The sequence below is a fragment of the Heliconius melpomene genome, chromosome 15 (assembly GCF_056956725.1).
Source record: "Heliconius melpomene rosina isolate 202511_hmr_F chromosome 15, ASM5695672v1, whole genome shotgun sequence".
In the NCBI taxonomy this organism is placed as follows: domain Eukaryota; kingdom Metazoa; phylum Arthropoda; class Insecta; order Lepidoptera; family Nymphalidae; genus Heliconius; species Heliconius melpomene.
The window spans coordinates 10,901,414-10,973,502 of record NC_140403.1 but is presented as its reverse complement, the minus strand read 5'-3'; the positions used below and the strand labels follow the sequence as shown (position 1 = coordinate 10,973,502).

The 72,089-nt window shown below is 34.6% G+C and overlaps 3 protein-coding genes across 3 annotated transcripts; 1 reads left to right on the top strand and 2 right to left on the bottom strand.

Moving 5' to 3' along the window:
- Nucleotides 1–21,757: 21,757 nt before the first annotated feature.
- Nucleotides 21,758–23,070, bottom strand: LOC146531693 (uncharacterized). The gene has a single exon (XM_085198765.1). It carries the CDS (start codon nucleotides 22,857–22,859, stop codon nucleotides 22,104–22,106), a length of 756 nt encoding a protein of 251 aa, XP_085054891.1. The 5' UTR covers nucleotides 22,860–23,070; the 3' UTR covers nucleotides 21,758–22,103.
- A 14,466-nt stretch (nucleotides 23,071–37,536) lies between these two features.
- LOC146531692 (uncharacterized) lies at nucleotides 37,537–43,095 on the bottom strand. Its single transcript, XM_085198590.1, has one exon. It carries the CDS (start codon nucleotides 43,093–43,095, stop codon nucleotides 37,537–37,539), a length of 5,559 nt encoding a protein of 1,852 aa, XP_085054716.1.
- Nucleotides 43,096–47,657: 4,562 nt separating this feature from the next.
- On the top strand, nucleotides 47,658–54,181 carry LOC146531691 (uncharacterized). The gene is made up of 5 exons (XM_085198430.1): nucleotides 47,658–47,852; nucleotides 49,388–49,571; nucleotides 50,123–50,262; nucleotides 53,344–53,563; nucleotides 53,800–54,181. The coding sequence occupies exons 1-5, from the start codon at nucleotides 47,775–47,777 to the stop codon at nucleotides 53,877–53,879; spliced, it is 702 nt and encodes a 233-aa protein (XP_085054556.1). The 5' UTR covers nucleotides 47,658–47,774; the 3' UTR covers nucleotides 53,880–54,181.
- Nucleotides 54,182–72,089: the final 17,908 nt, after the last annotated feature.

Sequence of the window (72,089 nt, the reverse complement as noted above, 5' to 3'; positions counted from 1 at the left end):
CACCAAGACGAAACGATAATACTCGAAGGCGGATGCACGAAGATTCTCGGAGACGAACGACGACACTCGAAGGCGGAAGCACGAAGATTCTCGGAGACGAACGACGACACACGAAGGCGGATGTCGGAGGATGATGCACGAACACTCACGAAGACTTACGATAATACTCGAAGGCGGATGCACGAACACTCACGACGTGACTTACGGCGCGATAGATGTCAGCGCAGTAGCGAGCACGACAGTCAATGCGGACGCCAACGGAGGCGGCGGAGAGCGCAGCGGAGAGCGCTATGTGACGGAGAACACTGCGCGACGGAGAGCACTGCGCGATGTAGTACGATAATACTCGAAGGCGGATGCACGAAGGTTCTCGAACACTCACGATAACACTCGAAGGCGGATGTCAGAGGCTGATGCACGAACACTCACGAAGACTCACGATAACACTCGAAGGCGGATGTCAGAGGCTGATGCACGAACACTCACGAAGACTACAGGCGAGTAAGGCGACTTCAGCACAGTTGCGAGCGCGACAGTCAATACGGAATATACTGCGCGATGGAGCACGGCGCGACGGAGAGCACTACGCGATGGAGCACTTACGAAGACTCACGAAGGCGGATGCACAAAACACTCACGACGTGACGGGATATGTGACGTCAGCGCAGTTGCGAGCGCGACAGTCGATACGGATGCGAAACGCGACGGCGAATGCGTTTGCGAGCGCGACGGAAAACACTGCGCGATAGAGTACTGCGCGACGGAGCACTTGCGCGACGGAGCACTGCGATAACTTGCACGATGACGGATGATGCTTCAGCTTCGGTGAGGAGTCCCCAGATCCGGCTCGAAGGACCAGCACGTTGTACCGGACGGGCGGAACTCAAGTGAATGAGCCGCTGACGCCCTGCACACTATAGGTTCCAGATCATGGGAACACGGAGTATGCTGAGACCCCAAGACGTTCTTGTGAGTCGTTCTTGTGAGTCGTTCTTGTGAGACGTTCTTGTGAGACGTTCTTGTGAGACGTTCTTGTGAGACGTTCTTGGGAGTCCTTCTTGTGAGACGTTCTTGTGAGTCGTTCTTGTGAGACGTTCTTGTGAGTCCTTCTTGTGAGACGTTCTTGTGAGACGTTCTTGTGAGACGTTCTTGGGAGTCCTTCTTGTGAGACGTTCTTGTGAGTCCTTCTTGTGAGACGTTCTTGCGAGACGTTCTTGCTATACATTGAAACAAGATACTGAAACAGGATGTTGAAACAGGATATTGAAACAAGATGTTGATCACTGTATAACGGTCGGTGACTGTCGGCTCTATTCGTGTCTTGTTCCGATTCTATCTTCTTCCTGTTGTGCTCACCGTTGATTGCCGACTGTCTCTGTCTCGCCCGACGCGCACCTCCGTTGCGCGGAGCTAAACGGTAACGAGAGCCGCGAGCCACCGAGCCGTTTTATCTTTATTTACAACAATATTTTTACTATGATTATCACACATTTACATTTATATTTTAATAACTAAAAATCGGATGTTTTTACAATTTATACATATTAAAAGAACATAAAAATATCTATCTATCTATGTATAAAACATTATACTATTTAAGTATTATCTATTATTAAATTACGAAAAATGCTGTTACGATGACGAATTTTACATGAGTTTTTACAATGAAAATTCTCTCTAAAATTAATTACACACATTAGGAATATACAAATCTGTTATTTTGTTACAGAAAACTATGACAAACAATAATTAATAATAAAATTTACTATACGGAAGTTACTATTATATAAAAAGCGATTAATGCGGCAAATCATAGTACAACTATACAAATAAGACATAAAGTCGAAAATTATTATCTAAAACGGAACCCAAATCTATTTATATTTATTATTTAATGTAATTACTTATTTACAAAGGAAAAAACACTATTAATTTAGAAAAGACACTAATAATAACATTCAAAATTACGAGAGTGGTATGACGTCACTTTTTGCCAAACTAAACAGTCTCTAACATGTTGTGACGAGTTCACAGCCGATGATGCGCGTCGGTTGTCGCGAACATATATTTATAAATAAAGCTTTACTAAACAATTTATTTGCGGTTCCTATTCTATGTACCTAGTCTGAACTGGAAAGCTTTATTGGTTCAAACTTTAGGACAGAACTAACTAAGACAACCTCTGTGCATGTGCTGTTTCAGGCAACGAGTAAGTAATTAAAGAAACTTATTAAAACGAGGACTCTACTTGAAACTCTATTATGTTAATTAAACTTCAATTTGTTTAAGCGAGAAGCAACTACAACTACAAATGCTAAAGATACTAACCAGTGTGTTGAAATTTATATTCGGGTATTTTCGTGTTTAATTGAAATTTCTAGTTAACATTAGTTAAAAGCTTTTATTTGACTTGCCATGTTAGTGTACAAGATAGCAGACTAAGCAAAGTAAATAAATATTTCTCATGTAATAGGTAAATTATTACTGCTTAAGAGCAGTAAGCATAAAGACTCGAGTAATTCTGTACAAATGTTATTACTTCTCTCCATGTATTTTTAGCATCCATGTATAAAATACGTGACTTACACGAAATTAAGGCAAAAGACTCGCGAAGAATTTTTCACTGAAATGTAATTTTCTCGAAGGAAAAATTTAGGAGCGATATCGGGTAACTACAGTGACGTGAAGATAAATTCGGTACTCGGTCGGGTTCTTCATTATACCTACGTTGCGCTCACTCATTCCCCAATTTATTGGTTTAAAAATAAAAACAATATTAGATTATTTTATGATATCATATTAAAAGAGGAATATACAAAAATTAAGGAAATTATAAAAAATTAAATAAAATATTTTTTTTATTCAGCTTTATAATATCAATATAGATATGAAATTGGATAGTAGGATATTTAAATGAATATGAGCAATTAGAGAAACCATTTGTCATCCAAAGAAAAGTTCTAACGATACTCATACACGCAGAAAGCCGAGTTTAATATCACAATTCGTTAACTATAATTTCCGTTAAAGAAAAAATATACAAAAAATATATTAATAATAATAGTACTATAATTAGTTGCTAATTATAGTATAGCACAAATTAGCGTAATACAATGACATCACTATATATATATTGATTTGTAGCAAAAAATACATTCATCAAATTCTTTACGTCAACACATTTTCTAAGTGACAATATTTTCTTGCCCAAATCTGTAAAAGCTTTTCCGAGCACGTCTAAGCCGCGTTTCTTTTAAGCAATGAAGACAGCAACGTACGAGACGTCGACTCTCATTTCTTTTTGGACGGATTTAAAGTGTATGCAGCACAACATGGCAGCTTCAGTAGCTTTTAAAGAACATTCTGGGAATTTATTCCAAAATATGTCTGTTGCTAAAACTACTCTTATTTATTTGCTATGTAAATGTATAATTATGTGTTTTTGTATTTGGAACATTTATAGTAGTACAAGTTGTTTGTAAAAAAGTAATGAATTTACAAAATTACTATGTGTAAATTACAGGAATGAGAAAAAATCATAGTAATAAAATCAATGATTTTTTTAATGCCTGTTACAACTTACTTTTGTTGCTAACGTCTCTGGAGGGAGATTTTTACAAATTCTCCCTACCCAATGATTACATTTTTCCACACTTAGGAAAGAAAAATATTTTTTAGAAAACAATTTTTTATATATTTTCTAAAAAAGTAGTTATTTTAACACGATTTCTTTAAAATCCATAGTCAATCATAAGCAGTCTGATTATGAATTACACACAAATTGAAAAATATTTAACATACATTTTTTAATTTATGTTTAAATTTACAAAGCGCTAGAAGTGCCTATATTTCATGTTAACAAAGAATTTCCCCAGAACACATATCCTTAGTAAAATAAATGTTGACAATTTGCGAGAGCGTTTATTACCAAAAAAAAGTTCTGACGATGTTTGAAATCGCTATACTAAATTATATACACACTAGCGACCCCCTTGCGGCTTCGCCCGCTGTTACTACTGGATTATTCATATAATGTATGTTTGCAAAGCACTTAAGATAATGTGAAAATTAATTAAACTCTAATGCAACCCGCATTTTCGTAGTTTCAATAAGGATTTTCCAATTGTTTTACACAGCAATAATTTTTTAGTAGGTACCGTAATTTTAAATCTGTGCTACTAATCTTTTCAAGTACTTATTAAAATATATTTAAATTACTACTTTTAGATAGTTAAATGACATTGGCATCTAAATTTTCGTTGCTATAAAGGCAGGCGGGTTTTTTTTTTTCGAGCTTGTGGTTAATGCTGAAGAGGGTATTCTGTCCCTGATGAAAAGCAAGCACTACGTGGCTGCCTGTGACGAAAATTAAATAGAATGCATCGGCCGGGAATTGAACCCGGACTGCCCGCGTGGCAGGCGAGCATTCTACCACTGAACCACCGATGCGTGTAAGGCAGGCGGGCGCGGCGGACTCACTTGTATAAGCATAACGTCGCGAGGCGCGTTTCGCAGCAAGGATTTTTTGATATTGTAACAACTTCTAAAGTACTTATTAAAATGAAAAACAGAAAAGACAGTTTTGATCTACATTAAATGGCCAACGTAACTAATATACTTATTTATATGCTGAAAGTAAGGGATAAGTGAAACTTGACTCGATACAGTTGATGTGTGAACGCCGTGATGTGTCAATAATTAAATGCGTTTTTCTCTAAAACTATTCGTAATTTCGAAATAGTTTAAAAAGCAAATTTTATCTTCGTTTAACGTAGAAATTTAATAAAGTATTTTAAAGGATAAGGATTAATACCATTATGGAGAAATATCCCTCACAATAAAAAATATATTGAAATTACTATTTTTAGACAGAAATATGATCACTACACGTTATTCTTAAAAGATACGAATATGCCATCGCGGACTTTTTTGTAGATCTTATTAAGAGGAACAATACTCCAGTACATTTTTTTCATGTAGTATTTACCATTAAAGCAGCGCATGCGCCAAAATGTCTCAGCGGGTAGGATTTTATACACATTTATCGTATTTATGTTAATTTACATAAGAATGTACAAATAATAAACTATCTATAAACCTTCCCTGAGAAATACTCGACCTAATGGTGAAAACCACATCCAAATCCGTTGGGTGGTTTAGAAGAAGAAGAGTTAGAAAGTTCAGACAGACACAAAAAGCGACTTTGTTTTATAAGATATAGGATATACAAACATAAAGTGAGGATAAACTGGCGTAGTATGTACGCTTGTCAGGACTTAGTTTAACACCGTTGTTTCAAAAACTTTTGAATGGGAGGTACTGAATGAATTAATTTCAGTACTTAAATTTCTAAAAATATTTAATTTAATTTATATAGATTATAAAAAAATATATAATTCTAATAGTTACACGTATTCGATATAAGCTATAAAATTCTGTATGCTCAATATTTTTTCATTACAATCAGATGCTACGTCCTCAACTATTTACAAGAGACTTATTCAAGAGACAAGATTACATTCACTTTCAATCTCGCAATAGAACAATTTCCGTAAAGATTAATATAACTACAGCGATGTAAAGATAACTCTGATGGGCGATCAGATTGTTCATTACACGCTACGTGAAATCCATTTTCGATTTATTGGCAAATATTTCTATGTAGTATATTATTTTGGATTTCTTTTATATAACCAATCTGCGCAATAGAATTCTATTCGGAATCAATTGTTAGTATAGGATTTTTTTTATGTGTATATTCAACTTTATTTTTTAAAATATATCAATTTTAATAACATTTATTAATAAAAACATAATATAGTGTAAATATAAAGTATATTTTATATTCAATGAATGATATTTTATATTAATTTAAGCCTATTTTTTTTTGTAGTAATAAAATTGTACTCGAAATATTCCGATAATTAGGTATTGAACCATACAACGTTTAAAGTCCAATTTTGAATCGATTCATTTTAAACGAGTGATGTGTTAAGTTCACTGTTCTATAAAAGTAGATGTAGTTTCAGCTGATTACATATAAATAAAAATATAACTATGAATTTTGCGGTCACAAACCTTAATGTTAGTAATATTGACTAGGGTCTTAAAGGGGCTCTACACTTTGAAGCCATACTGATTTTAATAAAAAGACTTTCATAGAGTGAGGAAGTTCTTAGAGGAAAAAGATATTATCATTGACATGAGGCCAGTTGTGGTGCAGGGGCACCAAGTGTAACTGTAAACGCGACTGGTTATAGGTCCGATTCCCGCTCGAGGAAGTGAAATATTTATTTACATTCATATTTTTAATTCTTTGCTCTGGTATAGAGGCAAAGCGCGGCGTTAAGGTCCGCCACTCAAGACGCAATGTCTCTAGAATTCGACGGAAAGTGAAGAACGGAGTGTTTTAACACTAGGTTTCCTCTGCTTACCCTGTTGTGTGCGAGATACAGCGTGCCCTTAAAATTATATGTTTTGTGTTCTTAGATTTTATTCTTGGAATGAAGATTACTATTTCGATATACATACATACAAAATGATTTTAATATAGGTATATTAAATGAAAACACATTTTCTTTAACAAGATTTCTCTCTACTTACTGGAATTCAAATTTACAGTATATCTTGGTCGATGCTTTCCCTTTCCCCGTACACTTATGTTTTCTCCCGGGTATTATCTTCGAGACTAGTCGCTCGTGTTTACGACGGCGCGGCCCGTTTCAACCAATTGGCAACATTTACGCAGGACTCGTTTTATATATGCTGCGTATTTCGGTAATACAGTTGTTGTTGTTGTATTCAATTATGTACTTACACTATTAACATAGTAGATGCGCTATCCTATCCTATATCTTATAAAACAAAGTCGCTTTTCGTGTCTGTCTGTTGTTTCTAACTCTTCTTCTTCTAAACCACCCAACGGATTTTTATGCGGTTTTCACCATTAGGTCGAGTATTTTTCGTAGAAGGTTTATATATAGTTTATTATTTGTACATTCTTATGTAAATTAACATAAATACGATAAATATGTATAAAGTCCTACCCGTTGAGACACTTTCGCGCATGCGCTGCTTTAATGGTAAGTACTACATGAAAAAAATGTACTGGACTATTGTTCCTCTTAATAAGATGTACAAAAAAGTCCGCGAGAGCATATTTTTATCTTTTAAGGATAACGTGTAGTGATCATATTTCTGTCTAAAAATAGTAATTTCAATATATTTTTTATTGAGAGGGATATTTTTCCATAATGGTATTAATCCTTATCCTTTAAAATACTTTATTAATTTTCTACGTTAAACGAAGATAAAATTTGCTTTTTACACTATTTCGAAATTGCGAATAGTTTTAGGGAAAAACGCATTTAATTGTTGACACATCACGCCGTTGACTCATCAGCTGTGCCGACTCAAGTTTTACTTATCCCTTACTCTCAGCATATAAATAAGTATGTTAGTTACGTTGGCCATTTAATGTAGATGAACTGTCTTTTACTGTTTTTTCATTTTAATAAGTACTTTAGAAGTTGTTAAAATAATAAAACATCCTTGCTGCGAAACGCGCCTCGCGACGTTTTGCTTATTTATACACAAGCGCGTGATGAGCAGTCATCGGTGGTTCGGTGGTAGAATGCTCGCCTGCCACGCGGGCGGCCCGGGTTCGATTCCCGGCCGATGCATTCTATTTAATTTTCCTCACAGGCAGCCACGTAGTGCCTACCCAACCGGTGTCGCTGTTTTAACAGCATTAACCACAAGCTCGAAAAAAAAACCCGCCTGCCTCTATAGCAAAGAAAATTTAGATGCGTTTCACACATTGAATAATTTCAGTTAAATGTATTATTTCAGCGCGATATTGGTTTCATATTTTTTGTATTAGTTATTAGTAGGTAGGTTTTTGTTTATACTTTCTTCCGTTTAAAAATAGTCATTTAAATATCTAGAAATAGTCATTTAAATATATAATAATAAGTACTTGAAAAGATTAGTAGCATAGATTTAAAATTACAGTACTAAAAAATCCTTGCTGATTAACGGTTCGCCGCCCACCACGCGTCCGTCGTGCTCCGCAACATTTTGCTTATAATAGTGGATCCGCCGCACCCGCCTGGCTTCTTTCCCCCGGGCATGGAAGGTAGGCCTGCTCATTATGCTGCTGAGGGATACCGATCTATAATCCTTCTTAGTACGGTTGCCAAGTTGTTCGAGAAGTTACTCCTCTCACTTCTTCAGTCACACATCCACCCACAAAGCGAGCAGTTTGGCGAGCGGGTATACCACTCTGGGTAAACTACGCAACAGTGATCAACCGAGAGAGAGTATGAGTGGGCAATAGCAGTTTTCCTTGACGTAGCACGCGTATTCTACCGCGTCTGGCACCCGGGCTTACTTCATAAAGTGATCAGAGCGGGCACCCCCCAGCACGTCGCGCATGTCTTTGCCGCTCTGCTTTATAAGTGACAGGACATGTTGCGTGAGAGTTGAGAGTGCTAGCAGCGACCCGATCGCTGCCGTTGTCCCAGTCAGAATTTTGTCACCTGCTCTCTACGCACTATACATTGATGACATCACAATGCCCTAGCGAGTATTACTCAACGAGTTATCCTGTAGGTCGTACGGAACCTCACCCTCCGGCGAGTGACGCAGGCACCATACTACGTGAACACCACGCGCCACTCACCGCAACCTAAAAATAGAAACCCTAGAGGTACACATTGGTCGCCTCGCGTCCAACGTATTCCGTTGCGCCGGTGTATCGGGTCACCTGCACCTAAGGAGCAGCACTCCGCATACCCGGCCGCCCGAGGTCAGACGTCTTCTTCCGAGGAACTTTCTATCCTCCTCCAAATCCGACTCATGAGCAGTCATCTAGGTCGTTTAATCTAGGCCTTCCTCAAGAAACCGAGTGTTCAATTCCAATCCCCTCCCCTTCCATGTGTCTGCTCTAAAGCAGGTTTTCGCCTGGGACCACGGTCGGACCAACGCTCTGATGTCGTTCTGAGCTACTACGGAGATGGCCGAGAGAATGCTTCAATTCTGCGCCTGGCAAAGTAAATTTAGAAGTGATGGCACGTATTTTGGAGTTATCCAATAATTATAATGTATTTCCACGCGACATAGTTGGTTGCTTCTTTCGTTTAAGTATTTTTGGGTAAGAGAATAGTAGGTAGTCTGTTGTTTATAATTTCTTTCGTTTAAGTTTTCTGTTATTTGTGTTATTTATTTGTGTTTATTTTAAAACAATTGGAAAATTCTTATTGGAATTACGAAAATGCGGGTTGCATTAGGGTTTAATTAATTTTCACATTATCTTAAGTGCTTTGCAAACATACATTATATGAATAATTCAGTAGTTAAGGCGGGCGAAGCCGCGAGCGGGTCGCAATTTCAATATATTTTTTATTGTGAGCCATATTTTTCCATAATGGTATTAATCCTTATCCTTTAAAATACTTTATTAATTTTCTACGTTAAACGAAGATAAAATTTGCTTATTACACTTTTTCGAAATTGCGAATAGTTTTACAGAAAAACGTATTTAATTGTTGACACATCACGCCGTTGACACATCAGCTGTATGTTACTCAAGTTTCACTTATGCCTTACTCTCAGCATATAAATAAGTATATTAGTTACGTTGGCCATTTAATGTAGATCAAAACTGTCTTTTACGGTTAAATAATATTATCTTTTTATTTTATACAAGCGTATCACGTAAACGTGATAGATTGTGAGTTCGATTCCCTACTGGAGGAAATTAAATATTTAAATATTTTCATTTCTTGTCCCTGGTGTCGAGGCAAAGCACCGCGTTGAATTCCGACACTCAACACGGAATGCCTCCAGAATTCGGCGGAAAATGAAGAACGGAGTGCCTTAACACTAGGTTTCTTTTGCCTATCGCGGTGTGTATGGGATACAGCGAGAAGATTAAAACATTATTTATTCATTATATATCATATACAGGGTGGAATTGACGGCACCACTTTAAATGAAACCACAGTTTTAACTACTCTATAAAAGCATAATATAATTCAGAAAAAAAATAATTCCCAAAAATGAAAAAGTTATTTTTTCAAACAAAATAAATAATAAAATAATCGTTTTAAAAAAAAACGCCATTTGTAAAGTGTTATATTATCACTCACACACTTACCTGTCAAAGCGGCAACGTCGCACACGCTTCATTCAAGAAATCGAGTCGCAGCAACTAGCGTAGGTATGTAGGCAACGGCGGCGAGCTGATGTTAAATTAACGCAACACTTAGGAATACACTTTACACACACTTTTATTGAATTATTTCTATTAGGTTTTTAATTTTACTTTTGTTGCACTACAAACACATTTTTTATGTTCCCGTTTTAAACTAACACTCATTTTTAACATGTTTACAAAATTATTACAATAATAGCATTTTTTTTCACTTTTTTTAACAATAAATATTACATTTTCTGTCCACATTACATTCAGCTCGATAATGACCCATATTATTACACTTGAAACATTTAATATTTCTTTTAATTGTAGCATTTCTTTTTACAATAAATGCAGATGATGATGACACAATTTCCCCCCGTAGTAGTATTATGGTTTGGAACTTCCAAGCATTCCAATTTTTCACTCCTTCCAGTTTTATTACTGTGCTGTTTCCTTTTCATTGTGATTGTTTATTTTGCTTGTTTTTCTTTTTTATTCCTTCCCGGCAACTTAACCTCCAAATTTCAATACCAACGCCAAAGCGTCGCGTGAAGTAACGCTGTTTTAATCTCGCCAGTATTTCTAATTTTCTACGATTGATGCAATCTTCTTTATTATTGTTACAACGTGGTCTGGGCCCATAACCCGTTGTATTTATATGGTTTAGTAAATAGCATTCAGCTATAGTCCGACCCAACTACTATTGCGCAGAATGTACGCGCCGCACCGATTCTATGGGAATCCCCGGTAATCGGTGCGGCGTGAGCGGGGTGTCTTTGTACAGATAACAAAATTCATTTTTAATATTGATTGATTGTGCAATATAACACTATAATTCATAATAAATGTAGATTATACTTTTTACGCATGATTTGATATTAAAATAATTAATAAAATTATCAATACTATTTACAAATAATTACTAAATATTAATTTATTTCGTATTGAGTTTTCGCAGGTCCTCGTGTAACATTATAAAACTCGTTTAATATTTAATTTTTATACGATTTTCTATCAAAATAATCATACAAATATAAATAATAATGAAAATCTTAATAAAAAATTTAATAGTATATACGATAAGTATTTTAGTTAATGGCAACTATTACAATGTTTTTAATTATCTGTGTGAGAACAGAACTTAGCCGCGGAACGGCTAAGTTCTGTTGTATTTACATTATTTTGTTTAACTTTATACATTGAATAATTATTAAGTGTTTTAAATTATTTGGATGTTGTTTAATATTAATTTTATCATTAATCGGATTTCTAAAATCATGATGAATGTTTCGTGATCGTGATGATGTGATACTGAGTATTTTTCTCAAATGTGAAACTATTGTGTCAGTATTTGAGTGTACTATCAAAACATACATTTTTTAAGACATTTCAAACAAATGTTGAGTTTTTAATATTACTTATGATGTAAATATTAGTGATAGTAAAAGGAGAATGCGACAACGACGATGTAAAACTAATGTTAAATGTAAGTACCTATCTATCGTAGTTCAATATCATTTTGTGTTAAAAATTTTGAATATAACTTTGTGGGTGGTTCAATAACCATGCAGTATTTCTAAATAATTTCATAATAAAAGTGATATAATAAATTGACTTAAAGTAGGATTTTGTTAAACAATTTTAATAAGAGGTTTGAACATTATTTAGATTTATAATAAATAGGTAATTGCGTGAAAAAGAACGCGAGATATCGTTCTTTCTCGTTCGGTTTTGTTTTGACGAATGAAAAGTAGAAGTTTGGCAACGCTTAGTAGTATTTTTGTAGTAGTATGTGTATGTGTGCGTCACACGAAATACAGGTATAGAGAAAAATCGTGAAATGAAAAAAAAATCCTACGTCCAAACTGTTGAGGCATCTTGATTAATTTCTTTAGCTTCGAGTTTGAAATTTTTTACCCTATATGCAGTTTCAATTAAAGAAGCGCAGCCTCTTCCACCCTGTATAAATATATATTAATAACGGACGCGCGCAGCTTCGCTTGCGTATTTAGGGGTGAATTCTAAAAAACCACGAAACATGTGTTTAATGAAATATTTTTAAGAGTCTAAATTTCGAATTTTATAACAATCGGTGGCGTTTAAAAGATTTTTCCATACAAACTTTCAACCCCTTATTTGCACCCTTAGGGGGAGAATTCTAGAAAACAATGAAATACGTGTTCAATTAAATACTTTTAAAAATCTAAATTTCAAATTTTATAAAAATCGGTGGCGATTTAAATTTATTTCCATACAAACTTTCAACCCCTATTTCGCCCCTTTAGGGTTGAAATTTTTTAAAATCCCTTCTTAGTGGATGTCCAGATTACAAAAGTAAACATCTGTCCAAATTTCAAGTTTCTACGCACAGCGGTTACGGCTGTGCGTGCGTCTTACCTCAGTCAGTGAGGACAAGTCCTTTTATATATATAGATAAACTAGCGACCCTATTGCGGCTTCGCCCGCTTTTACTACTGGATTATTCATATAATGTATGTTTGCAAAGCACTTAAGATAATGTGAAAATTAATTAAGCCCTAATGCAACCTGCATTTTCATAGTTTCAATAAGGATTTTCCAATTGTTTTACACAGCAAGGATTTTTTAGTAGGTACCGTAATTTTAAATCTGTGCTACTAATCTTTTCAAGTACTTATTAAAATATATTTAAATTACTATTTTTAGATAGTTAAATGACATTAAATAATACATTCAACTCGAATTATCCAATACGTGCAAACGCATCTAAATCTTCATTGCTATAAAGGCAGGTGGGTTTTTTTGTTCGAGCTTGTGGTTAATGCTGAAGAGGGTATTCTGTCTCTGATGAAAAATTGGCTGCCTGTGACGAAAATTAAATAGAATGCATTGGCCGGGAATTGAACCCGGGCCGCCCGCGTGGCAGGCGAGCATTCTACCACTGAACCACCGATGCGTGTAAGGCAGGCGGGCGCGGCGGACTCGCTTGTATAAGCATAACGTCGCGAGGCGCGTTTCGCAGCAAGGATTTTTTGATATTGTAACAACTTCTAAAGTACTTATTAAAATGAAAAACAGAAAAGACAGTTTTGATCTACATTAAATGGCCAACGTAACTAATATACTTATTTATATGCTGAGAGTAAGGGATAAGTGAAACTTGACTCGATACAGTTGATGCGTGAACGGCGTGATGTGTCAATAATTAAATGCGTTTTTCTCTAAAACTATTCGCAATTTCGAAATTCTGTAAAAAGCAAATTTTATCTTCGTTTAACGTAGAAATTTAATAAAGTATTTTAAAGGATAAGGATTAATACCATTATGGAAAAATATCCCTCACAATAAAAAATATATTGAAATTACAATTGCTAGACAGAAATATGATCACTACACGTTATCCTTAAAAAAATCGAATATGCTGTCGCAGATTTTTTTGTAGATCTTATTAAGAGGAACAATACTCCAGTACATTATTTTCATGTAGTACTTACCATTAAAGCAGCGCATGCGCGAAAGTGTCTCAACGGGTAGGACTTTATACACATTTATCGTATTTATGGTTATTTACATAAGAATGTACAAATAATAAACTATATATAAACCTTCCCTGAAAAATACTCGACCTAATGGTGAAAACCGCATCAAAATCCGTTGGGTGGTTTAGAAGAAGAAGAGTTAGAAAGTTCAGACAGACACGAAAAGCGACTTTGTTTTATAAGATATAGGATAATAATAATATCAAAAAATCCTTGCTGCGAAAAAGCTCGCCATTCGCCATGCGTCCGCCGCGTCGCCTGCCTCACACGTATCGGTGGTTCAGTGGTAGAATGCTCGCCTGCCACGCGGGCAGCCCGGGTTTGATTCCTGGCCGATGCATTCTCTTTAATTTTCCTCACAGGCAGCCACGTAGTGCTTGCTTTTCATCAGGGACAGAATGTTTCAATTTCATCGTTTGCACGTATTGGATAATTCGAATTGAATGTATTGTTTCAGCGCGATATATTTGGTTTCATATTTTTTGTAGTAGTTATTACTAATAACTTATTAGTAGGTAGGTTTTTGTTTCTAATTTCTTCCGTTTAAAAATAGTAATTTAACTATCTAAAAATAGTAATTTAAATATATTTTAATAAGTACTTGAAAAGATTAGTAGCACAGATTTAAAATTACGCTACCTACTAAAAAATCCTTGCTGTGTAAAACAATTGGAAAATCCTTATTGAAACTAAAAAAATGCGGGTTGCATTAGGGTTTAATTAATTTTCACATTATCTTAAGTGCTTTGCAAACATACATTATATGAATAATCCAGTAGTTAAAGCGGGCGAAGCCGCAAGGGGGTCGCTAGTTATAGTATATAGCTAGATATATAACTAATATCTTTTTAGTTTGCTTGAAAATACTGAAAAATTGTACTATATTCTCGGCTTAAAACGTAAATCTACTAACAGACTATTAACCGACTTATCAGGAGAGAAATCATTTTTGTACGAGTGTATAAAGACAAAAACAGATTTAGCTGGTTTGCCCTCTTAGCCGACGATATAATACTTACATATCTCGTAGCATATAAAAAACAACCATTAAAAATAAATATACAATGCATGTGTTTATCCTATCCTATATCTTATAAAACAAAGTCGCTTTTCGTGTCTGTCTGTTGTTTCTAACTCTTCTTCTTCTAAACCAAACAACGGATTTTGATACGGTTTTCACCATTAGGTCGAGTATTTTTCGTAGAAGGTTTATATATAGTTTATTATTTGTACATTCTTATGTAAATTAACATAAATACGATAAATGTGTATAAAGTCCTACCCGTTGAGACGCTTTCGCGCATGCGCTGCTTTAATGGTAAGTACTATATGAAAAAATGTACTGGAGTATTGTTCCTCTTAATAAGATCTACAAAAAAGTCCGCGAGAGCATATTCGTATCTTTTAAGAATAACGTGTAGTGATAATTTTTCTGTCTAAAAATAATCATTTCAATATATTTTCTATTGTGAGGGATATTTTTCCATAATAGTATTAATCCTTATCCTTTAAAATACTTTATTAATTTTCTACGTTAAACGAAGATAAAATTTGCTTTTTACACAATTTCGAAATTGCGAATAGTTTTACAGAAAAACGCATTTAATTGTTGACACATCCCGCCGTTGACACATCAGCTGTATGTTACTCAAGTTTCACTTATCCCTTACTCTCAGCATATAAATAAGTACATTAGTTACGTTGGCCATTTAATGTAGACCAAAACTGTCTTTTACTGTTTTTCATTTTAATAATTACTTTAGAAGTTGTTACAATATCAAAAAATCCTTGCTGTGAAACGGCTCGCCACTCGCCATGCGTCCGCCGCGCCCGCCTGCCTTACACGCATCGGTGGTTCAGATGTAGAATGCTCGCCTGCCACGCGGGCGGCCCGGGTTCGATTCCCGGCCGATGCATTCTATTTAATTTTCCTCACAGGCAGCCACGTAGTGCTTGCTTTTCATCAGGGACAGAATACCCCCTTCAGCATTAACCACAAGCTCGAAAAAAAAAACCCGGCTGCCTCTATAGCAACGAAGATTTAGATGCGTTTGCACGTATTGGATAATCGGAGTTGAATGTATTATTTCAGCGCGATATATTTGGTTTCATATTTTTTGTAGTAGTTATTAGCAGGTAGGTTTTTGTTTATAATTTCTTCCGTTTAAAAATAGTCATTTAAGTATCTAAAAATAGTCAATTAAATATATTTTAATAAGTACTTGAAAAGATTAGTAGCACAGATTTAAAATTACGCTACCTACTAAAAAATCCTTGCTGTGTAAAACAATTGGAAAATCCTTATTGAAACTAAAAAAATGCGGGTTGCATTAGGGTTTAATTAATTTTCACATTATCTTAAGTGCTTTGCAAACATACATTATATGAATAATCCAGTAGTAAAAGCGGGCGAAGCCGCAAGAGGGTCGCTAGTAATCTATATATATAAAAAGGACTTGTCCTCACTGACTGAGGTAAGACGCACGCACAGCCGTAACCGCTGCGCGTAGAAACGTTAAATTTGGACAAAAGTTTACTTTCGTAATCTGGACATCCACTAAGAAGGGATTTTGAAAAATTTTAACCCTAAAGGGGTGAAATAGGGGTTCAAAGTTTGTAAAGAAAAAAAATTAAATCGACACCGATTTTTATAAAATTTGAAATTTAGATTTTTAAAAGTATTTAATTGAACACGTGTTTCATCGTTTTCTAGAATTCTCTCCCTAAGGGTGCAAATAAGGGGTTGAAAGTTTGTATAGGTTTTTTTTAAATCGTCATCAATTTTTATAAAATTTGAAATTCAGACTCTTAAACGTGTATAATTAAACACATGTTTCATGGTTTTCTAGAATTCACCCCCTAAGGGTGCAAATAAGGGGTTGAAAGTTTGTATGGGAAAATTCTTAAATCGCCACCGATTTTTATAAAATTTGAAATTTAGACTCTTAAAAATATTTCATTGAACACATGTTTCAGGGGTTATTAGAATTCACCCTTAAATACGCAAGCGAAGCTGCGCACGTCCGCTAGTATACTATAATATCACTTTATCGTACTATTTTGTGTTAAATAATCTACCAAACATAAATATGAACCAACGACCATTTCAGGATCTTCTTTTCAGCATCTCTATGGTAACGTATGCAATAACATATATGAATAATACATTTTGTTGATTTATTATCTCAAAAGCATTCGACTTTCAAAATAAAAGCTATAAAGTTATACAATCTTAGTAATAAATTAAAGTAAATATTTTTACTACCCCAAATAAAAAAATGAATAACAAGTATATACTAGGAGTATATCCTTCTCGTGTATCCTTCTAGTACTCGTTTTCTTGGTACTAATATATAAAAATATATAAGTAGATCAACTCAGTCTCAATATAGTATTATTACAAGCTTTCATTTAATTGCCGTGTTAGTTCGTGTGTGTGATATCTTGCAAGCTCGCGCTAGAAATATATTCAGTTTTAATTCTCAGTTTTTGATATGCGTTACATTTTACAATTATTATTTTCATTTTGTTACAACTTACAATTTAAATAAAAACTTGGTTTTAAAAAGATTTTTTAGGAATAAAACCAGCTTCACGCTATATCTCGCACATATCAGAGTAAGCAGGCAAAACCTACTGTTGAGACACTCCGTTACCTACTTTCCATCGAATTCTGGAGGCAATCACAAGCAATGTGTTGAGTGGAGGAACTCAACGCCGCGCTTCGCGTCGACACCAGAGCGAAGTACCTAAAATATTAATAAATAATTATTTATTTCCTCGAGTGGGCATCGAACCCACAACCGTCGCGTTACAGTCACACTCTTGTGCCCCTGCGCGACCACGGCCTTAACGACCCGCATTTATCATATTTGTGGATTTCTTTATTGCTTATGAAAACTTCTGATGACATTTGAAATCGCTATAATTTGGCACTGGGTTTAGTACTTAAGTAGGCTGTACTCATAATATAACTTTAATTCGTTTTATTTGATTACTTCCACGTGTTGTTTCATATAGGTTGGTACGTTTATTAATAATTTATTTAAAAAAATCTTTCAATGTATGAAAATGAATGAAAATTATAAAAATTAAAAACCTGCTTGTGTACGTAGGTACATAAAAAAGAAACAATAATATTTTAGGGTTAACAATCGAGATACATTTAAATTGGATAGGACTCCTTGGGACGACGATTAAATTTGTTGAAAAGTGTCCTGTTTTCTTGCAATATGGGTTATTTTGCAATTTTTATATATTTATATTTAACAAAATAAACTTGATTACACAATCGGAGGAAGATTTCCGTTCGCGTCCCGTTTCAGATAACGTTATCATTTTATTAATATACTTTAAGAATTATAATAATAATAATAATAAAACTCTTTATTTCACACCATAATACATAGCAAAATTAAAATTTACAATAGCTTAAAAAAAAATAATAATAATAATAAAATGTGAAAAAGGCGGCCTTATCACTAAAAGTGATCTCTTCCAGGCAACCGAATTGTAGGAATAGATAGATAGGGGTGCGGGCATAGTGCGTGGGAAAAAAAAAAAAAAAAAAAAATTATTATTATTATGTCAATACACGAGAATTAAAAACGATATATACAACACACATAACATAAATATATATACTAGAAATATATAAAATAAATAAATAAATAAATAGAGTATAATACATAAATATAATAAATCATATATATAAATATTAGTAAATATATAATAATGATACACTACAATTGAAGATAATAGTTTTTTACTTTATATTTGAATGCTTTCTTAGACTTAGACTGCCTGATAGTACGTGGTAGGGCATTCCATAGTTTCGCTGCTTGCACCGTGAACGATTCACTGTAACAACGAGTACGGCACAAAGGTATGTCCAGCTTATTATCTTTTTGGGAGCGGAGACTTAGTGTAAGACGGGAGTCGGAACCGAGAAAGGAAAAACGCTGCTTAAGGTAGGTTGGAGTTTCAGGGTGGAAGAGGATAGAGTAGAGAAGAGAAAGAGTGTGAAGATTTCGACGGTCTTTAATAGGAAGCCAGCCAAGTCTAGTACGATACTCACTGACATGATCGAACTTTTTCAGTCCGAAAATGAATCTAATAACCAGGTTTTGGAGGCGTTCCAACTTGTTAAGTAGTTGCTGCGATAAATCCAGGTAACAGGTGTCTGCATAATCTAGGATAGGTAGCAAAAGTGAGTGGGCTAGGGTTATTTTGGTTTTGATTGGCAGAATATTTTTCCATCTTTTTAACCTACCTATAGCGCAGTACAACTTGCGGCTCAACTCAGAAACTTGAGGAGCCCAGGAGAGTTTGCTGTCCACCATGATACCTAGATTTTTGACAGTGCAACAGTATTTCAAGTTACAGGTGTCGAAGACTGTAGGAGGAAGGGAAGGAAAATAGATCTTGGATAGTTGTCTAGGATTGCCGAGAATACACACTTGAGACTTTTTAGGATTTATAGATAAACCGTAAGACTTGCTCCAGGTACTAATTGTTAGCAGGTTGGAATTAATTAGACTAATAGCCCTCGCAATGTCTTGAACGTCCGTGGTTGTATAAATCTGTAAGTCATCAGCGTATAAGTGAAAAGGCAAGGATAAAAGCTTGGTGACGGAGTTTATGAAGATGGAGAAAAGTAAAGGAGAAAGTACGCCACCCTGGGGAACACCAGCATTAAGGCGGCAAACAGTTGACAGTTTTTCATTTAAACGAATGTACTGCTCTCGATCATGTAGATAGGAATAAAACCATGCAGTAGCCTCTGATGAAATATTAATAGACTTTAGAACAGCTAAAGGATTTCGAAATCTACTGTATTAAAAGCGTTAGAAAAGTCTAGGAGAGCGAGAATAGTGACTTGTTGGTTATCGATTCCATATCTTATATCATCATTGACCTTATTGAGCGCAGTGACAGTGCTGTGACCAGGGCGGAAACCAGACTGGAAGGGAGATAGGATATGATTTTTGGTAAGGAAGGAGGAGAGTTGTTTATGGACTATACGTTCTAGTATTTTGGACAGGAACGGGAGGATAGATATCGGGCGATAGTCTGTAAAGGAAGTGGGGCTAGACACTTTAGGTATAGGAACAACTATCGCCTGGCACCAGATATCAGGGAAAGTATTTGAGGAAAGGGAATAGTTGAAAATATGGCACAGGATAGGAAGTACAGTCTTCATGGTTAAAAGAATCATTTTCCGACTGATTCGATCACTGCCAATAGCATCGGACTTAATGGCAAGAACATGCTTCTTCACTTCGTCAGGAGAAATAGAAGTGAAATGAAAGGGAGAAGGACCAGAGATTGAAGGAATAGACTTAATAGTATTAATTTTAACATTTTGACTTAATAAGTTGACATTCGCGAAGTGCTTATTCATTTCGTTGATATCCGTTCTATCGCCTAACGCGGTAGTTTTTCGTGAGCGTCCAATACCCATTGAGTCAAGGAATTTCCAAATACTAGCAGAATTGCAATTTTCGATAGAATTATAAATAAAAGTGCGCTGAGCATCCCTGCAAGTTTTGTTACATCGGTTCCGTAGTATTTTGAACCTGTTAAGGTTTTCCTCAGTAGGATTTCTCTTGTACTTCGATTTAGCCGAGTTACGTTTTACCATAAGTTTTTTAATATCTTCCGTTAACCAGGGGGCAGGAAGGTGCTTGAGTTTTATTGGTCGAAGTGGAGCGTGCAGGTCAAAAAGCTCAGTTAAAAGAGAGTTAAATATAATAATTTTTTCATTAACAGTTGGAGCATTTAATACACTCTCCCAATCTATATTATCTAGATCTTCTAAGAAAGCTTCGTTGTTAAAATTTTTAAAGCTTCTACGCATGATTATAGTAGGTTTAATTTTGGGTGTACGAATTTTATAACTCATATATATGAGATCGTGATATGAGAACGCTTCTGCACACAACTGACCATAAGTAGCGACTTGCTCATTCGACGAAACGATCATTAAGTCTAATTGTGACGGAGCGGTATTAGGAAAGAAGTGGGTAGCGTTAGTGGGTAGAAGATTAAGATTAGCACTTTTAATAATATTTTGTAATCGAGTAGCACGCCAGTCATTTTTAATTAGACAAGTATTAAAATCTCCCATTATGATGGTGTGATCAACACCTGGAACATACTTATCTAGTAAAGTTTCAAAGGTGTCAAAAAAATTTATATGAAGTTAAGGGCTGTAAAGTACACCAAGTAATAGTTTTAGTGTGCCAAATAACACTTCAATAAAAATATGCTCAGAAGTATTTGAGTACAGTGTAGGAGATTTGTCGAGAATAGAAAAAGGGATGTGGCTGCGTAAGTAGATAGCAACTCCACCACCGCCTTTCCCTGTACGGTCATTACGAATAAGATGGAAGCCGGGTAAAGCATAGGATGTGGATGGTAAGGAAGGTTTTAGGAAAGTTTCGGAAACTAGGATCGCGTGAACGTTTTTGGCATCGAAGGAAGCTAGGAGATCAGGATAATGAGCGGGAACACTTTGTGCATTGATATGCACCACGTTGAAGTGCTTGGCAGAGTTCACAAAAGTCGTGCCCAAAACAGTGCTTAGCGGCGCGGAAGTGCTATGGAAACTAGAATCTGATGATAACGATGTAGACTGACAAAATATATCATTATCGGAGGTATCACTGTTTGAGTTAGCGTTGTTGAACATAGTGCAGTACCAAAATATAATAATCAAGTAAAAATGAATAAGATAATAAATATATAAAATGTGTGTATATGCAGAATGTTAATGATAATAATTATAAGAGCTATATAATATATTTATGTCCAAATAAATAAATAAATTAGCAAAATAAATATTAGTGATAAAATTAGTTATATACTATATTATATTAAAACTTAGCAAAACAATAATAAAATTAATAAGCTTGCAACGCACGCCTGCCAGCATTCACTTTTACAGAAAAGTAAAAAAAAAAAATAAAAAATAAAATAAACAAATAATCACTTACAATAACAATTTTTTTTTTTTTGAAATAAAACTTGAATTTTGAAAAAAAGAGATAAAACACGATAAATACAACTAAGTCCGTAATCTAAGAGTTATCGTGAAAAGAAACGTTTAAGACAGTTCCGGCCATTGACAGATTAAGTGTCAATAAGCCTGTCAAAATAACAGTAACAAGAAGTAAACATTACAACACTTAATATTACGTTTTAAAATTGTGGGTAAATTATATATTTTAGTGGATATATTAATGATTTAAGTTGTGGGTAAATTGTACATTTTAGTGAATATATTAGTGATTTATAGGACACTAGCTCATAAGTTATTAGATATAAGGTTAAAAGTATTTTATCAACATTAATTGAACAAACTAATGCATTAAGGAAGTTGTTTACTTCTTCGAGTTTACGATCCTCTTCATTCGTGTAACCTGAGGAACTGGCTTTGTCTTAGAATCACTAGCACTTGAGCTCGCCATAGGTGCTTTAAGAGGTTGAGCCCCAGCCGCGTCGTGGATATTGTCTAGCTCACTGCATGTGGAAATAGTATGGCGCTTCCCATCTGGCCCAATGACAATGATGTAGCCCTCCTTCGTCCAACATTTATTTATGCCAAAACGTTTTCGGGCTGCCATGAAAGTCTCGTGCCTGGATTTAGTGAGGAATTCCGATAAAGTGATGCCTGTATTTTTCAAATTGGTTTTAGCATACCATATTTGATTTCGCATAGATAACTCTCGGAATTTTACAAGTATGGGTCTTGGCTTATCAGATGTTACGGTACCCAGGCGCTGACATCTGCTAATGTCACCCAGCTCCAGATCAGGTAACTTCAGATGTTTGGACAGGACCTTCACCGCAATGGCAGAATCAGCTGTACTTCTCTCCTCGGGCACACCATGCACCAACAGTATCTTCTTTCTGGTCCGCAAGTCAAGAAGGTCTAAGTGTTTTGACAGTATATTTACCTGCAGCTGAAGCCCCTCCAGTGCACTCAATACAAAAGATCGAAATGCACTAAATTGAGCTGCAATGTGGGAAGTGGGGCTTGCCGCAGGAAGCGCAGAACTCAAATTTTGCTGAAAGTCAGCCATTTGCGAATTGAAGTGTAGTGACAGTTCTTGTATTGATTGCTTAATAGCTTCCATGTTGATGTAATTGAGTTTAAAAGACTAGTGATTATGGATAAAAAGTTTTGGTGTAGAAATTATTGCACGAATAACTGCTGGCAGGTTGGTGACTGTTAATACATCACTTATACATAACACCTTTCACTTATAATTTGCTTTAACTATTTTTAAAAGAAAATGATTTGGGAGCAACTTTAAAAACGTATTTACTTTTTGGCACCTACCCTCAGAAAAAGAAAAAAAAAAAAAAAAAAAAAAAAAAAAAAAAAAAAAAAAGTCATATTCCACTTTTCATTAAAATGATCGAGGATCACCTATTATAATATGCTTAATATATTTTTAAAATACGCATAATTGTGGGTTATATCTCCACTCAGGGAAATGTTTTATTTATCTCCCCATTCTGGTGAGACCAATTGCGACGTTAAGTTCCCCTAAATAACACGCAATGTTTCAAATTCGAAAAGCAGAGATCAGAGTATCTAGACACTAGGTCTTCTCTGCTGCAATTATACTCGCGAAATAAATGAAACAAGAAAATTATAACCATTAAGTTAAGTCATATTCCACGAACAAAGCAAAACAGAAAATAATCTACTTTATAACATTCTCAAGCAAACGCATAATCCCAAAGGCTGTAATTTCATGTCTGGCAGGCTCCTTCGTATTTGAAATTTTCCTCGTCGACCGCAAGCGTTTCGAAATCTTTCCTTTTGTACCGGTTCAATGTGGGATATGAGAAGATTTTGTGTAGGTACAGCCGCATTCTTTTCTTTTCTAACAAATTTAATATGGATGTTTTATGCTAGATTAGATGATGCGATATGTGTTATGATAAATTCACTCAGAGAAATGACTGTTGTTTAATTATTAATCAAAGTACATTTCAATAATTTACAATAAAATAATGTTTTTCTCTAGCTTACGCTGTATCCCGTGCATAGCAGGATATACAGAGGGAACTTGGAAACCTAGTGTTAAGATACTCCGTTCCTATCAAGACACTTCCGTTTCTCATTTTCCCCCCGAATTCTTGGCTCATTGCGTGTTGAGTGGCAGAACTTAACGCCGCGCTTTATCTCGTTATTAGAGCGAGGATATGAAAATATTAAATATTTTATTTCCTTAGATGGGAATTGAAGTCACAACCTGTCGCGTCTACAGCGCAAACGGGTTGCTAGTAGATTAGATTAGTAGAATTGCGGAAAACCTTCAGAAAAACAAAATAAGAAAAAAAAATTGCATCTCGTTGGCATGCTTATTACATGATTACATATTAAATATTCAAGAATATGAAGAACTATGGAAAGTTAAAGTTGAGATAAGAATATGAAAGTTACACGCGAGCACAAGTACCTACGCCTGCAGGATAATTTGGAAGGACGCCAAGATGTAAGCACTTAACCCATTAATTTTTAAAATGTGATTATAGTCTGGGGTACATTTTATACGCTTATACTGCTCTGCTGTAATATGACGTCAAAATTTGAGTTATTTTTGGTGTATTTTATAATAGTGTTATATATTTCAATTATATTAATATGTTTTCTACGTTATCCTCTTTTCGTTTAGATTCGAGGCATTAAATGTTAAGCAGTGAACATAAAAGGCAATCCAAAATAGAAATAATAATAATGTTACAGACTATGCCTTTGTCATAAATCAAGTATAATGTAAAAGAGGATTTTGTAAAAGCGAGTTCTTTGTACGAATCTTGTGTAAAATGTGCTAATTGCAAAATGAAGGCCCCGCTAGCCGGCACGGGCACAAAGACATATAAAAGTTCACCAGGTTGAAAAACGCTATAAGATTCATAGAGGCCTCTACCACCCATTATAACGAGTATAAATATAGAAAATTATGAATGAACTGCTAAATTAAATACCTACTTGTATGCATTTCTATTCGCATTCAGATATGATAAAGCTTTATAAAATAATACACGTATATTTAATAGAATCATAAATATATTATATAAAACTAGTTTTACCTGGGGCTTTGCCCGCGTGGTCTGTCGTATTGAAAGACACAATCTAGTGCTTGAGATAATTCTGACCAGAGTTCGATGTAACCCTCTATGGGCTACACAAAAAATATGTGATATTATATAGCCTTTTTAAATCAATGGAATATCCAATACAAAAGAAAATGAAGATATACCAGTAGTCCCAGTAGTGTAGTAGTAATGAAGATATACCAGTAGTACCAGTAGTAGGTGTAACGTGTTAACGTTCAACTGAATAAACTTTTAATCACCTTCACGCTGTATCCCTCACGCGGCAGAGAACGCAGAGGGAACATAGTATAAAGATACTCCATTCCCCACTCCCCGCCGAATTCTGGAGGCATTACGTGTTGAGTTGCAGAACTTAACACCGCGCGCTTTGCCTCTACACCAGAGCGAAGTAATGGAAATATAAATTTAAATAAATATTTCATTTACTCCAGTGGGGAACCACAACAAGTCACGTCAGTCAGTCAAGGAAATAAAGAAACACAAATCTACATATATTATTGGATATAAACAACTTTGTTATTTAAATAAAATTGGATATGAACAATTTTATTGTGTCACAGTAATAATATAGTGAGAAGTATATGATTCGCAATAAATAACATTTTATCACATAGTAACTATCAGAATGATATTCTCAGAGCGCGGCCGCGGCGGCGTCAACGACTCTCCTCGCTCTCGTCCGGTCGTAGTGTCCTATAATTGGATTGTGTCTGTACGAACATTTTGATTGCCGATAAAGGCACTGAGGGTGTGTTTATTGCTCTGTGCTTACATATAAAAAAAAATATAGGAATCTTGTACGTCAGTCCATCTGTCAAAATAATTTACGTCAAGATCGTGTAAAGGTTAAAATTAAATCAAATCAAACATTTCAATTAATATAATCAATTTTATTTGAAACTTTTAACTTAGGAATAATAATTAACTGGAATTTGGATCACGTTTTATTAAATTTTAAAAATTTGAGGACCCTTTGAAGAGATCGCACCGCGCATGACGTTGCCCTAGCGCCTAGCGGGAAAACCCATGACACTCGGCAAACGGACCCAGAGCGGGAAGCACGACTCGCTCCTCGATATTCTCTCTGGCTTCTGATGGAATAGGGACGGCGGTAACTCGTAAACAACGCGCTTGTCAACAACATTATATATTTGTTGCAAATTTTTGACTGAAAATACTTATTCTGACCGCGATTCTTTAACTAAACTCTTTTCTATATTTTCGTGTTTTCTATAGTACGTGCTATTTAAAATGAAGAGAAGAAAAATATTTTTGTGATTATTTTATTTATGTTAATATGTCATTAGTTTGACAGATGTGCTTGTGAGGTGCTACCACAGATATTATATAATGAGTACAGTGCACCAAAACGTGATAATGAAAGTTTTAATAGTGGCTGCGTTTTGCGGTAAGTAACTATTTTATGATAATAAAGTTTAAAAAATCAGCTTCATGCTGTATCGCACACGTAGCAGGATAGACAGAGGGAGTGTTAAAATACTCCGTAGTCCCCCATTTTCCGCCAAATTCTGGAGACATAGCTTGTTGAGTGGCGGAACCCAATGCTTTAAAAGCCTTGGTGCCAGAACGAACATATAAATATTAATAAAAAATAATTCATTCCCTCGAGTGGGGATCGAACCGACAACCGTCGTGTTGCAACAGCCTTGTGCCTCTGCGCCGTGATTGTCTCAACATATTATACACATAACTTTAAATATTTATATTAATAACAAATATGTTTGCCTTTCTGTAAACTAATGACACCTATTATTACTTTAGCTCTATCCAAATATCTTATCATGTACTTGTTTTATATTGTAGTGATTGTTCAACTGACAATATGTTTTAGTTTTTCCATAATTTATGGTTAAAAAATGCAAAAAATCCAAAACGATCCAAAGTTATTATCTACTTCATCTTTGAATTTACGATGAATTAATAAATTTTATAGGAATTACACAATGTACTACATTTAAAATTTACTTTCAAATTTTAAGGCAAGTATTTAATATTTATGTAAGAGGGTTACAGTAAATCTGATTATAGAGGCGGTCTATTGTAATCTCGTTAAAGTCCAGAACTCAGACCAATATTCACAGAGTTCGTTATCTCCTTTAAAATAATTAAAATATGAATTTTCATGAAAATTCGTCGATTGGTGGAATTGAATAAATTCCATCTTTCCGGCGTCTGGCAGAAAGTTAAATGTGATTGTATTTTTCTCATAACTATTAACATTTTAACAAAATGAAATTAAGAAACAAAAGTTACCTTTTTTTAGGTGATTGTATCAAAACTCGTCGTTCTTTCCCTTGTTTTTTTTAATGGTTATTATATTTATTGACATATTATATTGCACTACTACTAATTAGTATTTTTGTTATATTATGTTCTACTGATAAGACGCGTAAGTGTTGTTATCTATATAAAGTTTTGATTTATTTTTAACAATGTCATTGTGAAATCCTTAGAGCTATTATCTTTTTCTTAGTGTAAGTAATATTTCTATAACATATTTCATATTACATCGTGAACAAAAAACTAAATTGCAATTTATCTTAAGAGTGGTTGGGGACTGGGGTGCATCATGGAAATGAGGCCATTTGAATGATGGCGGTCGGTGTTTGCTCACTTTTTACTAGCTCGACGTAGTTTTATGCTATTGTGAATATTAAAATGGAATTTTGTGTATTGTATTTGAATTGATGGAATTTAAAACATTTATTAAAGCTGTTTTATGGTAGGTACTAGCGATAATGTCACGGTGTGAATGAAGAAGAACGTGCTGCTACGTGCATGCTACGTTTGAGCACGTCGAACGAATGAGTGAATTTTAATATTTTTAAAATATATAGTGAGGAGAACTGTTGAATTATTGTTGTGTGAAATATCCAGACATATATTATAATTATGACTTCCCACATGTACATGTTACGGTAAGTACACGTAATGATCGGTACCTACCTTGAGGCTTAACTTAGTTCCTAGTAGGTACATGTACCCGCAGCATATCATCCACTCTTCGTGGCATTAAAGTTTAAATAAATAAAATAATGTACATAGAATACCATTTATCATACAGAAAATATAATAAAAATATAATTTATTCGTCATCATTAGAAGGCTTCTTACTTAAATTAAAGCGGGACTCAACACCGTGCTTCGCCTCGTAGATGTACATGTTCGTGTTATGAAATATAATATAACAAACAACCTGGAAACTAATGACAATTAGTTACAATAAAAAGTATGGCCAGATAATATGAAAGTTAAACAATACCTGTCGATTGTATTCTATTTGTTTGTCTGTAACGTACGAACTGTCGACGAAAGGTTAAATTGTTAATTCTATCGCGCTGTAACCTACCATACCGTGTTTGTGTTTCTGGCACTCGGCCAGTTGACGATTGTACTTTACTACTGCGATTATTTTCACTGCGCAGTCAAACTGCTCTAGAATCGACTAGGTAGAGATGAAAAAGTTTGTGAGCAAGCTGACTGTAATGGCCTTTTAAGTTTTACAGAACTAATATTAGGTTACAAGGCTTTACTAAAAACTTGCAATACAAATAAAATAATGAAAATTTATAGGTATCTGTTAGAAAAATTTGCGCACAAAAACAAATTCCCGAAAGGTTGAAATATAACATTCTGTAATCACATAATAAGTAGTAAGTAACCGTACTGTTTGAGCGGATGTAGTTGCTTGCGGGCTGCTAGTAATAAAAAAATAAATACTCAGAGCAAAAATAAATTTATCGATATTTGAATAATAATAATTGTTCGGCGCGCCGTTTATCCTCAGAAAGGAACTTAAACAAATTACACTGGCAACCCTCCATAATTATTATTCATCCTTTATCCTGGGTATATCGAGTAAATTTGTTCCGAAATTACTTTTATTAAAAGCATTTCTTTCCCTCCGTCGAACCAAAGTGCTAAAGTAGAGTAAATGGACTGGAATTTCTGTTTGAAGAATAAATTATAAAGCTGTATTATCATAAATAAGGATAGTTGAATTGCATTGTTAAGTTAATTATATAACTATATTTGTTTAGCTTTTTACTTAACGAACTAAGAAATATAACGTTAATATTTCCATAATATTGACGAAACTATTTTCTAGCATACGATTTTGATCACTTGTAGTTAATATCAATATTATGGAAATATAGAAAAGCTTTATTTAAAAACCATTATTTTCTGTTATATTAATTTGATAAATTAATATAAGACGTGGTATTTTCTTTTTTTCGTCAACGTGTATTATTCCACCCTCTGGTAACCAGGCATAGCGCGGCGTTGAGCTACGACTCTCCACTCCACGACAATTAGGCGGAAATTGGAGAACAGAAGTGTCTTAATGAGGATTGATGTATTTTAACACTAGGATTCCCAAGTTCCTTCTGCCTACCCCGCTATTCGTGTGAAGATAAAAAAACAATAATAAAACTGAGTAATTCCGTTTTTTCTTTGTTTAGGTGTGACCCTTTCGGCTTTCACGTATATACAATGGCCGTTAAAGTTTTTGACACGATCCCAACTTTGCGCCTTAATTCAGTCAGTTTAGTACTGCACTAACTTTAAATTAAAAAAACAACTCCGCTTGTGAAAATGAAGTTCCAAACTTTTTAATTTAGGCGTTGTTAAATGTATAAAGTTAGTGTTAATTAGTAAATAAGCTTACCAAATAAAAATAGTGAAATTTTTTAAAATCATTGTTTTGAGTTCTATAACGTTGATAAATGTCACCAGTAACAGTTTTCCTGATTTATCTCCCATAGAAACTACAATTCAATTATATGTATAAGTAATTAGGCTTCTTCATTAGCTAGCCTCAGAGATATATTTTGGGATTGTCTCAACAATATATCGCTATTTTTATATCGCGCGTAAGATATTTTGCATTGCGAAATCACAGCCATCTTTAACCAGTCTAAAGTTCTAAATGAATTGGTATTACTTTGAAAGGTTTATTCATTTTTAAATGAATATTTGTCTCTATATTCATGTTTTTATAAATACAAATATTTGATATTATACTTACTTTTGTGTAAGTCATATATTTAAATTCAACAACGATATTAATAAATTTTTAAATTCCAATTTACATAAGAAGCAACATATCGCAGTAAAAGCTCATTCCAGAACAATGATGTAATATCATATAAGCGTGAACAGAGCGAGGAAGTCCAAACGAATTATTTAGATTGGTAATATTCCACTTTCATACATTAAGATCTAACATTTCTCATGTCCCGTTATACTGTCACAGACTTATTATACCACCTACGTATCAAATTAGTAGAATTGGTGACTACATATTCAAATCCCACGGGGGGAAAATAATTGTTTTAATTTTACTGCTCTTTCAAGACGGAGAATGGAATATTTTAGTTTAATTTAACTAAAATATTACATTACACATTACATTGATCCTATCTTCACTGCTATATGCCGAATACTGTGAGAAGATAATATAATTCATATATTATTAGGACTATATTAATACGTAAAGCAAAAACTTTGGACCCCTTTTTATGAAAATTGCGCGGACGAAGGAAGATGAAATTTGGCACACTTATCTATATATGTATATAAAAGGAGTTGTCCTCACTGACTGAGGTAAGACGCACGCACAGCCGTAACCGCTGATAGTAGAAACGTTAAATTTGGACAAAAGTTTACTTTCGTTATCTGGACATCCACTAAGAAGGAATTTTGAAAAATTTTAACCCTAAAGGGGTGAAATAGGGGTTCAAAGTTTGTATGGAAAAAAATTTAAATCGGCACCCATTTTTATAAAATTTGAAATTTAGATTTTTAAAAGTATTTAATTGAACACGTGTTTCATCGTTTTCTAGAATTCTCCCCCTAAGGGTGCAAATAAGGGGTTGAAAGTTTGTATGGAAAAATCTTTAAATCGTCACCGATTTTTATAAAATTTGAAATTTAGATTTTTAAAAGTATTTAATTGAATATATGTTTCATAATTTTCTAGAATTCTCCCGCTAAGGGTGCAGATAAGGGGTTAAAAGTTTGTATCGATTTTTTTTAATCGGCACCAATTTTTATAAAATTTTAAATTCAGACTCTTAAAAGTATTTAATTGAACACATGTTTCATGGTTTTCTAGAATTCTTCCCCTAAGGGTGTAAATAAAGGGTTGAAAGTTTGTATGGAAAAATCTTTAAATCGCCACCAATTTTTATAAAATTTGAAATTTAGACTCTCAAAAATATTTAATTGAACACATGTTTCGTGGTTTATTAGAATTCACTCCTAAATAAGCAAGCGAAGCTGCGTGCGCCCGCTAGTAGTTTATATGTAGGAGAAATACAGAACGCTAACATTTTTTATCGACTTCTGTGAGAAAAGGAGGTTATCAATTCGATTGTTTTTTTTTGTTTGTTACCTCAGAAATTTTAACTGGGTGCACCAATTTTGACGTTTTTTTTAATTTTAAAACTAGCTTTGATTTCTGACGATGGTATTGTATGAGAAAATTATTTTTTAGTTTTTAGTTTACGTTGTTTGTAGTCATTTTTATTAGTTAATAATTGTATATAGTTACATAATATAGCTATACAAATTTTATTGTTCTCGTTAATAACGATAGCAATAAATATATGCTTCGGAGCAAGCGGGATGCCACTCTAGAAGATTTTCAATTTAGATAAGACTCAGTGTAAAATGGAGGATCTTTTATCTTCAATTGTTACGGTAAATAAATGTTGGTTTTTTTATAATTAAAATGCTTATCAAATTATGCATATGAAACAATTGGTAAATTTTGTTGTATTTAGTTCTCTTATTGATATTGGTGATTAAATATAAAAAAATATTTATCGACGATATTATTTGTAATATATGTATATGTATATTGATTTTACCTGTATTAAAATTCCATATATATTTGATGATAATCGCTTAGAACTAAACTCACAGTATAAAATTATAATATAAATTAATAAATAATCCAAATTATAAAACTGAGGCTGAGGCGGGTTAGTAGATGTCATAAATATTTATATTTACCTTATAAAATAATTTTCCCTAAGAAAGTATATTTACATATCTAAATATTCTTCATAGAAAAGTCATCAAAATTAGTCAACCCAAGTAATTGCATGTTTATTTCCGCCGAGCTTCGTGATCTTTGCAAACATTTGTTACCGTCGCTTATTACGTTTTCTCTGTATATATCTCTTGCTATTTGAGTGGAAAAAACTGGCCTCAGAAGTTTATTTCAGCAGAAATTCACTTTGTCGAGACTGTCACTGTAATCTCCTTATATTTTTCGACTCTATTACTGTTTCGCTTTGAAAATTGAGGATAAATGGATTTTGTCTTTGCTCTAGTATATATTTAGTTACGTTTTCACGGTTTTTAATAATACCTAAGTTTTGAAATTGTTTTCTTGACGAGGCTTTATCGAACGTTTTTAAACACAGTTACTTAACATAACCGTAGTTTCATAAGGAGATGGACCGCTTTTACCATATCAAGCTCTAGGTTGATGACAGTGGACAAGGCGATAGAGATATATAGAGCCCGTAACGTTTCACGCTCCGTTATCTCTTACTACCTCGCGAAGGATAGAGCGTGAAGCTAATAAATAAATAAATTATAAAAATGGTGATGAACTAAGCTTACCAAATTAACTGTATATTTACCGAGTCCGACCCCAACTGACCTTTACAAACATTTGTTTTACTCGCTTATTATATATGCCAGGTACATATTTGTATGTAATATTAACGTATTTTACGTTTAGTTAATTTTTGAATAATATTTATAGTAAATGTAAATCTATAGTTTCGATATCTTAGTTTTTATATAATATCTATTAAGTTTGGTTTATATATTCATCCATTAAGCTTACGTTTCTGAAATACGCTCCGACGCGACGTCGCGCCGTTTGTGTAAATGTTGAAGGCACTTTAGCATGTGTGATGTTTCTGTAAGAACGACTCAGCTACGTCGCGTCGGTATACTGTCTAAGTGTCTACCGTTCAGTATGATAATGTTAACTTTACTAAAACAATAATATGTTGTTAGCAGTATAACGAGTACTATGATACTTCCAAATGATGAAGGTACGTGACTGTATTTATGTACATTGTACATGTCACATGTATACATTTATATCTGAGATATACATACGGTTAGATAATAAATGTGAATATATTCTATGACTGAGGATAATTTTTTAAAATATTAATCAATCAGCCCCCTCAAAAAAATCCCGCTCATAGCAGAGTAGACAGGGTAACTTAGTGTTAAAACACTCCATTCCTCATTTTTCGCCGAATTCTTCAAGGCATTACATGTCGAGTAACGGAATTCAACGCTAGGCTTTTCCCTTGGTTCGAGAGCTAAGAAATTATTATCAACTAGCGGCCCGCTCGCGGTTACACCCGCGTGAGCTATGTTATTATTAATTTCTGTCTCCATGACTACGTCCTAGTGACGTCTATGCAAAATTTGAGACTTCTAGCATTTATAGTAACGAAATTTCATACAAACTTTCGACCCCAAAAACAACCCCTTAGAAGTCGAATATTGCAAATTCCCGTCTTAGCGAGCACCTACGTCCTATAAGTAACTCCTATGTAAAATTTGAGATTCATAGCACATGTAGTTTCTGAGATTTCGTGATGAGTGATTGACCTTTCGATTTTATATATATAGACTAGCAAACGCAAGCGGCTTCGCCCGCTTAAACTACACAATTATTAATTCAATATACTGAATTAATTTATGTTCTAATATTTCATGTTTGCAGCGCACTTAGTGATTTCTAATATGCACATTTCAATAACTTTGGTACCGTATTAGCGTACTTGTTATAAGAATTTTGAATGGTTTAAAAGAATGCAACCTACATTACCTACTATTTAAGATCAGTTATAAGATTTCTTTTGTAAATATATATATTACCGATTTTTTTTAGAGCGTATATTGTAAAATATACGCAAAGATATGGTTAATTTTTTTATTATGGTTAATATTGCAAAGATATGGTTATTTTTTTTTTACTTTTTTTTACTTTCACCATATGTTAAAAAGAAATATAAGTATTAATTTGAACTATTCAAATAATTTACAATTGCATAAACAGACTTAAAGACGAAATAACTGGCCTTGACAGGGATTCATTCCTGATAGGGCTCTTATCACTTTTATGTAAATTTTTTTATAGAGTATTATTAGTTTAAACAAAAAAAATGTTATTCTCATATACTCCCAGTATCAACATGTTGGGCTTTAACGTTTCGAGTAACTATCAGTCAGTATCGCGGTCATACGGAAACCAAGAGCAAGTTGGTATCAAAGACACTGGGAGTCACCGGCAGAGCGAGACATTACTTTACGACAAAACACCGATTGGTAATGTAAAGAGCCCAAGATCGGCCTCATATGAAGTACTGTTCTCATCTCGAGGCATGCGCCCCAGTATCATTTGGAACCATATGTTTGCAGACAACTTAGAACCATTTGCATCGGTGAGCATCCAATATTCTGTAAAAGGCTTGACACTTTGGTTTTGCCAGCATCCATCATACCAGTCATTTTTGCATGATTCGCGATCGGAGACAAAAGTAATTTTAAGCCTCTATTATCGATATATTAATGGACCTAATTCTTAAGTTTTTATATCTTTATAATCAACTTCACGCTGTATCCAGCGCACAGTGGGGTGTGGGGTGGGCCGAAGGAATCTAGAGCTAAGATACTCCGTTCCCTATTTTCCGCCCATTTCTGGAGGCATTGCGTATTAAGTGATGGAACTCAACGTCACGCTTTGCCTCGACACCAGAGCGAAGAAATGAAAATATAAATTTAAATAAATATTTCATTTCCTCGAGTAGACATAAAACCTACAACCAGTCGCATTTACTGTAACACTTTCGTGCTTCTGCACCACGACTGGCCTCTTTATCTTTCTTTTTTCAGCTTCACGCACTGTACTCCGCACAGAGTATAGGCAAAGGGAACCGAGCGTTGAGACACTCCTTTCCCCACTTTCCACTAAATTTTTCGAGGCATTGCGTGTTGGGTGGCCGAACTTCACGCCTGGCTTTTGAATTGCTGCTAGAGCGAAAAAATATAAATATTAATATACAATAATGCATTACCTCGAGTGGAAATCGAACCCACACCCTTGTGCCCCTGTGCCACGAAGGCCTATATTTTTCATGTGCAGATTTCGCTTTTATATCCTTTAATTATGTGTAGAATATTAAATGCATTATATAGTTAACAGATGTTTTAACTTATATCCGTAAAATTTGAGATTTTTGACCAGCACTTGTAATTACGAAATTGCATATGGGTCATAATCAGAAAAGTGGACTTTTTCGAATTTGTAACGTAACTGATAAGTAACAACACTGATAATGTTTATTACGAAACTGATGACATAAGGCATTATACACAACAAACTAAGAATATTATATGAATAAAACTATTGTTTTTTTTATTTAATGAGAAACAAATTATAATTTTAAAGATTCAATCGTTGATTTAACAGATTATAAATGTAAGAAAACAACAAAGTGACAATATTAACAACATAATAATGCTAGTTCGTAACGTAATAAACTTATATTTCTAAAGATCACAAAGTTAATGATAAAATTACATCCACTTTAAAATATATCAAAATTTGAGTTGTTATCACTGGAATTAAGTTTAATTCTTTGTAAGTGTTTATTCCGCATATCTTCATATTTAATGGGATTGTCGTCTGTTTAAGACGTTCTCTATATATTTTATGTGTTTCAGCATTTGACATAGGAGCCACGACGCTTACTGGAAATAAAAAAATATTTATCAATAAGTATTTAATAATATTTCATGTTTATTGTTTAGATCTTTAACAACGCTAGTACAGAATGTATTTGTTTTTAAATAAAAGCCTCACCCGCTTGAGCTACATATTTATTAATTCACTATCTCCAGAGAAAAAAATAGTAATTACAAAATCACAACTAATTTCAGGAAGAATAAAAAAATGTTTTTAACTAAATCGGTTAAGCCGTTTCTGAGATAAGCGTGCACAAACACATTAGACAAACAAGCAAACAGGCAAAAAACTTAAAAAACATTATTTTTAGTTACTTTACGTTATCAAAAGTAATTATAGTAATTATTTTTATCATATGCCATTATTTTATCATAAGTAATTATTTTTTTCATATGCCATCAATTTTTTTTATATACATATCTTCCGATGGTAACGTAATTATGAACTAGGTTTTATATTTTCTCAGTTTCGTTACGTAACGAAATATAACAAAATTGAGAATAACGTCTGAGAAATTCTAACCTTTTTGTACCGGACGGGCGGAACTCAAGTGAATGAGCCGCTGACGCCCTGCACACTATAGGTTCCAGATCATGGGAACACGGAGTATGCTGAGACCCCAAGACGTTCTTGTGAGTCGTTCTTGTGAGACGTTCTTGTGAGTCGTTCTTGTGAGACGTTCTTGTGAGACGTTCTTGTGAGACGTTCTTGTGAGACGTTCTTGTGAGACGTTCTTGGGAGTCCTTCTTGTGAGACGTTCTTGTGAGTCGTTCTTGTGAGACGTTCTTGTGAGTCCTTCTTGTGAGACGTTCTTGTGAGACGTTCTTGTGAGACGTTCTTGTGAGACGTTCTTGTGAGACGTTCTTGTGAGACGTTCTTGGGAGTCCTTCTTGTGAGACGTTCTTGTGAGTCCTTCTTGTGAGACGTTCTTGCGAGACGTTCTTGCTATACATTGAAACAAGATACTGAAACAGGATGTTGAAACAGGATATTGAAACAAGATGTTGATCACTGTATAACGGTCGGTGACTGTCGGCTCTATTCGTGTCTTGTTCCGATTCTATCTTCTTCCTGTTGTGCTCACCGTTGATTGCCGACTGTCTCTGTCTCGCCCGACGCGCACCTCCGTTGCGCGGAGCTAAACGGTAACGAGAGCCGCGAGCCACCGAGCCGTTTTATCTTTATTTACAACAATATTTTTACTATGATTATCACACATTTACATTTATATTTTAATAACTAAAAATCGGATGTTTTTACAATTTATACATATTAAAAGAACATAAAAATATCTATCTATCTATGTATAAAACATTATACTATTTAAGTATTATCTATTATTAAATTACGAAAAATGCTGTTACGATGACGAATTTTACATGAGTTTTTACAATGAAAATTCTCTCTAAAATTAATTACACACATTAGGAATATACAAATCTGTTATTTTGTTACAGAAAACTATGACAAACAATAATTAATAATAAAATTTACTATACGGAAGTTACTATTATATAAAAAGCGATTAATGCGGCAAATCATAGTACAACTATACAAATAAGATATAAAGTCGAAAATTATTATCTAAAACGGAACCCAAATCTATTTATATTTATTATTTAATGTAATTACTTATTTACAAAGGAAAAAACACTATTAATTTAGAAAAGACACTAATAATAACATTCAAAATTACGAGAGTGGTATGACGTCACTTTTTGCCAAACTAAACAGTCTCTAACATGTTGTGACGAGTTCACAGCCGATGATGCGCGTCGGTTGTCGCGAACATTTCTCCCGCCGTGCAGAATCAGGTCTCGATGTGATGCTGCATCTTTCCCGCGGTGAGCGACGACGTCTTCTTACTTTGGAAGCGGAACGAGTTTTTTGGTTGGCCTTTTCAGAAGACCACCCTTAGTGCGTACTTCAACTATTCGCACTTGTCCATCTGCACCTGGATATACTTTTTCTATGCGTCCTCTTGGCCACGTATTTCTTGGAAGTTGTGAGTCGGCTATAAGTACCGGGTCACCTATTTCATAAGTAGGGCCTCGACCATGAGGCTCCCGCCGGTGTTGAAGTTCAGGGAGATATTCGCGAACCCAGCGTCTCCAAAACATGTCTGCTAATATCTGTGAGCGTCTCCACTGCTTTTTGCTATCGATGTCGTCCTCACTAAATGTGCCAGGTACAGGTAGACGAGCTGAACCCCCAAGTAAAAAGTGATTGGGTGTTATAGATTCTTCGTCGTCATTGTTTACAGAAACATGTGTGAGGGGACGACTATTCACAGTATATTCTACTTCGCAGAGTAATGTAGCCAAAATTTCTTCTCGGGGGTATCTCTCACGAAGAATAGTGTATAGAGCTGTTTTCACGCAGCGAACAAGACGTTCCCATGCGCCTCCCATGAATGGTGCAGATGGTGTTATGAAACGCCATGCGATGCCTCGACGACTGGCTTCTTCTTTGAATGCTTCTCGAAGTTCTTTGTCTGCTCCATGCATGTTTGTACCATTATCTGAGTAAATTTCGGAAGGACATCCTCGACGTGCAGCGAATCTTCGCAATGCAAGTATGGCAGAGTCTGCGCTTAGGCTGGCGGCGATTTCCAGGTGAACTGCTCTAGTGGTAAGACACGTGAAGAGTGCGACGTAACGTTTCACGTGTTGTCTGCCGACGACTACTGTGAGAGGGCCAAAATAATCTAAGCCGGTGTATGTAAATGGTCTTCGATGATGAGCGAGACGGGATTTAGGATGATCACCCGTAGAAGGCTGTGGGGGTTGTGCCTTGCGAATACGACACTTGAGGCACTGATGAACTATCCTTTTCACGGTGGGACGAAGACGAATTACCCAAAAATGTTGACGTACTTCATTTACTATTATTTCGGTGCTGCTGTGGTGAAGACAACGGTGGGTCCAATCAATATATAACTGTGTGATGTAGTTATCTCCATCTAAGACTTGTGGTTTCTTTGTTTCGTCTTTTATTCCCTCGGCGGCGGCTATACGGCTGCGAAGAACGACAATGTCATCTCGGAGTTCTACGGGTAATGAATGAAGGCGACTTTGTTTGGCAATAGTCCTGTTGTATCTTAAGTCTGTGATATCTTCATTGAAAGATTCTTCTTGAGATGTTCGGATGAGAAGATTTTCTGCTTTTGTAATGTACTTCGAATCCAATATCAGAAAATTGTTGGAATCCATAGATTTCTTGCTATGTAGAGTAGTAGATTTCTTTTGCAATGTTTCTCTTCGTTTGTTCCACGTAGGATCTGATTCCATATTTCTACGTGTTCGCTTATAAAAGATCTTCTCTTTTTTATTTCTGCAAATATCTAAAAATTGCAAGACTCTAGCTGTGGCACGAAGTAGTCGCTCCCATTTTGAGAAGCGTTGTGGATCAGGAATTGCTTCACGTAATTTTGTCTTCAGCTGGAGTTCTTTAACGGTAAAAGTATGTTCTTCACCAGTATTATTTGACACGACCGGTTTTTCGATAGGCCAGGTACTCGGATTTTCTTTCAAGAAGGCAGGCCCGTGATACCATTCATGATCAGCTCCAAAATCAGATGGTACTTCTCTGGTGGCTATATCGGCGACATTGAGCTTAGAAGGTACCCAACGCCATTCTTCAACTTTGGTATATTCTTCAATGGCTGCTAGTCTATGTGCGACAAATGGCTTATAAGACCTGGCTCCATTTCTTATCCACGTCAGAACTGTCTTACTGTCTGTCCAAAAGATTTTGCATTCCGGCGCAATACGATGTTCTTTTATGACAGCTTCTGCTATGCGAACTCCCATGACGGCTGCTTGTAGTTCTAAACGAGGAATTGACATAACCTTGAGCGGGGCTACTTTCGCTTTAGCCATGATCATGTTGACTTGGACTTTTCCATCCGGAGCAACCACCCTCCAGTAGGCAGCTGCTGCGTAGGCTGTTTCACTGGCGTCGCTGAATATATGTAGTTGTACAGATGTGGCATCACTATAACCAGAGTAGCATCGAGGTAAGCTCACATTTTTCAATTTCTGAAGGTGTAGCATCCATTCTGCCCACTGCTTGGAAAGATCTTCATCCAGATGTTGATCCCAATCTATAATTCTTCGCCAAGATTCTTGAAGAATTTGTTTAGCACGAATAGTAACGGGTGAAGCGAAACCAAGTGGGTCATAGAGTGACATAACTATCTTCAGAGCTTCTCTCTTCGTAGGAGCTGTTTTCTTTAATAAACTGGGCGGTAATCTTGCTAGTTTTAAATTGAATCGTAATTCATCGGTTGACGGTCTCCACATTAAACCCAAAATCTTTTCTTCTTTGGTACCCAGGTTAATAGTTTCTGTCATATTTGATTGTTTTTCAAGTTCATTTATTATTTTCGGGATATTTGAAACCCACTTGCAGAGTTTGAAACAAGCTTCTCCGTGGATATGTTGGACCTTTTTGGAAGTTTCTATAGCTTCTTCTATACTTCGGAAACTGTCTAGGTAGTCATCCATATAGTGGTTGTGGATGATAGCTTCCACTGCTTCTGGATGCGTGTCGATGTACCTTTTTGCGTTCCAATCTTTAGCGAATATCGCGGTGCATGGTGAACTCGCAGCTCCAAATATAAGCGACGTCATGCGATATTCTTCAGGAGTTCCCTCCCGCCGGTGTCCTCTCCACAGGTAGCGAAGGGCATCCCTATCTTGAGGTCTTACTTTGACTTGCATAAACATTTCGGCTATGTCGGCTGATACAGCGAAAGCATGACGGCGAAATCTCATCATGACTCCAGGAAGCGATTGAAGAAGGTCTGGTCCAGTCAAGAGGAAATCGTTTAGTGACATACCTTTGGTTTTAGCAGCGGCGTCGTGAACAATGCGAAGCTTCTCTGGTTTAGCCGGGTTTTGCACGTCGAAGTGTGGCAGGTACCATGTTCTGCCTGGAGAGATACTTTTAGGTGCCACCTCAGCGTAGCCCTTCTGGACGAGTGATTCCATTTGTTCGGTGTATCTCCTTTTCAGTTCAGGATCACGATCAATTTTTCTCTCTATTGATATGAGCCTCTTCAGCGCCGACTCATAATTATTAACCATGATGCTGTTCTCTGATTTCCATAAAAGTGTGGTTTCAACATGCCCATCTTGTAAACGGTGTGTGTGTTTCTTCAAAATGTTTTCAGCCTTTATTTCTGGATCAGAGTCTGGCCGACGCGGATTAATGATAAGAGATTCCAAGGCAAAGTAATCTCTCAGTTGTTCATCCATTCTATCTTCAATAGCAGTAACTTGATTGACGAAATGGATTTTCTGACCCAATGTCCTATTGTGCGCACCATGTAGCACCCACCCGAGCGACGTGAGTGAAGCGATTGGTTGGTTCTTCGGTCCTATACGGACATCTTCGGCGAGTAGTAAATTCCAATTGTCTTGACCAATTAGAATTTTAGGCGTGGCTGAGTCGTAGGTGAGCTGGTTCTTCAAATCTATTAGATGATCGCAGGCAGCTAAGTCTTCTTCACGAATTGTTTGCGGGGAAAGATTAAGATGCGGAACGGTACGAGCTGTAAAGCTAATCTTCTTTTTCTGTGAATTAGCAAGTGTCACGGTAACACGCCTTGATCCCGGCGTTTCAATAACTATATCCCCGATTGCTTCCATCTTTAAAGGATCCAGCCGTCCCTCAGCACCGACTTCCTTTGCCAAAGCTTCATCTATGAGAGATACAGTTGATCCGTCGTCTAATAGAGCGTATGCGGAGGTTTCTCCCGCCGGTCCATGAACTCTGACTGGTATGATTTTAAGATAAGCATGCGCCTTTGACGGTACCCATGCGTTGGCCACGGTTTCCTTTTCTTCTTGTTGATTTCGAATTTCTGATTTCTCCTTTTTATCATAGTGTAGTAATCGATGATGAGTACCGATGCATCCCTTAATATTGCACTTCTGTGGTTTACAGGAATGTCCTGATTGTCGGAACCGCAGGCATCTGAAGCACAGTCGGTGTTCTTTGGCGAGTTCCCATCTTTTATCTGAGTTGGCATCTTGAAATTTCTTGCAGCTAATACTGTGATGACCTTCTTTGTTACAAATTTTGCACGTACTTTTCACCATTCCATGAAATCTATTAGTTTTCCTTTCTTCGGTAGTATTGTGCGTTCTATGTATCACACGACGAGTAGGCTCTGAGTGCGGGATCTCTGTTGAATAAGGTGTGCGACATGCTGCTTGTTTGGTGAGAAACTCGCTGAAGTGCGTCAGGTCTGGTTTGAATATAGATGCTTGTTCCTCGTACCACCTGGTACATAACGACGATGGTAGCTTTTCACGAAGGGCCCTCGTTATATCTGGCGCAGTGATAAAGTTGTGTAAATCGAGGGCGCGAAACAGATTGACACTGCTTCTTACCTTACTGGCGAATGCATGTATCTCCTTTGGATTGTCAGCACAACGAGGTAGAGATCGAAGCTTGTCATATTCACTATATGCGATTGCATCTGGACGACCGAAATTCATTTCAAGCTCTTCTATGATGGCATCCGGTTTTGAATGAGCTATGAGTTGTGTGTCGACGACTTCCAATGCTTTTCCAGTTAGGCTTCTTCGAATTCTGGCTGTATTTTCAACTTCATTGAAGTATCCCTTAGTGTTTTCATATATGGCCCTGTATGATAGCCATTCATTTAACACTCCACTATATGTAGGAAGATCCATGATGACTTTGGACGCGACGGGAAAATTGTATGACGATGATGGAGGTAACATTGTAGGTTTAGGTACCTCTGTTTTCATACACAACGATGTAGGAGCGGTTTCGGCTTTTTCGCATCTTTTCTTCAAATTTTCTATTTCCTTTTTTAGCTCCTCTATTTCCTTTGTTGAATCTCTCTGTATTGCTTGTTGATTTTCGGAATTGTTGCCGATATTCGGATGTTGAGGCATTCTATAGCATGACGGCACTGGATGTGGTTGCCTCGGAACATCTGCACATGGTGTAAGTGATTTTTGTACGATTTGTGCATTATCTTCAATCCAGGAGCTAACGTAGTCGGTTTTCGATATATTATCTTCCTGGGATTCTGAACTATCTGATTCAGCATCTTCCAGAGCTATTTGCGCGAGTTCAAGCTTGATGCGAAGTATTTCTTCACGAGCATTTCTTGCTCTACGTCTGGATTTCGTAGACTTCTTCGAGTTTGCACGTTTCGAAGTTGTCGACTTTATTTGTGTGCCTTCAAATTGTTCCTCCTTGTTAATTGAAATAATTCTTGAGTCTTCCTTTTCGTCACTTGGTACTATTAAGTTCTTTTCTATTTCGGAATCCTCTTGTGTATTCGTAGGCGGGTGTGTCACCTCTGTGTGACTAGATGAAGGGTCGGCTTCATATCTCAATCCCTCGGATCGACCTCTTGATCTTGTGATAGGCATCTTAGTAAAAACCTACGATAATTGGTAAAACTCACCAAGACGAAACGATAATACTCGAAGGCGGATGCACGAAGATTCTCGGAGACGAACGACGACACTCGAAGGCGGAAGCACGAAGATTCTCGGAGACGAACGACGACACACGAAGGCGGATGTCGGAGGATGATGCACGAACACTCACGAAGACTTACGATAATACTCGAAGGCGGATGCACGAACACTCACGACGTGACTTACGGCGCGATAGATGTCAGCGCAGTAGCGAGCACGACAGTCAATGCGGACGCCAACGGAGGCGGCGGAGAGCGCAGCGGAGAGCGCTATGTGACGGAGAACACTGCGCGACGGAGAGCACTGCGCGATGGAGCACTTACGAAGACTCACGAAGGCGGATGCACAAAACACTCACGACGTGACGGGATATGTGACGTCAGCGCAGTTGCGAGCGCGACAGTCGATACGGATGCGAAACGCGACGGCGAATGCGTTTGCGAGCGCGACGGAAAACACTGCGCGATAGAGTACTGCGCGACGGAGCACTTGCGCGACGGAGCACTGCGATAACTTGCACGATGACGGATGATGCTTCAGCTTCGGTGAGGAGTCCCCAGATCCAGCTCGAAGGACCAGCACGTTGTACCGGACGGGCGGAACTCAAGTGAATGAGCCGCTGACGCCCTGCACACTATAGGTTCCAGATCATGGGAACACGGAGTATGCTGAGACCCCAAGACGTTCTTGTGAGTCGTTCTTGTGAGACGTTCTTGTGAGTCGTTCTTGTGAGACGTTCTTGTGAGACGTTCTTGTGAGACGTTCTTGTGAGACGTTCTTGTGAGACGTTCTTGGGAGTCCTTCTTGTGAGACGTTCTTGTGAGTCGTTCTTGTGAGACGTTCTTGTGAGTCCTTCTTGTGAGACGTTCTTGTGAGACGTTCTTGTGAGACGTTCTTGTGAGACGTTCTTGTGAGACGTTCTTGTGAGACGTTCTTGGGAGTCCTTCTTGTGAGACGTTCTTGTGAGTCCTTCTTGTGAGACGTTCTTGCGAGACGTTCTTGCTATACATTGAAACAAGATACTGAAACAGGATGTTGAAACAGGATATTGAAACAAGATGTTGATCACTGTATAACGGTCGGTGACTGTCGGCTCTATTCGTGTCTTGTTCCGATTCTATCTTCTTCCTGTTGTGCTCACCGTTGATTGCCGACTGTCTCTGTCTCGCCCGACGCGCACCTCCGTTGCGCGGAGCTAAACGGTAACGAGAGCCGCGAGCCACCGAGCCGTTTTATCTTTATTTACAACAATATTTTTACTATGATTATCACACATTTACATTTATATTTTAATAACTAAAAATCGGATGTTTTTACAATTTATACATATTAAAAGAACATAAAAATATCTATCTATCTATGTATAAAACATTATACTATTTAAGTATTATCTATTATTAAATTACGAAAAATGCTGTTACGATGACGAATTTTACATGAGTTTTTACAATGAAAATTCTCTCTAAAATTAATTACACACATTAGGAATATACAAATCTGTTATTTTGTTACAGAAAACTATGACAAACAATAATTAATAATAAAATTTACTATACGGAAGTTACTATTATATAAAAAGCGATTAATGCGGCAAATCATAGTACAACTATACAAATAAGATATAAAGTCGAAAATTATTATCTAAAACGGAACCCAAATCTATTTATATTTATTATTTAATGTAATTACTTATTTACAAAGGAAAAAACACTATTAATTTAGAAAAGACACTAATAATAACATTCAAAATTACGAGAGTGGTATGACGTCACTTTTTGCCAAACTAAACAGTCTCTAACATGTTGTGACGAGTTCACAGCCGATGATGCGCGTCGGTTGTCGCGAACACTTTTTAAATATTTGCTTATAAGCCACGTGTTGCATGTGCAAGCACTGAAGTTCTTTTTTGAGATTTTATAAAAAGAATCAAATAACATAAACAAGAAAACGAAATTATAGAATACTTACCAAAATAAAAGCCGTTTATAACCCTGAGATGTAATTTCACGCATTCACTCTAAAACATTTGAACCCCTCTACTGCTGCGAGAACACTACTGGTTGTAGCTACGACAGCATTGACTTTTAGAATAATGGTGCCACAATAAAAACTAATATTAAACACCATTCAAAATAATTGCGTTCATATTTTAATTGTACGTTACTAGCCCTGAGTAACAAAAAGACAATATTTTGGGACAAATTTACTTAATTCATATATATTATTTATTAAATAATGTATCAATAAAAGTAGTTCTATTTAATATTATGCATAAAGCAAAGTAATATAAATATATCTGAAATCAAATAAAACCATAAATATTCGTAACAAATCCATTTCTAAAAAGTAAAGTGGTGAATGGGACACGAAAAATTGTATGGAAGCATTTTGAAAGGTTTTTTGCAACTAACAAAAAATACTATTATTAGCCTTAATACATTTAAACTATTACAAAAATCTTTAAGTTAATAAGTAAATTTATCTTAAATGGCAAAATATTTAAATTATCTTTAAAATTGTATTTTTAAAACGCATTCAAAGTAGCGGGACAAGAAAAGACACAAAATGTACACTTTTTCTGATTATGACCCATATACAATATCAACCCCAAAACTATATGCTTAGGTATAAAATTTAGCAAAATCTCGTCTTAGTTAACAACTACTTCCTATAAGTAACGCTCATGCAAAATTTGAGACTCCTAGCACTTATAGTTACGAAGTTTCATACAAACTATCAACCCTAAAAACAACCCTTTAAGGGTGGAATATTGGAAATTCCCGTCCTCATGTGTACTTACGTTTTATAAGTAACGTCCATAGAAAATTTGAGACTCCTAGCACTTATAGTAACGAAGTTTCATACAAACTATCAACCCTAAAAACAACCCTTTAGGGGTGGAATATTGGAAATTCCCGTCTCCGTGTGTACTTACGTCCTATAAGTAACGTCCATAGAAAATTTGAGACTCCTAGCACTTATAGTAACAAAGTTTCATACAAACCATCAACCCTAAAAACAACCCTTTAGGGGTGGAATATTGGAAATTCCTGTCTCCGTGTGTACTTGCGTCCTATAAGTGACGTCCATAGAAAATTTAAGACTCCTAGCGCTTATAGTAACGAAGTTTCATGCAAACTACCAACCCTAAAAACAACCTTTTAGGGGTGGAATATTGGAAATTCGCGTCTCCGTGTGTACTTACGTCCTATAAGTAACGTCCATAGAAAATTTGAGACTCCTAGCACTTATAGTAACAAAGTTTCATACAAACCATCAACCCTAAAAACAACCCTTTAGGGGTGGAATATTGAAAATTCCCGTCTCCCTGTGTACTTACGTCTTATAAGTGACGGCCATGCAAAATTTGAGACTCCTAGCATTTGTAGTAAAGAAGTTTCATACAAACTTTCAACCCCAAAAACAACCCCTTAGAAGTCGAATATTACAAATTCCCGTCTTAGCGAGCACCTACGTCCTATAAGTAACTCCTATGCAAAATTTCAGATTCCTAGCACATGTAGTTTCTGAGATTTCGTGATGAGTGAGTGACCTTTCGATTTTATATATATAGATAAACAATAATTCGTTCCTCCGAGTTCGAGGATCGAACCCATAATCGTCGCGTTGCAGTCTCACAATTGTATTCTTGACCTCAAAAATAAAAAAAAAATTTAGAGTAGCATAATGAATCAAAAATCTCAAAAATTGTTCGAAAAATGGGACACAGTATAAAACGAGCTGCCAAAAATAATTAAATTAACATTTTTTAAATACCTCGGGAGAACTGAGTGACTTCATAATATAACATTGGATCTACCGAAACGAGAGCCGTAGAATAAATATTAATTTTGCGTCTTACAATTTTAAACGACAACACGAAATAAGTCATTTTTACGTTTTAATTAAAAACGGTCTTAATAAAATTGCGAATCATAAAAACAGTGTTCCAAGCTGATGGTTTATTTAAAAAGTATATTTTAGCTTTTAACGGATCCTGATAAAAAAATAACCAATTTATTCGACAGTGATCTTTTGTCAGTGTAGTTACAATTTAGTTTTGTTTAATATCCCGCAAAAAAAGAATTTGTATAATTTAATCCGATACTTTCATTTTTGTATTTTTAATTTGAATTCTCCATTTTTGAAGAACAATATTTATCGAATTAGAATACATAATCATCATAATAGGCAATATTGGTATATCGACCTACATACTTACACAGATAAAAAATATTATCGTGATGTACGTACGATTTTAATAAATAATAAGTGAATAAATTTTTGTCATGGTTATCTTTGTATTTGGTGTTTAATAAATATTTTTTATTTGTAATTCTATTTTGTAATATTTTATTAATCATACCATAAAGATTTCTTGGCGCAGTTGTTATAATAGTGGTTTCAATTAGCTCAAGTAATTATTTAAAATACAATTGTTTTGGTGTTTCATCCAATACATAAAATATAAGGTATAGTCCAAAACTTATTTTTCAACAAACTTATATGTTATTATAATTTCTCTATAATTTGTTACAGCGTTAACATCAGCTCATGAAATAACTCAGCTGAAGGTCCCGCTGTACGCGGACCCTCGGCGCGCGGCTGAGCTCAGCTGTCACTTCCAGATGGACGACCAGAGACTACACTCCGTCAAGTGGTACAGAGACATGCACGAGATATTCAGATACAGACCCTCACAGCAGGTAACTTTGATATGAACAAACTGACTTTTCCCCTAGAACATTCGCTTACTCGACTTTGATATGTTAAAATTGAAAACGTTAATTAACGTTTACCTGGTCAAATAACCATGATGTCAAACCATAATGTGCATTAAATATATTAATTAATTTACTTAGTTCCTATATTATATTGTAATCTAAAAAATAGGTTACACATATACCTGATAATTTGCCGCTATATAAATTCTGTCAGACGGAAAATAGACAACATCCCAAAAGTAAAAAAAATATATATATTGAGAGGTAAATGTAACTAAAACCGTTGTATCAAGCTCTTATAAATAGCAAATCTACATGCTTTTTGCTTTAAAATTATTGTTTTTGTTCGTTCAGTGATCCCGTGAAACCCCCCAAGAAATCAAACTAATGTTTCAAAGGTGACCTATTTCGTATAACCGCAATGACCTGCTTGCATTGAATGCTTGACTTACACTAGTTGAATTTAAGTCACGCGTAGTGATGTCACTTCGAGTATTTAAATATAATGCAGATACCAAATAAATTTGATATGAATTTAGTTATTAATTTATATAAATTACCTGTAAAATTTAATAGCTTAAAACTGTTATCTATACATAGTATAAATATAAAAGAAAGTTGATTCGAAGTGTTATTATCTGTGTACTAACTACTTTTAAATTACGCTAATATTTTAGTGCAGTTTTCTCTAAGTCTAACACAAATATATAAGAAGTCGTTATAACGCTATAAACCTGTATAAAACATGAACATATTTGAGTTCCCAAGACAAATAATTGCGTATTAGAAGCGAGCGAAGCCGCGGCCGGACCATTAGTTTATTATAGCTTAATGGCAACAAAACGTGAAATGAAATTGCACCGCGGAATGTATTTAAGTCAATAACATCACTTTTAATATATTCACAGAGAGGAAATTTCAAACTTTTATTACTAAAAGTACTCTTAAAAGAACGTAAGTACACTACATACAGTAGGTACGTCCCGTTAAAAGCATTTGAATTATACGTAAGAAGTCACTTTATATAAATTGAAAAGTTACTTCCAAAAATGCCAGAGTTTCATTGCATGTGTTTCTCTCAAATCTGATTTGTAATCTGCTTACTAATCATGCTTTTTGGATCTAATACTTGCATAGATGCATATTTTTATCCAGCTTCTTCTAAGGATACAAATATGAACTATCTGTCTATGATTTCAAAATAAATGTATTTTTTCAAATGAGTATTTTTATTTAGACAAAAACAAATAATTTATTAGGTGAAATTTGGCATGTAGATTCTTTGGAGAGCCAAGGTCAGTGGAAAGAGAAAAATTGTTGCAAGCTACAGGTCTAGCATATTATGCATACATAATAATAATTCCTTAAATAGTTATTGTAACTGTCCTAGATACTGCATGAAATATATATGAATACTATATTAAACTCTTATTTTTAAGATTGATAGACTAGACAAAATTTGATCCTACATTATAGTTTATAGGAGATAGTTTTCTAATTAATGAATATCTCCACAGGTCCCAATCCGGCTGTTCAATGTGACCGGCATAATGGTGCAAGGCGGCGACTGCCAAGAGGACTCGTGCACGGTGCGCGTCATGCCGCCGCCCGTGGCCGCGAGAGCTGCCTACACGTGCGAGGTGTCCACAGAGGGGCCCAAGTTCCAGATAGCGAGGCAGACGAAACATATGACTGTAGTTGGTGAGACGACTACACATGATTATTTACTAAGAGATTATTTGTGAGGCCTATTAAATTATTTTATGGGAATTATTATTTTGAGAAATCTCTAATTTTACAAATATAAGTTTGTAATGACTTTTTCCATGAATTTCAGATTTAGTATTTTGCCTTTTATTTGTATTGTACCCTATAGAAAAGGTACGAAAAGTACCCCACGAAAAGTACCCTATAGATTTGTAATTTCGAACTTTGTTTTTCCTTGCTATTGATAATCATTTCTGAATAGCTTTTTTTTAATATGTTAGTTTTATCCTTGTTACTTAATTATTCTAATAAATGCTGTTTAATAAGACAATTAACGAACAATTTTTACAGCCAAAAAATAAAATTCAAAAAAATATTTTTTTAACTTTCTCCAGTTCCACAATAAAAAAATAAAGAAGCTCAATTGTTTGTAATAATTTGCGAACACCCAAAAACAACCTAACTCGTAATGAACTCAACACTTTTCATTGGATTTAAAATTTAATTTATATCAATCTTCGTACTAAAGTCCATTACCCTCGCAGCCATACCGGACAAGGACCCCACAATACTTGGCGCTCCTACACTAGTGCGGCCCGGCGAGCTGGTACTGCTCAACTGCTCCTCTGACTACTCCCTGCCGCCCTCTGATATTCATTGGTACATAGACGATGAGATTGTAAAGGTATGTTTTTGATTATAATATTTTTATAGTCTATCAATGATAATTGTTTTGGTGCATAAGTATTAAAGATTATAATTGAAGCTCTAGCACATATGAAGCCAATCGTGGCGCAGGGGCTCAGGCGTGTCACTGTAAACGCGACAGGTTGTGGGTTTGACACGCAAAAAAGAAATGAAATATTTAATATTTTCATTTCTTTCTGGTGTCGAGGAAATCCTCCTGAATTAGGCGGAAAGTGGGGAGTGGAGTGTCTTAACACTAGGTTCGCTCTGCCTGCAACGCGACATATGATAGAGCATGATGCTGATGAAATGCCTCATCATATTAACGCTGTTCTTGTAAATAAAATCTATACTTCTATACTAATATAATAAAGCGGAAGAGTTTGTTTGTTTGTTTGTTTGTTTGTTTGTTTGAACGCTAAGATCTCTGGATCTACTGGATCGATTTACTTTGTTTTTGTTTTGTATGAAAGCTGCATTCTTCAGAAGTGCTATAGGCTATATAATATTACATTACACATATATACTAATAAATTAAAATACTTTCTAATTTGACGTGCAATTTATTCTGCCATGTTAATAACAACCGTCGTCGCTACGCGACCGCGTTCGTTACCGCGTCATTTTGATATTCATCCTTATCAAAATAAATATAATAGTCACTTTTAGCATTTCATCTAGATTGAAATTATATTTCTATAGAAATTATATTCTTATATTTCAAGCAGGCGTAGCCGCGTCCGGGTCCGCTAGTTATAAATAATTTGCAACCTATTTCAAAAATGATATAGAGCTGACGTTGCCGAATTCATCCTAAACCAAGAAAAATCTTTCTTAGATAAGTCTACCGTCAACCAAAATTGCACCATAAAATAATAATACTGACATTTTTAAATAATAAATATCATTTACATTGAAATTATTATTAAACTTACAACTAACCTAAATAAAATTCCGAATAAGAACTACAATACTGCTGTTCTCTAGAAAAAGTAGCACTACCTAGAAAACAAGACAAAAGAATAGAAAAAATGTTACCAGAACACACATATGTGGTTTCACTTTGTAACTACCTGGAAATGAGCTAATAACAAAATGTGCTCATTAGAATATACGGAGGTGGAGGGGGAGTATGTTTGTTGTATGTGACCTCCTTATGCCGTCACTCATTAGGGAACGGTGATATGGAAAAGTTGGCATATTCAGAAAAAAATATATACTTTATAAATAGAATATTTTTAAATTTTCTGATATCTTACTAATGTTATGATGATTTTCTTACAGTTTGATTATATATTTTTTAAATAATTAATATAGATACAAACTTTATGCTTCAAAATCGTGAAAAAGAAGGCATTGCGTGTTGAGTGGCGAAACTCAACGCCACGCTTTGCCCCGAGACCAGAGCGAAGAAATGGAAATATAAATTTAGATAAACATTTAATTTCCTCGAGTGCGCCACGGTTGGCCTGAAAATTAAATGTTTGTTTAGTTTCTCCGACATACACAAGTCGGATGGACATCTCGATGTATCTTGATAGAGCGCCTTTGTTGGAATAAATTGAATGCTATCATACGACTCCGGGCACTATTATGAACTGTGAATTGAAAGGGAAATTATATGATTAAAGATAGTCAGTTAGTTAGTTAAAAGGAATATAGTTGTTGAATAACAAGCTTAAAGAAAACAAAATTAATATAAACTATATCTTACTCTTTAATATGAAATGGGCAAATGTAGGGGTAGCTTCCCCATGAGACGTACAAGCCAAATTTCAGTAACCTTAAAATGTAGGATAGATTGAAATAATTATGTATTTATAGCCCTACATGCCACGGATATCCCAGGATGTCGTGAAGTGAGATTGTAATGATCCTAAAAAGGCACTTTATGGTGTTTATGAAACCGTAAACCGGATTGCCATAAAATGTGATGGCAATAAATATGAAACTTAATGTTATATTTAAGTATTTTATGACTCAGTTTTAATGTTATAAAAATATTTATTCTATGGTGTGTACAATTTGGTTTATTCGCTTTACATATACCTAAAAGCATTGTGAAGTTGGATCCGACGAAGCCGCGGGCAGGTCACTAGTATATCCATTTAAGCAAAACTAGCAAAACCTTATCACAACTGATTTTTTAAAAATATTCGTTCATTTTTTTTTTGTATAAGTAGAAATCTATAGTGATCTGAAATTTAATTTAAATTATAATATTCACAAGTAAATAAAAAACATTTACTATCGTATAATTAATTGGTAAACTGTTATTGTTGCGTTTATATTTTGCTGAAAAACGATTACGTTACCGTTACCGTTGAGCTTAAAAGTGCACAAGTATTACTTTAAGCATATAAGCATACACTTGTTACTCCTCCATAAATGTTAACACACTCTACAATACTTTTACTAGTCAGTGTGCTAGTATGAAAAACAGGATATTAACATTGCAAATTTACTCTGAAGTTTTTAATGGACTTGCATACATTAAGCACTCCACTGCATAAAGAATAGTGATGGGTCATCTAATTAAATAGATTAATTCTATTTATCCCGCATATAGCAAGTTAGGCAGAGGGAACCTAGTGTTGAGACACTCCGTTCCCCATTTTCTGCCGAATTTTGGAGGCATTGCGTGTTGAGTGGCAGAACTCAACGCCGCGCTTTGTCCATTTTCCGTCGAATACGGTTTGAGTGGCGTGAACGCCGTGGCTTCACCCCACTCAAAACGTAACGAGCTTAAGCTCGTCACAGAGAAAATATGACATCACTTCCTCAAGAGGGAATTGTACCGCCAACCGTCACATTAATTAATAAAGATTACACAATATTATTTAATAATAGGCAAAAGTGAGTGGGAAAAAAGAAAGTAAAAAAGAAATGGGGAGACCTCAGCTGACCCTGAACGCGGAGGGCGTGTATGAAGAGGTTGATGACCGGACCGTAGCGGATGACGCTCCCTTTTCTTTGGGGGTAACCAGACTAGGGATAAAACGTCAAGTTAGGGACAAACTAATAATAATAAATGTAATCATCAGTCATATATTTTTAACTATACTATATAACTTTACAGACGGAGCCCTGGCAACGTCTCGAGCTAAGCGCGCCCCAAGCAGGCGGGCTGCGCGCGTCCTGGCGCGTGTTGCGCGTGGCAGTGCCGGCGGCCGCGAGCGGGGCGCTGCGCGTGCGCTGCGAGGCCACCTTGCCTGTGGAGCCGCCCGTGGTGAGGGACGCGGCCGCGACTATAACGGTGTACTCGCGGACGCAACTGTCGAAGTATGTGGCTAATGGAGGTATGCAATGGTTTTTATTGTTTTTTTTGCTATTATTGGTTATCAGTTGAGGGTTCCACCATGGAAGGCTTGCCCGCAATGACCTTAGTTTTATTACCAGAACGAAGATGTGAAAATAATTCCCCCCCGAGTCCACATCAATCCCACAACTGTCACGTTTACAGTTAGAGGCTGTTCCACTGAGCCCCGACGGCCCCTGATGAAAAAAATATATATTTATTATTATTTTGTTGCAGGTACATTCGCTGAAAGCAAAAGTTTTGTACTCGTACTGTTATGGACTTTTAGACAAATATCAAAGTCTGTGAGCTTATGAGGCATGGCTTAAATATGTTTCAAGTGATATTAGAATAAATGTATATATAAAATATCGGCCTCAACGAGGTTTTTTTATGAGCCATAAAAATAATCTATATTGTAATAATGCATTAAGCACCACACGGTAAGGAATATGATTAGATAGCATATGAAACTTACAATCGAGGTAAATTTAATTAAATCTATAAATAGATGAATAGATCAAATATCTAATATATCAAATGACAAAAAATAGGTCATATTCTATCTAACAGCGTCTACAAGAACACTACGATATTATAAAATTACTAGATTTACTAAGAAGTGCTAAAATAATTGATACAATTGAATTTATTATGCTTTTATTTTGTTCATATCAAATGTAAACAAATAAAATGTAAAAAGGTGTAGTAGTGATTAAACATATTAGAATTACATCTTTCCGAAGACTTGTATAGTTCAAAATATTACTTGAGTTATTAATAATTTTGTATATTTTAAGCAATGTTTAATTCTCAATCTATACTAATATAATAAAGCGGAAGAGTTTGTTTGTTTGTTTGTTTGTTTGTTTGTTTGTTTGTTTGTTTGAACGCTAAGATCTCTGGATCTACTGGTCCGATTTTCATTGTTTTTGTTTTGTATGAAAGCTGCATTCTTCAGAAGTGCTATAGGCTATATAACATTACATTACACATATATACTAATATATTTTAAAGTACATTCTAATTTGACATGCAATTTATTCTGCCATGTTAATAACAACCGTCGTTGCTACGCGACCGCTACCGCGACGTTTTGATATTCATCCTTATGAAAATAAATATAAAAGTCACTTTTAGCATTTCATCTAGATTGAAATTATAGTTTACTGTATAACATACTAATAAATAATTAAGGAGATGTCACTGATTCCAAATGACCTAGCCACCTAGCGGGCGGCACAGTATGACCGACGCGAACGGGCAGATGACGTTGACGGTTTTATAAATTTTCATACATTTTCGAACTTTATTTGTTGTTTATAATTAAACAAAAAATACACTTTGATTCTCTTCTTATTTTATTTGATATTGCCCGCTAAAATTATCCTACTTAATAGAGAGAAATGTTTAGTTATTTCGTAGAGTCGATATCTATGTACGCACGTACGGAAAACTTTATTTAGTTTTTCTAATATTAAGAATACCTATCCTTTAGTTACTTTTAATCCTTTTGTTAGTTCATTTCAATAACTCAGATAATTTTTTCTAATAATGTGTATTCTTTTTGATTATTTGAGCTTATATTTTCTTACTAATTCTATTGAGAATTGAAAATAATTTCATGAATATATTTAATAAATATTCTTATAGTTGAAGCAGGCGTAGCCGCGTCCGGGTCCACTAGTATGAAAATATACAGATATGCCACAAGATTGTTTAAGATTAAAGAATTCATTTGAGCCTAATCTATGAAACTTTTGTAACCTAATGGTGAATTTAAAATATGTATAAAGATAGGCGTTAATCTATGGCTGTGTTTCACTTAAGATATTAATTCTTTGCACGATATAATATTTTTTATCTTTCAATAAATAATAAATCCACCTTTTTTATTATTTTATTCATTAACACTAGAAGTGCCGAAGATTGAGACCCCCCTCGAACCGCCGTCGTGACAAATTTGTCCCATTCTACTTATTATGTTGATTGTTGGTATAATACAAAAAAATATTATTAAAATATTTCGTAAAATATGTAGACCATCTTTAATAATCAATTCTTATTCTTGAACAAACATAAAAGTACCAAAAAATAAAACACAAAGAAAGAATCAAATATTTCTAATACGTTCTAAGGTCGTGACAACTAACTGAATAACTCTTACAAAATTATAAGTTATTGAAATTAGTTAATATTATTATTAGGCCAAGTAATGCATTAATATATTCTTCATCAGTGATACATCACAGATGATTTATAACATTGCGTGGTAATGCCTCCAGAATTCGGCGGAAAATGCCAGCGGAGTCCATAGCATTAGGTTCCCAGGTTCCCTCTACCTACCCTACAACTGCCCACATTTGGTATCAAGTGTTTTTCTGAAATTCAAGCCTAGCTTAGTCATCCTTTCATCTGATACCTCACTTGGACTAGCGGCAAAATTTAGTATTGACACCAATTTCACCCTACTTTTCAGGCTATTATTTTTTAAGATTTATACATAAATGTATAGTTTTCAGATTTTTTTCTGTACTAGTACTACATGTAGATGCTAGCTGCCAAATTCCATAATTGTAAGTTAACTGAAAGTGCCTTATTAGTTTGATTCCCTTTATAGTGTCGAAATGCATGTTTTTTACTATATAAATGGTCATATCTTTTTTTAAGGGCGCTTTTTCAGGAAATCAAGGGACTGTAGATTGTCATATAGTTGCTATTCATATACTTATATGAATATCAACTCGATTTCTCCAAGCATTTCTCAGATAAAGGCACAGACAGACGGATGGACAAAAAAATGATCTTATAAGGGTTTTTTTCCTTAAAAGCTACAGAACCCTAAAAACTTAGGCATTGACTGCTAAACCTACTATTCAATTTTTTTCCGCCCCCGCATTGCCCTTTCCCCTCCACCTCGTCCCCGTGGCATGAAAATATGTCAAATTATACCCTCAAATAATAAAATAATAATAGCGGGACAAAAATGACCCAGCGGCAGTTCTAGGTAAATCTCATTTTTTTTCAAAAAGTATGACTGCTATAAAATTATTTATATTTTTAATTAAATAAACGTGTAAAATTGGTAATAGTCAAAAAATTTCATCAACATAAATTAACAAATAAAAAAGTTATATACAATCAACCTTGCTTTTGGGTCAAAAATGGGACGGCGGCGCTTCTAGTGTTAAATAAAATAGGATGAGGAAATAAATTATAATATGAACGTGTTGTATTTTATTTTGAACCTTTAAACCTCATTAAATAAATAGTTCAGTTATCAATTAATATATTATTTATATAGACTTTATATTAAACAACTACTGCATAATATTTTAAATCACGTAATTATTTGTATAAAATAATAAACTGATAATATTTAACAAAGATTCAAAGAGCCACGATGACCTCGATATACAGATTAACTCAACTCACGTTGAGAGGATAAATGAGGACAGTCAATGACACTGAATCTATTAAAACTTGAGGCTGGTAATTCAAAGAATACATCAATTTTAATAGTACAAATCAAGTAAAAGTCTTTAATCTCCAAACGGAGATTAAAGACGATTAAAGCGTATCGTAGAATTCTTATTGTAAGTAAAAAGTAGTGTGTAAAATAAATATAATTGCTTGCATAAGTACTTGAAGAAAAAGTAAAGACCTAAAAATATACTCCCTATGGAATTACTAGTAACTTGGTCGTCGCCTTGGATCATGTTATTTGTATTCCGAAACAAATTATCTGTAGTTCCGTCGGGACGTGCCAAATGGGCTAAATTAAAAGATAGGTAGTATTTTGAACATTGTATACAGGGTGGAATTGTCAGCACCACTTTAAATGAAACCACAGTTTTAACTACTCTATAAAAGCCTAATATAATTCGGAAAAAAAATAATTCCCAAAAATGAAAAAGTTATTTTTTCAAACAAAATAAATAATAAAATTATCGTTTTAAAATAAAACGCCATTTGTAAAGTATAACATAGGCACGCACACACTTACCTGTCAAATCGGAAACGTCGCACACGTATGTGTGCGTCACACGAAATACAGGTATGGATAAAAATCGTGAAATGAAAAAAAATTCCTACGTCCAAACTGTTGAGGTACCTTGATTAATTTCTTAGATGTGGGTTTGAAATATATTACCCTATATGCAGTTTCAATAAAAGAAGCGCTGCCTCTTCCACCCTGTATACCGTGCGCCTGGCGAGCCTCCAGACTGGCGGCTTATCAATTTTTTTCCGCTTGATTTCTATTAAGGATAATTTAAAACGTTTATCTTATTTATCTTTTACAATCCGCTCCATCTCGTTATGTTCGGAAAATGGTGAGAGAAATAATTTTAACCTAAAATAATGGTTTAGTTGGTTAAGGAACTATATGTAACCTAACATTAAAAATGTGATTTTAATTGAAAACGTTATTGGAGAAAAAAATATTAATGTGTATTTGTTTTTTGCCTATTAATTATAAAATGTTATTACGAAAACAGACTTAAGTAAATACAAGCATTTTACAAATAGTACGGAAATTCATTAAAGCATCTCAAGCGCTGTAATGATGGAAATAAAGCAAATTTGCTGAAAAGAAAAAATATAATTGGCTTAAATTAGGGACTTTCATAATTTTTATTACGATTATCTTGTTAAGTCTACATTATCTTATTTGTTACCGTATTTACAAACCATTACAAATTTAGTACTACGTCATGACTTTTTCCCCAAATCTCTTTCTGATAGTATAATTAAAATTTACTTTTATAATATAATGAGCATAAAATTAACATTAATTTTGTAACATAATTTGCTATGTTTATGAATAATAAGTGTTTTATGCCTGTACAACTAGTTGTTTTTTAGGATTCCGTACCTCAAATAAACAAAAATGAAATCATTATATTTTTCCGTCTGTCAAGACCGTTTATCACGTGGAGGTTTTAAGCTGAAATTAAGCTAAGCAAACGACTGCAAACTTAAGTTTATCAACTTTCATAAATTGTACATCCCGTCGATTTACAAACCTGAAACTAACACGGAACCCTCAGTAGGTTAGACTGACTCGAAATTCACAGATTTTTTTAATTATTCAAGCATATATAAGTCTTCCTCAAACAAGGAATATTAATAAAAAGAGAAAATATCTATAGAAAAATTATGTACCGTCTTTGTTTGTCGCAAAAGACTTCTGGGTTATAAAGAGGAGAAAGACCGAATGCTAAAAAATTTAATAATAAAAAATGTTACTGAAGCAGCAACATTTTGCAGTGTCTGTTTAATCCTGCGCTCATTTTTTATATCAATTGTGTGGAAGAAAGTCTCACAATTAGATTGTGACACCAGAGGGCCATAGACCGTCCCTCGTCAGCCTTCTCTGCATTTAATTTGGCTGTATTTTTTCTTTAAGCTTTTAATTTTTTTTAAATTCCTATGGGAGCGTAGCGACTGAATGTAATAAAACGTTAAATTAAAATTCAGCTATCTTATGCAGAGTCACGAACGATTTTATGACGCATAGTCAAAATACTTTAAAGCGAAAATTTAAATTAAGTAATTTATAAGGCCAATTTTGCCGCAGGAGCACAAACGTGCACGACAGCAAACATGAAAGAAATATTTAATATTTTCATTAATGACGCAAAGCGCGGCGTTTAGTGTCGCCATTTAACACACAATACTTCCAGAATTCGGTGAAAAGTAGAGAATATTGAAAATATGCCTAATAAATTACATCCTGTAGATACTCATTAGACAAGTTGTTCGAAGCAATTTTGACACAAACATATTTCATAACATATTATTATGAACGTTGCATGTAACAGTTAATTATAAGTTTCAGTTTCAGTGAAATACGGTAGGTACGGTCCTCGCAATTAACGGCATCGCAGTATAATTCTGCATTGCGCTTGGTTGGTCGTAGTTTAAGAGGTTTTAGTTTGAAATTAAATGTTATGTTAGCGTTTTTAAATATATCCATAAAAAAAAATAACTCATCTTACGTAATTTGAAGCTAATTGACTACAAAGATCTAAAATTAATAAAATACGAAGAAGCGTTATGTAAAACAACACTTCGTTCGTTTCTGTGTTGTCAATATAATAATTAATGATTAAAATGAAGATATGAATAAAAATAAAATAAATATGAATAGAAATAAGCACACATTAAATATTTTTTGAAGTATAGATACAAATAAAGGAAACTGAAACGAAAATTCCAACAAACATCTGCTATAACATATTTCAAAAACATTACAGCCATCTTGCCCCATTAAAGTAGAAAAATAAAGAGCACAGCGACGAGAACAAACAGCGTTGATCCACTTTTTGCTAAGACGATAGAACTTCTTATTGTGTCTAAGCGGTTACGGTGCGAATTTACGCCACCGTTGAAATGTCAACAGCCATTTACCAACATTTATCATGGAAATCATATTAACCATTCAAGAGCAGGGCTGTCACTCCACTGGAATGTAAACAGGTTGATTTTATATTTAAGAAAAAAACAACCAATAAAACTAGACCAAGAAAACTTCTTTGTCATGAGTGGGATTCATTTTAAATTGTTCTTAAATGATAGAGATGTAAAACTATGATAGAATAATAATATAAGTTAAAATGGATACAACATTGGCAGAATATTGTATGCTACTAATACGTACTAGTATATTATACAAAATTAAAGTCTAAAGGCCTTCATTACAGCGGGTCACCATGGACGCTCCTCTCATTTTTTATGTAAATATCGTGCAAAAACTTTTATAATATCAGCTTGTGGCGCCAGAGGACCATACAGAGGCCAGAGGATTTAAATTTCATTACTTATGCGGAATACAAAAAGTTTAAGGCACAAAAATTGAGCATATGTGTGTTTTACATCTCAAAAGTAACGACAAATAGACATCAAAGAACTTGGGGGTTATCCACAAAACGAGACTGTGCGTTACACCAAAACACCGATTGACACTGTATAAACCCAGGTTGGGCCTCATATGGACTACTGTTCTCGCCTCAGAGCAGGCGCACGCCCGTATCAGCTTGAACCACTTGTTCGTGTACTACGTAGAGACGTTTGAATCGTTGGGGTCCAATATACTGTAAAAAGCTTTAAAAAGACTTTATTTACGCTATAAGTAAATTTATTCATTTCTGATCAATGGTTTTCGTTTTGGATTCGCAAGCAAATGCACAGACATACGAAAAAACAGAGAGGGAGGAATTCTGCTGAGTGCTTTATGTGTGTGTTATCGATACATTAATTGGAATTATAATTTAAATATCTCTCATGTGCAGAATTGACAATGATTATAGCAGTCTTAGTTAGCACTAACGTCCTTAAAAGTACCCAAATGCCAAATTTTAGACTCGTAGCACTCGTATTAACGAAATTTCATATACAGTTTCAACCCTTCAAAAATAACTCCTTTTTTAGCTTCACGCTCTATCTCACATTCTGCAGGACAACAACGCCGCGCTTTGCCTCGACATCAGAACGAAGAAATGAAAATATTATATATTGAATTTCCTAGAGTGGGTATCGAACCCATAACTTGTCGCGTTTGCACTTTGTGGTTATAATAACAGTTTTTATTTATAATATTTATATAAAATAAATAAAAAATCGCTTAGTTTTAAAATGACTGACTCAGGTGCACCCTTAGCTAATACCATAACGAGAGTACCCACTATGATTATATGTCTAGTATAATATCAAGGTACAAGATACATCGTCTGTTCACCCTAAGTAAAAATTATACATGTAAAGAACATTTTATAAAAATAGATATTGAAGAATAAAGAATCCTGTATAACATTTATGTTATCCCAAACTTAGCTAAATGTTAATTTGTATTGCATATAGCAAATGATTACTTCAGTTAATGTACAAATAAGCAGAGATAAACAAGCGTTGTATTCTACTTATCCCATGCTTTCAATGGCATCATATAAAAGTGTACTTTCAGTACTACAGCAGCAGCGAGCCATTTATAAATCGTAAAAATTAAATGATACTTTAAACTAACAATGGACGCAATTTTATTTTCTAATTCAAAGCCATAGATGGATGGAAAATACAAAGAGCTAAAAAATTAAATGCCATTTAAGATTGTTCATAGTGTTAAATAATAAAATTGTTTAATGAGAAAAATTGTTGTATATATTGAAACATAATAATGAATATATTATTATATATATTTATCTATATATATAAAAGGACTTGTCCTCACTGACTGAGGTAAGACGCACGCACAGCCGTAAATGCTGATGGTAGAAATGTGAAATTTGGATAGATGTTTACTTTCGTAATCTGGACATCCACTAAGAAGGGATTTTGAAAAATTTTAACCCTAAAGGGGTGAAATAGGGGTTGAATGTTAGTATGGAAAAAAAATTAAATCGGCACCGATTTTTATAAAATTTGAAATTTAGATTTTTAAAAGTATTTAATTGAACACGTATTTCATCGTTTTCTAGAATTCTCCCCCTAAGGGTGCAAATATGGGGTTGAAAGTTTGTATGGAAAAATCTTTAAATCGCCACCGATTTTTATAAAATTTGAAATTTAGACACTTATGTCATTAAATACATGTTTCGTGGTTTATTAGAATTCACCCCTATATAAGCAAGCGAAGCTGCGCGCGTCCGCTAGTTATATATATTTATCTATAATTTGTACGTAGGCAAGTTGCCCCGCTTACTATGTGCTTGCCTATACAAAATTTAGTAGCTCATTTTATCGACATCTTGACAAGTTGAAATATGTTTTACTGTAAAATATAATAGAGCTGTATGAACTGGTAGAGGGCTTAATTTGCAGCCTGTGAATAATGTGTTATTTATTCTTATGAATTGTAATAAATTGAATATATCTCAAGAATACAAATATTTTAAGTAAATATTTTAATAACGATTTTCAAATGCACACCTAATACTGGAAATTTGTTCTTCTAACACAAAATATTGGTTTAAAAGTGCCAATGTAAATCAACCATTTATTTACCCATGATATAAAAAATACAACAAACGAAAGATTAAATTTTTAAAAAGTAAATGCCAGGAGATGAGCACTAATGCACAGTACGGCTCTCTCGAGAAATATAAAATATTTGCATTCAAACGAGGGCACAGCAACAATAAGATGGAAATGCAGAATCCTACGCTATCCGCTCCCGTTAATAGCCAACGCGGCTTGGCCATTTTCTATTGAAACTAAGTAGCCTTTAATTTAGGTATTTTTTTGCAAGATATCTTTAAATATATTTATTATGATAATCTAAATCTCGACCTAGTTTTGTTGGTTTTTTTTTAATATTTTTGTAAAATTTAGTAGCTTCACTTATTTATTGGCACTTATTAAGTCGTAACGACTATGAAACATCTACATACATATATAACTAGATATATACTCGGGGCACTAAGTACTTTGCTATAGTTTGTATAAAAATCAGTATTTAGTCGTATGTAATGGTCAGACTGTCATTAAAAATATAACAAAATTATAAAAATAATATGCCATATAACTATATTATAAATTAGTTTGTTTTCACCTCTAAAATATTAAAATCCATACCTATATTATAAATTCGAAAGTAACTCTGTCTGTCTGTCTGTCTGTCTGTCTTTTCCGCAATCAGGGCCAAACCGCTAATTTAATTGTGATAAAATACTCATATAGAGACACTTGAGGGTCCCGGGATGAACATAGGATACTTTTTTTTTCTCATATTTGTAATATTTTCGTTATATACCAATATATTAAAATAATTAATTTGACAAGGAATTTATTCCGCCATGTTAATAACAATCGTCGCTACGCGTTGCTAAGCAACGGCTTGCAAAGTTTGCTGTTTTAAGAAAACGTCACCCACAGTGAGTTTGCTTAATGCATACATGGTGCGCGCCGATATAGATTTATACAAATCTCTTTATACAAATCATTAACAAAAATTAGATGATTTCTATAATTTGATATTCATCCTTATGAAAATAAATATAATAGTCACTTTTAGCATTTCATCTAGATGGAAATTATAATTTACTGTATAACATTCTAATAAATAAATTATAAGCAAAAAATCATTTTTAGAAAAAGCTTTTATTTAAAAACCCTAAAAAGGAGAAAATAAAATTTGTCTTTTAAATTTTAACTATCAACTCATAACCTCATTGTACACAATTTATATGATCATAAAAGCTTGTCGCGCGATTTACTTGTGTAACTAAACTAGTGCTAATTTAATTATGTAAAATCTGCTAAGTTTCAATTTTTAAAGTTTCAATTTAATTAAATATTGATTAACGCGACAAGCTTTTATGATCATTTAAATTGTGTACAGTGAGGTTATGAGTTGATAGTTAAAATTTAAAAGACAAATTTTATTTTCTCCTTTTTAGGGTTTTTAAATAAAAGCTTTTTCTAAAAATGATTTTTTGCTTATAATTTATTTTTTACTTTTTAGTTACCACTGTCTAGGTTTCTCACACTAGAGACATGTACCACGATTCCTCTTCTATGGTTAGGAATGCTGTTGGTGACACTAGACCCTTCCCGATTACAGTGGGGGTTCACCAGGGCTCGACTCTTAGTCCGTTCTTATTCAATGTAGTGCAGCCTCCATGGCTGATGATGTATGCCGACGACATAGCACTCGTTGACGAGAACCGACTGACGCTGGAGCGTAAAGTGAACCTCTGGAAGGGTACGCTTGAGAACGGCGGTCTTAAATTAAATATGTCGAAGACCGAGTACATGGCCTGCGGGAGCACGATCCTTGTAGGTCCTGAGCCAGCCGTTAAGTCAGAAAAGTTCAGGTACCTTGGATCCGTTATGCACGAGTCTGGAAGCATCGATCACGATGTCCATGGCCGGATAAGTTGGCCAGTACTATCTCGGCACACTCAGGAGCTTCACGTCACGGAAATGAAGATGCTGAGGTGGATGTGCGGCGTAACGCGGTCTGACCGCATACGCAACACATTCGTTCGAGGTAGTCTTGGGGTCCGTGACGTAGCGGATAAGCTCCAAGAGCGCCGCCTGAGATGGTTTGGCCACGTCACGCGCCGGTCTAAGAACTAAGTCGGATGCAAGTGCCTTGCTATATCAGTTCCTGGAGTGAGACCTCCTGGACGCCCAAGGAAGCGCTGGCTGGATGTCGTGATGCCGGATATGAGAGCCAGTGGTCTAACCACCGAGGACGCGCAAAATGGAGTAGGTTGAGTAGGAAGGCAGACCCTGGCAATAGCCGGGATTAATGCCAGGAGGAAGAAGGTTTCTCACACTAGATGTCATATTATTTTACTAATTATTCTCGGCAAGCCCTTTCATTTGATACCCGTATTGCAGATGTGCATAAATAATAACTATTCCGCCATCTTAGATGTTCCGCCATATTGGATTTAGAAAAAGTCACATTTTTCGAGTTACTCTCAACGAGCCCTTTCAATAGATATTCATATTGTAGAAGTAGACTAAAATTACCTATTCGGCTATCTTGGATGGTCCGCCATATTGGATTTAGAATGACATTAGATTATTTTTCGAGTTGCTCTCAATGAGCCCTTTCATTTGATATCCATATTGCAGAATTGCAAAAATAATAACTATTCGTTCATCTTGGATGGTCCCCCATATTGGATTTAGAATGACGTCACATTATTTCCCAAGTTGCTCTTAAGAAGCCATTTCATTTGATACCCATATTATAGAAGTGCATTAAATATAACTATTCCGCCATCTTGGATGGTCCGCCTTATTAGATTGAGAATGACGTCACATCATTTTTCAAGTTGCTCTTAAGAAGCCCTTTCATTTGATACCCATATTATAGAAGTTCATGAAATATAACTATTCCGCCGTCCTGGATGGTCCGCCATATTGTATTTAGAATGAAGTCACAAACCTTATCGTGCATTGTCATCCAAACCAATCGTGTATACAAAATTTCAGCTCAATCGTACGAACATACCTTTCATTATATGAAAGCACAAAAAACTTGAATCGTGTCGATTCTATTGGATTTCAAGTGATGTCACATTATTTTTCTAATAGTTCTCGGCAAGATCTTTCATTTGATACCCATATTGCAGAAGTGCATAAATAATAACTATTCCCCCATCTTAGATATTCCGCCATATTGGATTTAGTATAACGTCACATTATTTTTAGAGTTACGGTCAACGACCCATTTCATTTAATATGTATATTGTAGAAGTAGACCAAATAGATACTCGGCTATCTTCGATTTCCTCCTTATGAGATTTAGAGTGACATCACATTATTTTTCGAGTTGCTCTCAACGAGTCCTTTCATTTGATACCCATATTGTAGAAGTACATTAAAAATAACAATTCCGCCATTTTGCATGGTCCGCCATATTACATTTAGGATGACGTCACATATTTTATCGTGCATTGTCATCCAAAGTAAACGTGTATACAAAATTTCAGCTCAATCGGTTGACGATATCTACTTCAAAATTGAGCTCTAAGATTTCACCCGAACCCACATACATACATTCCAAGTTAAATAAAAGCTTTTAATAATTAAGATGTGACTGATTCCAAAGGACCTAGCCTTCGGGCGGCATAATATGAGTATGATCGACGCGAACGGGCGGATGACTTTGATGATTTTGTAAATTTTTATAGATTTTCGAATTACTATTATTTTTTATGTAATTATTTGCTGCTTATAATTAATTTATCTGAATTCGGTTATCTATACCGATGTTATACACTTAAAATATCGTAATTTTAATCATTTGAGATTTTATTTAATATTGTTCGCAAAAATTAATAATTATTTAATATAGAAAAATGTTTAGTACGCGCGCACAGCAAACTTTAGGTTTTTTTTTCTAATATTAAGAATTTCCTTTAGTTACTTTTACTTCTTTGGTTTGTTCATTTCGGTTACTCAGATATTTTTTCTAATAATAAATCTCCACTTATTATTATTTTTTAACTTATTTTAATGATTTAGGCTTATATTTTCGCGGGCGTAGCCGCGTCCGGGCCCACTAGTAGAATATAAAATACTAATACTTGTAATTATTCTCTGAAGTTGTTGTACGATATTGGATATTTAAAAATGGGATGAAATATGTATGCCTCATAATCTCGAAAGTCAAAAACTTGTGAATAAAATAATTGCGGTGGATACTCTGACTATTTAGCTTGTAAACACCACTGCTTCGTATATTTGTAATGTAAATTACAGTAATCACGAAAATAAGCCTTTTTAAATTTAAATTGCATCGGGAATTCTGTACGCCTTTGCATTTAAATGAGGTGAACGTTTTTGCATTCATTTTCCTGACAAAATAATTTTATTATTGTGCCTCTATATTCTCTTTTGAACTGGATTGTAAACTCGGTTCCTCACATTGTAAAAGTATCGAATGGCTGCATGTTTTCTATATTCTTTAATATATGTCGTTTAGCTTCATTTTTTTCGAAATTTACTCTGTTATTATAATTTTGACTAGACTAAAAGGTTTTAGGAATATATTATATTTTAGTTTATTTTGTTTTACAATTTTAAGTTATAATTTTTTGAAATATTGTAGCAAAGGAAATAAGAGGGCGGCTAATGAATTTTTAATTTTATTGATTTAAAAAAAATGGTGTTACATTTTTAAAAGATTGTAAACAAATAGCGGAATCCGCTGTTAAATCTGTTAGTCCATGAAAGTATTTACCGCAACCTTTGAAAACATTTGAATAATATACGAGTATGTCAGTACTGTAGAAATAAGTTAATATTCTCACCATCATAAATAAATAAGATGAAATTTATTTTTGTTTACACTCGGTAAGCGCGTTGTCAGAGTGCAAAGGGATCAACAGGCTTTTATATAATTAGTTGAGACTTCATATTCTATTTGTTAGTTTACGTTAAGATTTGCGGGATTTGTATGATATTAATTATATTACTTTGTCACGGCGCTTTAGGAACAGTTAGAAATGCACTGAAGATAAAGCCTTGTAGTATTTTAAGCCGTAAAATATTCTTCTTTGTAAGTTTGAATCCATCATAGCTTTTCTGGATAGTTACAAAAAATAAATAAAATATTCAAGTGATATAATTATTTTATTATATCACTATTATCTATTAATCATATCGCCTTACGTAAGTTATGAATAACGAGATAATATCAATAACAATTGTGATATACGATTCAGGTCAAATTGGTTCCATTAAAGCATTACTCACTATACACTATATTAATATTATATGAAGGAATGCCATAAAAATTATGACATTATAAAATAATATACCACTATTTTAGTCACTAGAATACATAAGTAGTTTCAACACGTCATAACTATTCAACTTGTAAAGCACACAGAGGCACTACTGGTGGCCAAACAGAATGAACACGATAATTTAATATGAATTGAACTGTTTCCAATAGAATAAAGCTAGTTGACCTATATCTGATATACGAGTATATTATATATATTTGAATACACTTACGTCGAGCATTTATTGTACTTGTGAAGATACAATTTGGAAAATATTTTTCGCAATAATATAGATTACGAAATTCCTTCGAAATAATAGTGCAGTTAATATTACTGTAATCTGTTCGTCAATAAATTTTACTTCGAATTCTTTGAAACAAAAATGCCAAGCTCTGATAAACCGTATCGTATCGTTAAATTGAATCGGTAATCGGAGTATTTATAAATCAAATACGATGTCTAAAAAATGATATATTTGCCGATACGATGACACTCGTGAATACATTCATACGTCGTCTTGACATCAGAGGACATTTATATGAGGGAGAATCCAACGGCACGTGTAGCTTGTTATGCAACGAAAGTACTTTTACGGTTATTTCACTTTAAATACAACGTGATTCTGGCTCTATTAAAAGAAAATCAAATAAGTGGCGCAAGGGTAACGCGACCGTTGTGGGTTCGATGCCCAGTCCGAGGAAAAAATATTATTTTTTCAATATTTTTTCATTTTTTCACTCAAGTATCAATTAACACGGAATTTCTTAATGCTAGATTTCCTCTGCCTACCTTGCTATAGGGTAAAGATGGAAAAAAAATACTGTTTCTTGAAAAAGTAATTCCAGTGCCATTGACTATAATTTTTAATATTAAAAAGAAATGTAAAGCGAAGAATACAGTGTATTGAAGACAAAACTTATTAGATCACATAGTACCTAACAAATATTGAAGAACTTCAACCATGCGCATTGTATTGTAATGCAGATGCAAAATAAAGTTTCAGTTTCAAAGTTTCCCTTCTAACTAGTTCTAGTACTTTGACCCCACCATATTGAAGGTATATATGAATAGTGTTTTTACAAACTTTAGTCATGCGTTTGAATTTCGCTTACAGCGTATTCGCTTCGCTTCGATCTATCTCATTTTCTATACTTAGTATTAAGTGGAGGGTACCGAGGCGTAATAGGACAGCGACTGAGTGTAATTGCGATATTCGTCAATTTGATGCCCACTAGGGGGAATGACACTAATTAATTATTTGCAGTTGACAGCTCTGGTGGACAAGAACTCTGATGGGCAGGGCTTTAACTGGCTCGGAATGTGTTAATATAGAGTTCTCTCTATCTAACCAGCTACCAGTATTTGCGGATAAAGTGTAAAGCAGAAAAAGGACAAAACTTTTTTTATTTTTGAAAGTGCAAGCTTCAAAAAGCGCTTCTGCTGTTCGTCTCCACCTTAAAGGCTTGCAATACATTTGTAGCTTCTCTGGTGCTACACGGGGTCGTGGGCGGCGATGATAACTTATCATGTAATGTATGTACCTCGTTTGCCTTGTTGTTTCCATAAAAAAAAGATTTATTTACTTAAAAATATAAAAACAAAACTATCGAAATATATTATAACGTTGCGATCTACTTCCACGCTCGTTCCCCACAAACAATAATGCTCGTACCTCTTCCGGTCTATCACTTTTCGCTTACTTAGAACTAAAGTTTCCACTTCGGAGGAGCGAGTTGGCTCCAGCGGCATTTCCTTGCTAATTAACGAGCGAGTCTGAATTGTTGGGTGCATCTCGGTCTGTTATAGGGTTGATGCTGTTTCTTGAGTTATAAGTAGTTTATATATGTAAGACTTCAACGACTATTTTATCAGCAGAATCCATTGAACCTGAGAATCAGTTATATCAATTATAAATTGAAAGCCCAAATTCTAATAATAATAGTTTTTTAGAAAGAAACTAGAGTAATACAGTCAGAAAAGTAAAGCAATATAAGCGCCCGATAATATTAACGGCGTGAGGGTCCAAAGTGATAGAAAAGATGATTTATTGTGAAGTATTTTCTTTAACACTGATATAAGAATTCTTCGTTAAAGATGTTTCACTTCAAAAAATTGGTTAAAATTTCAAAGCGCGACCCTATACGGCTGAGTAATTAACTGCGAAGTTACTTAAACTTGGTCGGAGATACTTATTGACAGAAATTGTGCACCTTTGGTTTACTTGTTTAATTGAATATATCTTGCAAACATTATGTATGTTTCATATAAATAGTTAAATAATCGATACATATTTAAAAATCATCTTTTTTACAAAATGCAGGTACCCTTCTTATTCTTCAACCAATTAACATTTCCTAAGGAGCCTAGCTTAAAGGAGTAATGAGTAATATTTTTTCGGAAATGTAAACTTGTTAAATAATTTGTTCAATATAGTGCTGACAATAGCAGCACTATATTGAACGAAATAAGAACTTCATTTTCCTGTTTTTGTAAATCAATAAACCGGTGAGTGTGTCGTTGAAGAGTAAAAGACATACATAATTCGTTGAGGAAATGGGCCATTTGCCGTCCTTTCTAGCTATTCAGTATTAACAATTTGCTTTTTGGAATCTGTTTTCAAAGTGAAATTGTATTGGAAGAGATAAAAGAGAAGAGTAGGAAAGGATAATTAGCTTCATTTTTAGTTGAACGTCGGTTTCATTTCAAAAAATGATTTGGATTTTAAAAAACCTTATGTAGTATTATTTGAGAAATTTACAAAACGTGTATTTATGCATTTAAAACTATGAATACTTAGTCACACTCCTTTATTAATAAAAATGTGAGAAAACTAGTTTACTAGTAAAAATGTGAGAAAACTAGTTTACTAGTAACTATATTTAATTGTTAATTAAATGGTGTCAACGACAAGACGTTTAATTTGAACTGTAATTTGTAGTCTTATTGAGATGAAATATCATCTTAGGTTAAAAGGAAAGTGTGGAATAGAGATTAATAATACCAGGTTATCTCTGCCTACTCTGCTATTTGCGGAATACACCGGAAAGGTGATTTCATTTGTTTTTTTATTTTTTTGGGCACAAAATGTGACTAAACAGGACTGCGCCACGATTGGCTTCTATTATATTGCTGTGCAATAAAGTTTAATCGCTTTTAAAAAAATACATATTTCCTGTTTTACATAGACAAAATATAGCCCATTGAAATCCGTCACATACTAATAATCTTGATTTAACTTGAATGGAATTTGTCTATCTACTTAGTATCATTATAGGAAATGTTTTTGCACAGTGAACGTTATTACATATAGAAAAAGAAAACTCAAAAAAGAACACTTTTAAGTCCACTTAAGAATGTCAAGGCAGACTATTATTTTTACTTTCCCGTCAATTTAAAGTAAGCCACAAGCCAATTCCGTATCGGCGCTTTCTCCACAAAAGCAAAGTTAGCGAAGTTAAAAGTCAAGTCATTTACTTGACTTAAACTCGTTACTTCTCTCGGTTCACTTCTTCAGCAAAATGGTACATTTTAACGAGAGATTATGGTTTGTTTTAAATAAATAAGAAAATTTATATTATAATATACAGATTCAAATTATTATTTTAGACACTATAATTAAATTAAAATCTTCTTACATTACTTGAGTAAATTGTGATGTAATTATATATAGATATTATAGTTTTTATTCGTCTTCGCACATCTCCTAGTATCTTTATAGGGTAGCATCCCAGATGTGTTCGAGAATGAATATAACGAGGTAAGGAAGGAAGGTGGTTTGTTTCACTTGTAGGATGGGGATACTTATCTATATAGGTCGTCGTGGGGTAGCGTACTGTGTAAACGGATGGTTATAATGTGGAGGGTGGAGGACGGAGAGTAAAGAGAACAGTGACATATCACTCATATAACTTCGTTTTACGTACAATATATAACCCAGCTATCTATACAATAAAGAAAATGTTAAACATCAAAGTTATAAGGCTATTTTGAATGTACAACAAAAGTATTTATGTAATACACCACCCAAAACGATCACCGAAAATAAACATAATAGAATTGTTTTCGAATGTTTTTCGTAAGTCGTTCCATTCTTTCTCGAGATTAACATGTTTATATGTAGGGTTCGTGAACCCCGTCTGAAATATACCTACTTTATATATTTTACTCCGATGTAATCCTACTTTGGGCTGAAAAAATACGAAGAAAGTTGTGGCACAGAGGTACAAAGTGTGATTGTTAACGCGACTGGTTGTGAGTTCGATCCCCACTATATTTACT

What these genes read in the sequence shown, in the direction of transcription:
- LOC146531693 (XM_085198765.1), bottom strand. Translation starts at nt 22,859, where the DNA reads ATGGAAGCTATTAAGCAATCAATACAAGAACTGTCACTACACTTCAAT.
- LOC146531691 (XM_085198430.1), top strand. Translation starts at nt 47,775, where the DNA reads ATGGACGACCAGAGACTACACTCCGTCAAGTGGTACAGAGACATGCAC. An exon ending in GATACAGACCCTCACAGCAG is followed by an intron (nt 47,853 to 49,387) that starts GTAACTTTGATA and finishes ATATCTCCACAG; the next exon opens with GTCCCAATCCGGCTGTTCAA. An exon ending in TAGACGATGAGATTGTAAAG is followed by an intron (nt 50,263 to 53,343) that starts GTATGTTTTTGA and finishes ATAACTTTACAG; the next exon opens with ACGGAGCCCTGGCAACGTCT.
- LOC146531692 (XM_085198590.1), bottom strand. Translation starts at nt 43,095, where the DNA reads ATGCCTATCACAAGATCAAGAGGTCGATCCGAGGGATTGAGATATGAA.